General features: G+C 46.3%; 1 protein-coding gene across 1 annotated transcript; it reads left to right on the top strand.

Annotated features, from left to right (window-relative positions):
- The first annotated feature begins 14,204 nt into the window (after nucleotides 1-14,204).
- ADRB2 (adrenoceptor beta 2) lies at nucleotides 14,205-71,701 on the top strand. The gene is made up of 2 exons (XM_045026976.1): nucleotides 14,205-16,274; nucleotides 70,315-71,701. The coding sequence occupies exons 1-2, from the start codon at nucleotides 15,101-15,103 to the stop codon at nucleotides 70,347-70,349; spliced, it is 1,209 nt and encodes a 402-aa protein (XP_044882911.1). The 5' UTR covers nucleotides 14,205-15,100; the 3' UTR covers nucleotides 70,350-71,701.
- Nucleotides 71,702-72,089: the final 388 nt, after the last annotated feature.

The raw sequence follows: 72,089 nt of genomic DNA, 5'->3' as shown, positions 1-72,089 counted from the left end.
CTAGTGACTGAAGGGATCCCATAAAGACTCAGTGCAACTGCATGACTGGATCCCAGGGAAAGAGGCAGAGGACTCTGCAGAGAAATGCTGCATTTTGTGCAGGTTACCATGGAGGGATCTCACTTAGAGTTTATCTCCATTGCTGAGTTAGCCTGGGTGACTGGCACCTGGTCTGAGTGACTGGGTTAGCCTGGTCTAGGTGTGAACAGCCATAGTACAAAGTAAAAAGCCCTACTTGAGTTACTGCATCCTCACTGTGTGCATGTCCCCAGGATGTACAATACCCCATGGTTCTTTGTGCTGAAGTAAGCTGAGTTGGTGCACGATTCTTTCCCAGTGAATTGTGAGAGAACTTGTTTGTCCTTCTGTGCACATGGAGGGAATTGTGGGAAGGCATTGGAGGACTATCAATACTTGGATGATTTAGCTTGTGTCCTCACTGAAAAACGGGTAGGTTACCAGACAGATTGAGAACAGAACCAAAGTTCTGGCCTGAAACTCCAACCAGGCCAGCCAGCCTGTGTTGAAAGCACCCCCAAACTCAGGTTAGAGGGCATGTGTACAGGAGGTCATTTGGGTCTACATCTGAGTAAGAGCCCAGGTTTCTCTGCAGTGAAGATACACACCTTTACATTAGTTCCCTTCCCTGAGGAACAGCAGCTATAAAACCATTAGTTAGGGAGAAAAATCAGTCCATTACCACACAATAGGATATAAAAACCCCAGCCAGAGATTTAATTGCATGGGCTATTAATGTACAATAACAATGCAAAACACCACTCACTGATACCATCACACAGATGAATGCCACATACAATAGTAAATCTAAAAGCAATTACATGCATTGTTTAAGAAATTGCACACAACATTTGTTTTGACTTGACACAGGAGGCCTGGGGGGATAAGGGGATTGGGTGGTCATGGGATACGGCGCCTTTCGCTTCCAGGCGACCAGCTTGAATTTGGCTCAGGTTGTTAATAAGCAGAAAAAGTTGATAGTATTGGACAGGTGGATGGCCTGTGCAAGAGGAGTTGGGGATGGGGAGAGATCTGAGTCCTGTTCTTAGTGAACTGATACCACATCACCAAAGACACCACCACAGTTGGTTTTAACAAACGCCAGAGAAAGATCAAGAAATGAATGAGCTGTGGAGGTTCTTCTCATAGTCTCATAGACTTTAAGGTCAGAAGGGACCATTATGATCATCTAGTCTGATCTCCTGCACAACACAGGCCACAGAATCTCACCCACCCACTCCTGTAACAAACCCCTAATCTATGTCTGAGTTACTAAAGTCCTCAAATCATGGTTTAAAGACCTCAAGGTGCAAAGAATACTGAGACTATTGCCATGGTATCTACTTATCTAATGTCTTTCTCACATGTAATGGTTATCCCATATCAGAGTTGAGGCCCACTGGCCACAGATGGTGAGTAAGGAGATGTGCTGTCTCTGCCCATGTTGTACCTGTTCTAGAGACTTTAGTCTCCAGGGCTGACAATCAGACACCTTCCACCAGCCTTACATTCACTTGTAAAGACCGCCTTCCCAAAGACATAAAAAGTGCTTGTGCCTTCATGCCACAGGGATAGATGTGTTGCTAAAAAAGAAAATGCTCCATCATCCAACCAGCCTGTGAGTGTCTAACAGAACTGGCATAAACTGACCATGTGCCCCCACTTGGACTCTTACCACCTGATCCCATTTTTAACAGCAGACGTGGAACTGGAAGAGTGGCTTGTAGAACATGCTTTATGGAGTGCAACGAATATAAGCTGCATGGACAATTATCAATGAGAAGATTGCTCTTGGTTTGATTGTCATTATTATTTATATTATCATAGGGTCCAGGAGCCCCAGCCATAGACCAGGATCCCATTCTGCTAGGCTCTGTATGAGCATGGAACAGAAAGATGCTCCCTGCCCCCAAGGAGCTTACAATCTAAGTATAAAAGAAGAGACAACAGATGGATCCAAACAGACAGTCAGGGAAACCAGGACACAGCGAGACAGTGTCATAGGTTTGGCCTTAGAATACTTTATTCTTACCCTAGCCAACTCCGTCCCTTTCTGTGAAAGAACCAACCAGAAGAGCAGGCACAGACTGACAGGTAAAAGGCTGGCTCATATCCGAGACAACCAGACAGAACGATGCTGTGGATTGTACAGCAATAACTACCAGTCACTGTTTATGTAGCCCTTGCCACTTCACAAACACTAATGAATGTGTCCTCCAGACACCTCTGAGAGGTAAGGAAGTGTTATTCCCACTTTATAGAGTGGCAGCCAAGGCACTCAGAGCTCTAGAATAACATTTTCAAAAGCACCTAAGTGATTTAGGAGTTTAAATCCCACTGATCACAGCTCTTCTTTATAACTTTCAATGGGAATTAGATTTCTAGGTCACTTAGGTCACTTTTGAAAACGTTAGCCTAGGTGACTTGCTCAAAGTCATACAACGACACCAGTGGCAGAGGCAGGAACTGAACGCAGCTCTCCTGAGAGCCAATTCAGTGCTTTAACCACAAAACTATCCTTCTTCACTTTTCATCCTTTCCTTACACTTTCCTTCTTTCACACTTTGTCAGTGGCTGGACTGTGATCCCTCGTTAGGTTCTGACTGTATCAGCCAGTGAGGGGATTGGCTTCTCACTAGCTTGAGTGAAAGCAGCAAAGAATCCTGTGGCACCTTATAGACTAACAGACGTTTTGCAGCATGAGCTTTCGTGGGTGAATACCCACTTCTTCAGATGCAAGCTTGCATCTGAAGAAGTGGGTATTCACCCACGAAAGCTCATGCTGCAAAACGTCTGTTAGTCTATAAGGTGCCACAGGATTCTTTGCTGCTTCTACAGAACCAGACTAACACGGCTACCCCTCTGATAGCTTGAGTGAGAAGCTGAAAGCAGTTCTTCCCCTCCTCCACAGCTGACCTTCTTGTTCAGGAGAGAACACTTGCTGGCCCTTCCCTATGGAGAGAAACTGGAGGAAGGAGAGATGTGACAGTGTCTTTTATATCAGGAGCAGAGGGGCAATACTTCACTTCCACTTCTTCATACCCTGTTGCTTCATTACCAGATCTCCTCTTTCACCCCCATGACTCCACTCTTCTTGGCTCTATCTTGCTTCCATCAATCCTTGGAATGATCCCATAGAACTGAAAGAAAAATCTCTCTGACCAGCAGCCACACAAGCTATTTTGGGTTTGATATGCAGCAGATTTGATAAGAAAGCGCTCAGGAAAAAACGAATTTCCTCTTGGACTAAATAGAGCAGGGCACATACTGAAGCACATAGAGTTCCCTTTTCTATAATCGCATTAAGTAGCCTTTCTAAAATTAGAAACCAGGGGTGAAATCCTGGCCCCATAGAAGTCAATGACAAAACTCCTACTGACTTAAGTGGGGCCAGGATTTCACTCTCAGCCCATTGCTATCCCGTATCCGTGGTTGAAATGGAAGAAGGGTGGCTGGCCCTAAGTATTCTTTATGCTTTCCACCATGCTGCTCCTTCTTGTTGTTCAAGTCCCCACAGTTTTAGTAGCACCAATTGTCTTACATTAGAAATCTGTAAACCCTGTATGGTTTGAGTCCTGCCTAGTGATAATAATAATGATACACAGCATTTTTATTTGGCTTTTCCTCTGAGGATCTCAGAGTGGGTTACAAAGGACATTAAAGATAACTACCATTGTCTTACAGATGGGGAAACTGACGCACATGCAGGGGAAAGTGATTTGCCAACGGCCACACCAGGATTCAGTAGCAGAGTCATGAATAGAACCTAGATCTCCTGACTCCCAGCTCTAATGTTATCCATCAGACTACACAGCCCATGTCGGAGACCTAGCTTTCTTGATGCCTTGGACACCACCTCTAGAAGGGCTGGAATCAGTTGAGGTGCCCAGCTGACACTGCCTTATTTAAAAGTCTTGGGTCCTCCTGACACCGCCATATGTAGAAATCTTGGGTCAGGATGTTTTATCTGAAGGATCCTTGACTTGGGAGACCATTCCTCAAGCTGGTCCATCAGAGCCTGAATTTGAGGGCACGCTACAAAGCCCGAGATACCAACTTTTGCCTGAGCAGAATATGGGGGAGGATTACGGTTAAATTATTTGTATGCAAGTACTCTCCAAATGCAGGAACACAGGCAGTGGGCTCTTTATCAGTATTTACCATTCTCTTTATCAGAGCTGACTTTCATGTAGTAAACCTGATGTAATTACTTCCTGTGATACAAATTCATCCCTGGTGTGTAACTCCATTCACAAGCGATGATTTGGGGCCACTGAGTCTGACAGGACGGGACTTGCTCTAGACAGGAACATTACAAATAACATTATGTGTTACCAGCAACTGAAAAGCCATGGAATGACAATTAAGAAAAGATTAAGCCTTTCACCGCTGGACACCTGGGTATCTACCCTTAGCTGTGCATACATAGTCCGTGTTGATTTCAGTGGGACTCTTGTCCATATATGAGAATTTGGCTCAGAATTAGGTTACAAGTGAAAACTAGTGATAGGGCTTTCAACCCAGTCTGCAAACATCATAAAATTCCTACACTATTCACCATAAGAGTCAGTCTTTGCTCCAGAGAGGCCCAGGACAGTATGGGGTCTGCAGCTCAGGACTGAGGTGCCATCCCAGAGCTTTGGGTAGGGCAGGGAGGCGTAAGCATTAGAATAGTAGGGGATGTTTGCAGGGCAGGATCAAGGTCCATTGCCAGAGCTCTGGGGTGAAGGCACAGCCAGCATTATGCTTGGTGATAGCTCGTGCTACCTGTCACCCACTCACCAGCCCTAGTAATAATAGAAGCTTTTTCAAAAACACATTTATCTTTAGCTATTATTTTGGAGCTTGCTTTATTTCCTCTTTTGCCTTCACATTGTGTCATTTTATAACCTCTATTCACCATTGTTATTGATTTATACTGGAACAATTTAGCACTTGTTCTGAAGACTATAAATTCCCAGTATTCAGCTGTTGTATCCAATATCATATTTCATATTAAGCAGATCAAATATACTGGGGTGATTACTCATCTTGACCAGCTTCCTGTTCCCTTGGTCCTGTCTGAAAGGCAGCTCTGATTATCATAATATCCAGCACACGCCACAGAAAGAAGATCAGAGGATGTTGTTTAGCCTGCTGTAAAATAAAATACCCCTGGCGCAGTGCTCCTGCAGACCGCCCACACCAACCCCACATAGGGCCTGTTCACGTGAGGCGTTGACAGCACATTCAACGTCTGTTGACTCGGCTGGGCAGTGGAAATACTTTCCTTCTGACCTGGAAAAAAATCTCTGAAACGCATTCAGCTCTTGACTATCAAGGGCCCTAAATCCAGACCGTGCCACTGTGATGTAGAGACCTGTCCACTGGTATGAGATCCACCAGGCTGATTTCACACAGCTGGTAATTATGGAAGATTGGGGCGATTTCTTAGTCACACTGTGAACTGGTTTTGTGTTGTCTGCTTCAGTTTGGAGTGCGACCTTCTTCTGGTCTCTTTGCACCCTCGTTTGTGAATTACAACAGTGGTTTCAACCTTTTTTCATTTGCGGTCTCCTAAAAAATTTTGGATGGAGGTGGGGACCTCTTTGGAAATTCAACCTGTGGTCCATGGACCGCGACCATAGAAATCTTAAGACTGAAAACTGACTGAACAGAATTCAACTACAAACATTGTATATGCTCGGCACGGCATTTGACACAATGTGAGAAAGGGCACTAAACTGTGAGCTTCTTGGGTAACGACAACACTTCTGGGTTTTGACCTGTGGGCGGGGGTATTCATATACTTTTGATTGATCAGAAAAATGGAATGCCTTTTCTGGGATCTGAAACCTTTCGCAGACTCCTTAGACATAGTGTGCAGACCCTCAAGGGTCCGCGGACCACAGGGTGCAAACCACTGTATTAGAGCATCCATTTTGTAACGGGGACTTGACACCACAGGAGAAGACTATGTCTGAGAAGCTGTGAGAGAGCAATCAGGGGCCACCAACATTAAATGACTCTGCTGCGCTGGAACAATGGGTGTTCTACTGGTAGGGCCATTGCCTTTGCATGTCTGTCAGCACAGAAGCAGACAGGGGAGTTGGAATATGGAAGTCTCTTGGCTGAAGCACATGGGGAAATAGGAGAGACTGTCTTAGAAGAAGGGTGCTTTTCTAAGCAAGAGGTCAGAGTACCACCATAGGCAAGAACACCAGACTAAAGAGAAAGAAGGCAGGAAGCTCACCAACCCCAGGACTCCTAGGATGGGTGAGATCAGACTATGTGGTGTACATTCAGGATTTTGCTGTCTATAACTCTCTAGCGTGCTTTATTAAGAATAAAGTATCTGTGGTTAAGAAATTCCTCCGCTAAGCCTGTGTTCCCTGCTTTCCTGCCACATTGTCCCAGCAGGGCTTATCTAGGAACTACAGCTCCCACAGCCAAGTGGACTCTGGGGGAATATGTCTGTTGGCTTGAGAAGGCTGCAGCACTGGTTTCAGGGGATAAGGCAGCTGGATTCCTGGGTCCTACTGCCCAAGAAGGGTGTCACACAAAGGGTCTGTACTTGGGATTGTGCCCAAAAGACCCAAAGCTAGGAATTGTTATCAGTCACTACCCACACTGGTAGGGCTTGGAAGTATGTGGGGCCCAGGACTTGGGTCCAGGAGAGAAAACTGGGCCAGGTTGTAATAGCAACACCTTCCAATCACTACTGACCTGGATTTGGATTGGTGACTTAGAGATGAAAGAAACAGTAGCCCACAGCTAATCTGCTGAGCCATCCAGTAGCCCAACATCACTCCTTAAACAAGAGGAAGGATCATCACTGAATGAAGCAAGAAGTTTTTCTTTGTCATCTGCCATCTATGGCGTCCTTCCATTACTTACAGCTCCTGCCAGCCTGATGACTGAGCCCGGGCCGTTAGCCTAGATCTAATGTAAATGTCTTCTCCATTGTATAGGGGAGCATGTTTTCCCAGAGCTCAGAGGTGACACAGTCTCCCACTGTGGGAAAGGAAAAGAAAGGGAGTGCTTCATATTTATTCCATGATAAACCAAGCCCTCTGGCAGAAGTGTTGATAGATTCTGAAGGGAGCTCCTATCTAGTTCCTTTTTGGTTGTAGGAATGGCAGCTTCAGAATGGGGCCTCAAGACTGAGGGTATAAAAGGTGTGTGTGTCACGGGGGAGGGTCAGGACTTTCAAAGGGAAATAGAAGAAACCCTGACAGGAAAAACTCAGGTTCATGTGTCACTTCAGTGTTAATTTCCAATCAGATTAAGGCAAGCAGGCTGTGGCTCAAAACAAATATAAACATGTTCCTTCTCTAGTGATTCATGGTGCCAGGTTAATCTCAAGTCGCCCCACCTTACAATTTAAAAAGAGAAAGATGAAGAGAAATAAAGAACCACCGGGCCAGATTATTTTGTTACCACAACAATCCCCTCATAAAAGTGACATGCCTCTTGCCAGGCTCTTTTGTTTGAAGTTGGGACAAATCCCTCATCAGCTGTGAACCCTCCCATTGACGTTTCTGTTTTTTAATTCTCCACCACAGCAGTCAGACCTGCCACAGATGTTGCTGTAGGGACTGTATTCGATCTCTGCTGCTGGGCTCCAGAGCAGCAGCCACACAGCAATGGTCTGAGTGCTTTCCGGAGTGTTAGAGTCAAACTGAGGCCTGGTCTACACTAGAAAATTAGATTGGTTTCACTATGTTGATAAGAGGTGTAAAAAGTCCACACCCCCGAGCTGCATAGTTATGATGACCTAAGTCCCCGTGTAGACAGCGCTAAGTCAATGGAAGAGCTACTGCCTCGCGGATACCTACATAGATGGGAGAATCTCTTCTATCAGTTTAGGTAGTGTCTACACTGAAGTGCTGCAGCAGCGTAGCTGTACAGTGTTAAGTGTAGACAAGCCCCAGGAGAGACAAGGTGGGTGAGGTAATATCTTTTATTGGAACAACTTCTGTTGATGAGAGACACAAGCTTTCAAGCTTACACAGAACTCTTCCTCAGGTCTGAGAAATGTTCTCAGAAGCTCACAGCTAAATATAAGGTGGAACTGATTGTTTAGCATAAGTAGTTAACTCATATTTCAAGGGACCACTGAAGGTTAAGTGGCCCGTTAACACCTCTCCATATGTTGTGATAAGCATATGTAGGACCCTTGGATCTTGAAAGATGTGTGGTGTGTGTGTGTGGGGGGGGGGAGTTGATCATTGTAGCAGTGGAGATATGGCTACAAGTTTTGCATCTGTTGTTCTGGCAGGGTTTGGTGCTGCTTTGAGTTTGTGTGTCCTGGCCTGTGGGGGAGCTTGCTTGGTGAGGTTCTGGCCTTGCTTGAAGGCCAGAAGAGTGGGTTCAGAAAAGATTTATTTCAGGATGGGGTCCCCTTTGAGTATGGATTGTAACTGTTTGATGATACCCTTATAGGTTCTAATATGGGGTGGCAGGTGACAAGTAGAGGTGTAAGGTTGGAGAAGGTTTTATTTCTTTCTTGAATCAGATTCTCTCAGGGTATTCATGGAACAATCAATTACACACATACAAAATGTGAAATGACTGCCTAGGAAGGAGTACTGTGGAAAGGGATCTGGGAGCCATAGTAGATCACAAGTTAAATATGAGTCAACAGTGTAACACTGCTGCAAAACAAAAAAGATCATCCTCCTGCAATGTATTAGCAGCAGTGTTGTTAGCAAGTCACAAGAAATAATTCTTCTGCTCTACTCCTCCCTAATGTGGCATCAGCTGGAGTATTGTGTCCAGTTTTGGGCACCACATTTCAGGAAAGATGTGGACAAATTAGAAAAAGTCCAGAGGAGAGCAACAAAAATTATTAAAGGTCTAGAAACATGACCTAAGAGAAAAGATTGAAAAAATTGGATTTGTTTAGTCTGGAGAAGAGAAGAGTGAGGGGGCACATGATAACAAAATTCAAGTACATAAAAGGTTGTTACAAGGAGGGAGAAAAATTGTTCTTATTAACCTCTGAGAATAGAGCAATCTTACTTCTGCCCCTTATAGCTATGCCCAGAGCAGAGCAGAAATTCACACTAATTGTCCATCCACAACAAAGTCTGGTTTTATTCAGTGACCACAAAAACTAGAACGGGTCGATGTTATTTGAATAGTGGTATTGTGGCTTTGCAATCTTCTTTACACAGAAAGGGTTGCAGAAACACATCCCAGAGTTTGCAGCACCCATTCTGATGTGCACATGGTGTCTTGTGAATGTTTCATGATGTTACTAGAGCTCCAATTTTATAGCTTAAAGCTCCGGAGACCTCTGAAGGCTTCACTCTGATAAGATGTCAGGGGTGCAAACCTGACACCATTGAAGTCAATAGGAATTTGGCTTCACCAGAGCCAGCGTTTCACTTGGAGTATTTTCCCATACCCCTCGAACTTATGCTATAAATAGAATAGCCCTGATTCATCATTATGTCTGATTCAGAGCTGCCTGGCCTTGGTGTAAGGAGAGAGATCCTGCTCTAACTCATGCCACTGGCACTGCTGGCATAGGGGTCTTTCGACCAGCAGAGGATTGGTGAAATGGACCTCAGCTCCATCACCTGCTCAACATGTCTCCTCCTCCCCCTCACATCTAGGGAGAATTCTCTGCTGGTAATCTTTGGCTGGTATCATGGCCTTAGTGGAACAAAGAACCTGCCCCGTCACTTCTTAACAATACAGTCAACTCTTGAAAACATTGTGTTGGAGATAACAAATGAGATCTTCATTTTCAGAGCAGCAGAGCAGATTATATTAAGTTAATAAAGCTGGGCAAGGCCCAGACAAATCGGTCAATGGACCATCTTCATACAAAAACTCAATCAAATATCTGTAAAGAGACAAGTCTTGCCATTTAAATAATACTATCATATCTCATGCCCATCAGGCACAAGGCCCTGTGAACCAATAGGTGCCTGAGCCAGTGGAAATCTTCCTTTCCCAACTTCCTCACCGTACCCTGCTAGGCAGTGGTTCATGGAGTCTATAAATCAGCAAAGACTTAAAATGGGCTGAGTGGCTCTCTCCACCCAAATGATAGAGAGCTCTAGAGTTCTGAGATCGGTTGTGAGGGGAGCAAGTGAGCCAGCTGCTAGAGGTAGATAGGGGTGTGTGGGTGAGAGAGAGAGAGCGAGCGAGCAAGCAGTAAGGCCTCATGCAGCACTTTTGGACTTGCAAACAAATAATTCAGCATTTACTATCCCCCAGGTATTTTCCAGTAAATTTCCTCCTCTTTTCAAAATATGATGCTTTTTTGCAATGATGCAAACAGGCATATTCTCTCTCTCTCAGTGTGTGTGTGTGTGTGTGTGTGTGTGTGTAAAAGGAATATTTAGGGATATGGTGATTGTATGCATTGCAGGTTAGAAATAAATGTCATGAGATTGTCATATGCTTTTTGAACGCTTGGAGCAGATGTTTAAACACAATCAATAAATAATAACATACCTCACAAAGTACAGTGAAGTGAACTTCCTACTTTATTCACAAAAACATTTGTTGATCATTTTCGGATTTATTTGACCAGCTCTTAAGACAGGACAAAAAGCCAGTGGGTTTGGTGTTGTGACAAACCCAGATCCCCAAAGGTAGTTAGGTGCCTAAACTCCCAAGTGCATCCTATCTTCCCTTCCCTACTCCGCTTGCCCATTATCTCTTCTCAGATATTGCTCTCCTAATATCCCGTGTGCTCTCCTAATTATTTTCTTCAGTGTACCCACTGCAAAACGTGCACCATTAGCTTTAGGGAGGGTTGAATGCATGTGCAAAAGAGGAATGGAAAGAGCAAGCTATTAAATGGTCTCAAAGCAAGTGGGACTGCATTAAACAATTACAGACTAGATTTTCAGCTGGCATCAATTGGTGTAACTCAATTTAAGTCAATGAGCTATGCTGATTTACACCTGTTGGGGATCTGGCCCTATAATTATGGATAGAGATGTATTTAGAGTATAATCCCATTTACCCAATCTCTGGTTAACTGAAATTCCTGTTTTAACATTCAGCATGCTTTGCTTATTTAAACCCTATTCTTTCCAAAGGCCTTGGATATTTCCAGTGGAAACAGGTGGTGTATAGACCATCCATTTTATTTTTTAAATGCTGTTCATTTTAGTAATGTTAAAAATCCTGTGTGCGGGGGTGGCTTTTAACTACAAAATGTTGGGGTAGGGTCAGAAAATATTAGCAGTACTGTGGCTGATACTTAAGAAAAATGTCTGCAACACCTAGCAAAAACCTCACAGCTTGTTTCTAGCATCTCACTAGCCCTTCTTTTATAAAACTGCAAAACTTTTAAACTTCCTATGTACAATGTAGCGCTCTGTCAATAGCAGCTCTGGGCTGAAAAAATACATCCTCTAAGAGCAGCATTTGCATGACATGGAACATCTAGTGGCTTTGAAGCAGTAGGTTTTGAGAAGTTTGCTCATACCACAAGGCCTGAGAAGCGATGGGTACAATGAGAGAAGCAGAGCAACTGTAGGCAGGTTTACTCAGCAGAACTTAACATCTAGGGTTTTATTACTTTTACATTGAATTAGAAAATTAGCAATAGAAAAATGAGGCAGAATCCTGAAACCCTATGAATGTTTAATGTCTTAATAACTTTAAAGTGTGATTCAACATTACTCCTCCAGAAATCTAAAGAAGATTAATCATCAGCCCTCTACTTCAAACCATTTAATTAAGAATATTTGCTTTTGTATAGCACCTTTCATCCCAAAGAGCTTTGCAAACTGTGGGCCCCATTCTCCAACCGCTTGCATATATAAGCAGTCCCTATGAGGTAGCTCTGCTGAAATCAGTGGGATTACTCTTGTGAGTAAGGCCTGCTTTTGTGAATAAGAGTGTGTGTATATATACATATATGTAGCATCACTGGAATGCAGTTATCTCTTGTGTGGAGGGCAGCAGTTACCAGGTGCACAGCACACTGCACAACTATGGATGGAAGTGTATTTTTAGCCAAAGACACTACTGCAATCCTTAATCTTAAATGCCAGGAGATCTTTAAGTCCATGCAAATCACAGCCCACAGGACCCAGGTTTTAAAGTCATGTCCAAAAGACTTCACACACTGCATGGAATGCAATTTATCTCAGAAACAAGAAGGGCTGAGTCAATATGGTTTCATTATAAACAAACAAGCAGATATTAAACATAAAAGGCAAAATTATCTCCATTTAGATGAAAAGGAGCTTGTGGTAGTCTTTATTCCCTAACACAGCAAACTGCTTTGGGGGAAAATGCTTTTACACTCAGACCACCAGGTTAACCATATCTGGCTTCAGCATCACCAAGCGGAATGCACTGAAGTTATATGGTCAGCTCAGGCATATTTCTAACAGTATTTCTCAAGTGTTCGGGAATCACTGAATAAATTTGTTCAGTACCATGGTTTTACTGGAGATGGGTCACAGCTGTGACTGATTACAAGCAGATGTGCATTAAGGAGAAACCTTTTGAGCTGTTGAGAGAAAAGGCACTCACTCACTCCATGCGTGTGCCACAAATCATGTAAATTAGACGTTATTAACCTTTAATTTGAAAAGATTATCTTTTGAGTGTACAGCCAGCTAAAATAGGTACAATCTGTAATAACAATTCCAATGTAAGGTAGAGGGGGGAAAAAACTAAGAAACAAAGCTATGGTGTAAGAAAAGCACATAAAAAATTCCTTCCTCTTCTTGTATATTGCTTTTCTCCAGTCAAAAACTTTAAATTGCAGCCCAATCCAAGGCAGAATAAGGTCTTTCTATTAGTGTTAAGGGTCAGTATGAGCTAAACTGACTATAAAAAAAGACTATATTGGTCTTTAATTGTATATGGCCTCTGAGAGCACAGATGTAGCTCAAACAATGTGTCTGAGATTGGGGCCTCCTCTCTTCCAGATTTCTTGAACTCTGCTTCCCCTGCCATCGTCCAACTCACTCCAAGACACATGGTCTCCCTCTAGACTCTTTTTTTCTCTTGGATTTATCCAACTGATAGCTCCCCGGCAGACAGACAGTATCTGGATGGAAACTAACAATGAGAAATCTATACTGTTGTATCCTCTCCGGATCAGACCTGGGGAAGCTTCCCTCCGTTCCAGTTTTGCCCTGTCAGTTGAATCCATGAGTTTACATGACTTCCCCTGGCAATAGCATACTGTGCCTGCTTTTCAAACAAACATTGAAAAATATGAAAGGGCCCGATCCTGCCACCCTTACTCCCGTTGAGCCCTATTTTGCTGTGGAAGCATCCCGCTGAATGGGCCTCGCTCTCGCAGGAATAATTGGAGGGGGAGGCAGATTCGGGTCCTGTCTCAAAGTGACGGTGCCTAGTCAATATAACTCTGTTCTTTCAGCTTCTAACTCTTTGCTTTCTCCAGACTAAATGATGCGTTGTATTTTCTTCTACCCCTCCATAATCAGGAAGGAAGTTTTCCTTACACAGGTTAAATGACCTGGTTCCAGAGATCATGTGCTAAGTTTAGACATGCATTTAAAGAGAGGGTGTTGCAAGATAAATACTGTAATTAGAGAAACTAAGTCTATTTCGAAGCCTAATTTAGCAAACAAAGCAGTTGCACCTATTGCTCAAAAACTTTAATGTCGATCATAGCTGCACATACCGATCTATATCCGATGTAACTTTGCTAAACGTTTAAAGTAGCTAGAGAGATGGGTAGCCGTCTCAGTGATTAGAACTACCTGCATTTCAGGGTACTGGCGGATTGGCTGGGAGACTGTAGAAATGTCCCATTCCCAGCCCTACGAGATTATTTTAATTAAAGCTGAAGAACAACTTCAGTTAACAGGCTGTTGGCAAACTGCCTCTGCGAGCGATGCAGCAGTAGGTCCCCAGGGGATTAGGTGGTAAAGTGTGCAGGGAAAGTATTCCTCTTCCTCTCTTTTACATTGAGCAGCTATCACTTTTCACTGGACGGTTCCACAGGTGGTTTCTAGGCTAATCCACTTCCACAGGACCCTGCTGCAGCCGCTGTGTGTCGGAAAACACCCAAAGATCTAGCATGCACGGAAATTACCTTGCTCGCGAAGCGGTAATGTTCGCTGGTAACTGAGCGTGGCGCACGCAAAACAACCTCACTGTCAATGCACAAGAGAGGGTGGGTGAATGCAGAGACTTGTGCAACCCCCACCCCCCTCCTTGGTCGCAGCAGAATCGAAACCGTCGCTGCAAAAGGGCTGAAGTGTCAACAGCGAAACCAAAGCGCCAGGGAAGGCGCGTCTGTCTCTGTCAGCAAGAGCGCCCGGAGCCAGGGATCAACCTGCGGGCTGTGTTCCCAGGGAGCGCCCTGCTTTGAGAGGCAGATGCGACCGGGGCAAGCAGCGATCCGGGCTGACTGCGAGCTCTGCCAAGAGCTGGGGCGTGAGGAGAGGGGGACGCTTGCAGGCTGCAGCGGATCAAAGTGGAGGCTCCCGGGTCAACCAGGGGAGAGACCGGGACTGGGGCTGCGAGAACCACTCTAGGGGGCAGACCAGCAGGAGCACCGGCAACACTCTCAGCCGTGTGTGTGTGTGTGCGTGTGTGTGTGCGCTGCTAGCAGCCCATTGGCTGGGGGCTGCCTGATGTCACGGCTGGGTGTTCCTATAAGCTCCCCAACACATAACGGGCTCAGGACACTTGTAGACAGGACTCCTGGCAGGGCAGGAGCTGCCCGGGCTGCAGCAGGGGAGGGAGGCGGCTAAGAAGGGAACAAACAAATGCAAATTCCTGCCCCCCAAACAGTCTGTCAACAAGTCTAACTGCAAGAGGCCCCCCAGGCCGGCCAAGCCACCGCCGGCATTTCTCGGGGGGGGCTGCCAAGCTTGGATCTCCTACAGCGGCGCGTGTGCCTGCTCCCGGGCCCTCGCCAGGCGCCGCGGGTACCGAGCGCGGGTGACAGCTGGCGTGGAAAGCGCGCGAGCGGAGCGCCGGCGCTGCGCAGCGGGCACCGGACTTCGGAGCGTCCCAGGCTTGCCTGCGAAGAGCCCCCGCGCTGTGCGGCCGGGGATCGGACGCGGGGCTGCCCGGGGCTTGCATGTCAACAGGGAGCAGAGCGCAGAACGTGCGCTGCTGCGGGTAGGAAGCCATGGGATCGGTGACTCCCACCAGCCAGGTCAATGTGAGCAGCAGCAAGGACCCGGACAGTTCCAGCCTGTCGCAAGACGTCTGGATGGTGGGCATGGGCATCCTGATGTCCGTGATCGTGCTGGTCATCGTCTTTGGCAACGTCCTGGTGATCACCGCCATCGCCAAGTTCCAGCGGCTGCAGACCGTCACCAACTACTTCATCACCTCCCTGGCGTGCGCCGACCTGGTGATGGGGCTGGCCGTGGTCCCCTTCGGGGCCAGCCACATCATGCTGAAGCAGTGGAAGTTTGGGAACTTTTGGTGCGAGTTCTGGACCTCCCTAGACGTGCTGTGCGTCACGGCCAGCATCGAGACCCTCTGCGTCATTGCCGTGGACAGGTATTTCGCCATCACCTCCCCCTTCAAGTATCAGAGCCTGCTGACCAAAAGCAAAGCCAGGATTGTCATCCTCGTGGTCTGGGTGGTGTCGGTTTTGACCTCCTTCTTGCCTATCCAGATGCACTGGTACAGAGCAGCGCGCCCGGAAGCCGAAAGCTGTTACCAGAACGACACTTGCTGTGACTTCTTCACTAACCAGGCCTATGCCATCACTTCTTCCATCATCTCCTTCTACTTGCCTTTGGTGGTCATGGTCTTCGTCTATGCCAGGGTCTTCCAGGTAGCTAAGCAGCAGCTGAAGAAGATAGACAAATGTGAAAGGAGGTTTCATAACCCGAACAACAACCAGCAGGAGCAGAACGGGAGAGCAAGTCACAGGAGAGCCTCCAAATTTTGCTTGAAGGAGCACAAAGCCCTGAAGACCTTGGGGATCATCATGGGCACTTTCACTTTGTGCTGGCTGCCCTTCTTCATAGTCAACATCGTGCACGTGATACAGGACAACATTATCCCCTCTTACCTGTACATCCTCCTGAACTGGTTGGGATACATCAACTCCGGCTTCAACCCCCTTATTTACTGCAGAAGCCCGGACTTCAGGTATGCTTTCCAGGAGCTCCTGTGCCTCCGGCGATCTGCCCTGAAGATGCACGCCAATGGATATTCCAACAGCAACGGGAAAAGCGACTTCAACGAGGAGGACGATGGATATCAGTTGGGACAAGACAAAACGTGTGAATTGCTGTGTGAAGGAGCGGGCCCACCTGCCAGTGAGGACTTAGTGCACTGTAAAGGTACTGTGCTGAACGGTTGCATTGAGTCCCAGAGCATCAATCATAGCACACACGATACCATATTGTAGAGAGAGGAGCCTTTACCAAAAAAAAAAAAAGTCCTATGAAAAAGGCACCTATAATGTAGTAGCTGCAAGAGAACTAGCAACCTTCATACAAATATGTGGGAGTGCCCCCCTCGGGGAGGGAGCAGGTTGTTTATTTGCAGGATGTACAAAATCCTCTGGCAAGTGAGGGTTATTTTAAGACCGTGGATGAGGTTCATCCCGTGAAGACTTGATGACTATTGTGGTGTTCTTGTTACTGTGTTTATCTACCTCATAGATCTAGTAATAATAAGCACGTAACTGCTGCCCTCAAGCCTAGCTGGACTCCTGTCTCTTTGGTGACTGGGCTGTCTCCCATCAGAGGGGAAGGTGATAGGCCTGTCTCTGGAGCCTTTCCTTCAGGGACCAGTCAGGGTTCGATTTCCCGAATCAAGGCTGAAGTTTACTTCTTTGTGCAGTGACTATTGGTGTAAGGGTGACCTCACTGCACCTGTTTGTCCAAAGTCCTGTCCACTGTATAAAAGTGTGGTGACAACTTCGAATGGCTTCAGACTCAGTTCTGCTAGGAATGGCTCGTCTCCCCCGCACCAAATCCCCATTAATCCCAGTTCAGCTGGTCAGGCTTCATGTTAGTACAGTAAACATACCTTTCTACGGCCTCTGCTTCCTTTCCACCCACACCAATATGATGGTCACATTTTCATTACTGCGTATTATTGAAATCCCCAAACCTTGGCTGTGAAAGGAATGGGCAATGTCCGCTTATGCTAAAGAAACCAGCCCCTTTCCCCATTATTAGACACTTCCTGCCCTCACAGTGTCCTTCACTTGGGATCTTTGTTCCCTCTTGGCATCAGGAGAGGTCTGAGCCTAAATGCCAGAGGGATGCATGAGGATTAAGCCCACAATTATAAAATGGTCAGCCCTAGGTTTCTGCAGTTGACATCCTCCAGAAGCAGGGGGCTGGGAAGCGCAGCGGGGGCTGGAACACGAGAACGAGCACTTCCCTTCTGGTCACTCTGAGCCTGATTCTCCGGCCACCCGCCGTGGCTGAGCTCGCTGCCCCGGAGGAGAGCGAGCGTTGCTAGGAAAGGTGGACAGGTCGGTCAGAGCAGCGCTCTGCCGGTTCCAACAGGTTTCAGCTCAGCGAGTAGCCCGTGGCAGCTCGCTCCGTTTACAGGGGGACTCTAAAGCCATTTCAGCGCCACTCCAGTGGCAATCTTCGCAGTAGAGATGCTTTCCCCTGGTCTCAGAGGGCCGAGTGTGGAGCAGGCTAGGACACGCAGTGGGGGCTCGTAGGCAATGAACTGCTGAATAAAGGGTGGTTTGATCCGGGTCATTATATTCTGTGTTATTTATTAAGCACTCCGTTTGCTCGGAGCTGTGCCCCTCCGGTCGGAGCGAGCTTAGGCTCAGAATGGTGGGTTCTGGGGGTCACTGAGCGAATTGCTCTGGGCAGTATTTTCCCTCTCCTGAAATGTCCCCTTTTACTCTTCCCATTTTTCAACGGTGGTTACACGCCGGCACTAGTCCCAGCGCTAGTGGGGTCCTGGGGCCGGCCGTCTGCCCTTTATAGTAAAGCACTTTAGTGTCATCGCTGAATCAGTGTCCCCCAGCTCATGAGGGCCAGGAACACCGAAGCATGACCCAGGCCACCCCAGGCTGTTGTACAGCGAAATCCCCCCTCCACATCCGGTAAACCGTCTCTTGAACATGAATTCTCTTGTTGCACAAAACAAAACAAATGAAACACGCGGTCAAAACACGACTCAGTTTTAGCCTCAGATGGAGGGGACGGGGCAAATCCCTGCTTATGGAAAAGTCCTCTGGAATTGTACAGGGGTGACGCCAGCAAAGTTCTGTAGGGTGCTTTTAAAATTACCGTAAAACCTTTAGATTTTTAAAGGAAATGAGAATTTCTGGCGGGATTTAGAATCGCTCTGTAGAACTCTATACAAGAGAGATTAAATTTGGTAGGATGATTTAAAGAAACTAAAGAATGGTCTCTATTAAATTCTATAGGACTTTTTCATTAAAAAAGAAACAAGCTGGGGGAATTTGGGAGAATGTAGAAGACTATGATTGTAAATTTCACTGAGAAGGTAGCTGGAAAGTTGTCCTGTGTGCTGCTAAAAATCACCGAAAATGCCTCTAGCTAAAGGGTTTCCCGATCTTTGAATTTTATTTAACTCAGAGAGCGTCTGGTCTCAGGAGACGGTGGATATGGAAGGTTAGGTCAGTCCTTGTTTTTGTGGCTCCGCTTTATTTGTTTATTAGCTTTCCCTCTTGGCAGGTTTTACATTTTGTTCCTGGCTTGCAAAACTTGCTTCACGCTGGCTGCAAGCTCCGCGGGGCTGTCAGCTGGGAAGCTAATACTCAGACACAAGTGGACAGGTGCGGGCGGGGAGGAGTACAGAGACGGCGGGGGGGGGGGGGGGAAGCGAGCGGGGACTGTTACTCTGCAGCAGAGCAGCGGCTCTGCCATTGCCTCTCGAGGCAGGAAGCAGTGATCAGAAAACGGGACTCTTCCTTTAGGCGTAGGTAGACATTTTTTAAAGGGTGCGGCACGACTGCAAAGAGGATGTGAAAGAGAAGGGTCCTTTCAAAACACGTGGAAAAGAGTGAGGTGAGGGAAGGTCCCGCACTGGGTCCCTTACAAGGCAGTGACACGTTTTACATTCCAATCTGTTCTATGTATTTATACACCAGATCCCTCAACACAGTATCTGAGTGCTTAATATCTTGGTATGTTTCTGTTCTGCTGCTTTGTTATTGCATTCTGTTAATACAGGCGAGCTGTCTTCGGGAACTGCTTTGAGCTTTGACTAATTTGCTTGAAATAGCTTTTGGTCAATCTTGGAGTCATGCATGGGTTAGGCAACGAAGAACGTTTTGACCTGTGGCCTAGAATTCCAACAAGGAGTTTCCTGGAATAGTATCTTAGTGGGAAGAAATATCAGCGAAAACAAAACAAAAAAACAAATGCAAAGATTTGTGGGGTTCAGTGGTGAGCTGCTCCCAAACTCAGCATTTATTCCACCACACACCCACGCCTTTGCTGTGAAAAAACTCTTCACCAAGAATATTGTCACTGTAATTGGTAAAAAGAAGGAGGAGTCCTTGTGGCACCTTAGAGACTAACAAATGTATTTGAGCATAAACTTTCGTGGGCTAAAACCCACTTCATCAGATGCATGCAGTGGAAAATACAGTAGGAAGAGATACCGGTATATAAACAGAAGACATGAAAAAGTGGGTGTTGCCATACTAACTATGGTGAGAGCAATCAGTTAAGATGGGCTATTACCAGCAGGAGAAAAAAAACTTTTGTAGTGATCAGGATGGCCCATTTCCAGCAGTTGACAAGAAGGTGTGAGTAACAGTAGGGGGGAAATTAGCACGGGGAAATAGGTTTTACTTTGTGTAATGACCCATCCACTCCCAGTCTTTATTCAAGCCTAATTTAATGGTGTGCAGTTTGCAAATTAATTCCAATTCTGCAGTTTCTCGTTGGAGTCTGGTTTTGAAGTTTTTTTGTTGGAGTATTGTGACTTTGTTACTCACACCTTCTTGTCAATTGTTGGAAATGGACCATCCTGATTATCCCTACAAAAGTTTTTTTTCTCCTGCTGATAATAGCCCACCTTAACTGATTGCTTTCGTTATAGTTAGTATGGCAACACCCACTTTTTCATATCCTCTGTGTATATATATATATATATCTTCCTACTGTATTTTCCACTGCATGCATCCAGTGAAGTGGGTTTTAGCCCACAAAAGCTTATGCTCAAATACATTTGTTGGTCTCTAAGGTGCCACAAGTACTCCCCGTTCTTTTTGCTGATACAGACTAACACGGCAACCACTCTGAAAACGGTAATTGGTGTTTCCAATGAATTTCTGAGTGAGTCTTTGCAAATCATTTGTGATCACTCCTGAAAGCTGTCCATGTGAAGCATAGATTGTCTTTGCTTTTATTTTCTTTCTTATTGAAAATACTTTTTGCACATGGTTGGGGAAGTTTTTTGTGGTTCCTGGGAGCTGCTGAGCAGTCAGGAAGCTTGATCTCCTAAGCATTGTCCTGTCAAGGGAGGCCTGCTGCAGAGATTGTCAAGTGAGTGGTGAGGATTTGCCTGCTGATTTTTTACAGGCTAAAGTCTCTGCATCTTGATCAGAAATCTGTAGTTTGCTCTCTTTCAGGTTAGATTTTTGTTGCATCTGTCAACTGCAGATGCCAGAGGGATGTAATTAATTAGTGGAGCCCCCCCTCTGGTGCACACAAGAACGTCTCCCCTGGCCAAACGGTATGCTGAGTTTTCCCATGTGGAAGTTGTTCTTTGCAGAATCTAACTCACTCACCTACCCTCAACACAGAGAAAGCACTTTGTTTAGCAGCTAGTAAGCATATGTAGCTCGAACACCTTCATAAACCTTTCCGTTTGTGCACAGTCATGCTTGGGATTAGTGTTTACACCAAGCAAGGTGGTTATTAAGGCAGTAAAAAACCTGCAGTCGGGTTCAAGAGAGGTGACCGGGAGGGACATGCTGCAGCAGAGTTTGGAGCAAAGTGCATGGGGCGGGGGTGTCTTTCTGACAGCCCTTCCTGCAGGTTGGGGCCAGCTGTGAAGTGTGATTAAGGGAGAGACTCACTGCATCTGTGAAATTAGAAGAATGCTAAGGCAAATCTCCACAAAAACAATGCCGCGTTATCTTCTGCACCTTTAACAGTTGTCCTTAAAGGAGAAGGCCAAATTAAAAGACAAAAAGCCAGATACCATGCAACACAATGAAGTGGGACTATTTATAGCTGAGACTTTGCAGTCACAGTACACGCACTTGTACTGTTGTGCTACTTTGCAAAGGAGTATCTGCAAGTTAACGTGGGCCCACTGTGTCATAGTTTTTCCGCCAAGGTGATGCGAGCTCAGAGACTACAAAAGTGTGTGTGCAGGAAAAACTAAGGAATTCTGGGTGTGTATGATTCAAATCACCTCTAAAAATGTGGAATGTGAAATAAAAAATAATGGCAACAAAATTGAAAAGAAAAATACCAGGCGTTCTTTAAACTTGCGGAGCATTCAACCCTGCGGAAGTCTGTGGAAGGATTGTAGAGATAACTGTGTATTGTCCACATTCCCTTTAGGGTCCAATTCAGCATTGACCTGCACCTTGTGCAGTCATTTACCCCCTTGTGAAGTAAGTTCAAAGCAGGTGTAAAGGCTGCCATTTTGCACTGGTATAAATGGTGATACAAGGTTCTGCAGTGAATTCAGCTCTGAAACATTTTGAACCACGTACACACAACACACATAGATGTGAAGTCTTGTCTCAACTATTGGCTTTTATGGGGAAGAGGAGTTGAAATTGCTGCTCCTTCCTCTCCCCAGCAAGGTGGGCCTAGTCCTCGGGGAAGAGTGACTAAAAGAGCCTGATCCTTGAATCCTCCTTCAAAGGATGGCAGGTGTGGTTGCCATTACAAAAGAGAGTTTTGCCTGGGTCAGGACTGCAGGGCTGAGCCCAAAGTATATACAGAGAAAGAGAATGTGGCCTGAGAAAGCTTCTTCCTCTTTCATTAGCTGTCTACCTCCTATGGGAGATGAGTTCCAGGATGTCCCTGCTTGTCTACCATTGACTGCTCCCTAGCACCAAGCAGAGAACAGGGTTTGCTTTAAGGAGGTTGCCTGGTGCATCTCTCCCTGCTGTTGATGTCAGGCTGTAAGCAGATCCTGTGCACAGTTCAATTCCCATATTAAGCCTTTAAAATATAGCCAGTCCCACTGAAGCAAACACATAGTGATGACGTTACAGGGTACATGCAATTGCTGTTAGGGGAAGTCACCGGGTCTACAAAAACAATCTCTTTCCAGATAAACATTAACAGGGTGTCCTAGCAGAGTGAAACCTGACACAGTGCAAGATTTAAGAACTCAGAAAATCAGGTGCCATTTGTTAATGAAGCTTGTTCTGTACAGTACAAGGATTTAGATACAGAATGCTGTTGTACAGTACAGTAGGTGCATGTAAACACACATTCATTATCTACAGGTTGCATATGCTGCATCAGTGTGTGTATATTAATTATTATTATTTAGCAATACAGAGGAAGTAAAAAAATAGTTACAAGTTGTGGTTCTCAATTTCCTCTCCTGTGTTTTTTAGTCTGAACAACCAGCAACCGACAATCGCTTGCAGTGTTTGTAATATGACTATACCCTCATGAATGGAATCACATGCACAGGTGACATGGAGGATACACACCAGGACAGGGTAGCTTATAAGATTGATTGGGCCAAGTACGGGTGGAAACCGGTATCCCCTCACAAGTGGCAGGGTGACATTCTCTTTAGCAAGGGCCCAGTTCTGCTGTCACTGACATTACTGCCAAACTTCCGTTGACTTCAGTGGGAATGGGAGCCAGCCCTGAGTGCAAACAAATACCGTGTCCTCATTGCAAGTGCTGTGCATATTTTGTCAATGACCACATTTGTTTGGCTACTTGGTATTAAAACTTCAAATGCTGTTGCTGTGTGTATCTGAAGAAGAGGAGCAAATGGGGACATGGCTTATCTCAGAACCACAGTGCTGCTCCGAGCACTGGAAGGTGGAAGGGTCAGGAAGCAATAGACTATTCATTGTGAGACAAGGCTGGGAAGATGACCTGGATATGGTGACTCTGATCAACACAGACAGGATGGGTAAAGGAGGCATCATTAGTCCTGAGATTTGCATGTAGATCACCTGACAATTGCTGCCGATTTTACTTTTCTCTCTGAAGTCAACACAGGTGGGGTGTGAGCTGTGGAGGTCTCAAGCCACCTGAAGTTGAAGGAAAGGATCAGCAACTTCTTTGGAAAGCCACCAAACAATAGGTCAAATTCTCAGGGGCTTAGTCACGTGTTACTCAGTCTTACTCAGCCAAAACTCTCATTGGACTTGGCTCAGTGAAAACTGTTGACTTTCCATAGAAACGTGACAGTTCAGAGAATGAAACTGTCATGGAACCAACCAGTTACAATATAACACAGACAATAAATGGGCCCCTAGAAAAACTGCCATGTGGTGATTAAAAAACGCAGCAAGGAAAACCTCGTGTCTGATCATTTATTTTGTAATGAAGAAAATATCCTAGAAAACAGCAGAAATAGGTATATATAGATCAAGTATCTGGGCCAGATCCCCAGCTGGTGTAAAGTGACTTCGGTGCAGCTATGTCTGTTTATACTAGCTGAGGATCTGGCTCAGAGCGTATAATACACATAGTGCTGCTTTCACTTGTGGAAAATAAAATCCTAGAGAATTCCGCTGTCACTGGAATGAAATACCGTGTTCAGACCTAAAACAATGCGCTCCACTGAAAGCACACAGGCCTACATTCTGTGCTGCTGGTTTGTACCTCTCACAAACCCTGTGTCACGGAGATTGCACTGGAGGCAAGTGGAATATTTGGTACCCTTTGTGTATGTATGTATACAGTTCTTGTGAATATATGTTATTGTGGGGGATAAGTGCCCTCCCCATCTATTGCCTATTGCACATTGGATGAATAGAGTTTGGCATTACCTCATGCTCAGTTGTGTAATTCTTTGAATTCTTGTAAGTCTTGGTGCTGTAATTGCTGCTTTTGCATTGTTGCAAAATAGTGGTGTAGCTGCAGATCCGAGAGTCATTTTTTACTCTGGTCGCTGCATTTTCCACTTCAGGAGCTGGCTTCGCTCCATTCTCCACAGCAGACATAGTATGTAGAGTCCCGTCACTGTGTCAGTCTTTTGCCTCATTGGAGACATTCCCAGAGAGCTTTTGCTTTGTGGGAAGCCTAGGCCTCAGAAGATGAATTGTCAATATCAGAGAATTATTGATGTGTATACTATTAACCTATGAGAAGTATGCTGATCCAGACCCCCAGTTATGGGGAATTCTTGCAGCTCAACCCTCTTTCTGTAATGGGCCAATTCCAAACACCCCAAGCTCTGGAGAAGTCCAGGTTGACACCTACATTTCACACCTGCAAGTTCAGGACCCTGTGCTTTGATTCTGCCTATGGTGAATTTTGGAAGCAGGGTTTTGCTCGGTGCCCATCTCTAGTTAGTATAGAACCTCTCTCTCTCTCTCTCAGCTGTGCTTTCCTTAGTCCAGACATATGGCATATGCTGTAGAACCTAGCTAATTCATATCCCCAAAGTCAGAAAATAGCTGATTGCTATAGGAAGTTGGTGATGAAAGGCACTGCAGGTCAATGCATATTATACTGTAGTGTGATATCAAAAGGGCATGTATGGATGGATGTATATAGAGGAGCAAAGATTGTGGGATCTGAAGGATCAAGTGCAAACAATTGAGGTTCCACTGATTGTACATGTAAATCTACCCCGCATTCTGTCCCATGCATTCTGGGCCAGGTGTTTAGCTCCTAAATGGCTGAAGTTTAAGGTGCTGGGCACATTAAAGGTGAGAGCGAGAGCTGTGTTGAGACAGTGAGCGGAGGCAGGGAAAGGGATGAGGAGAGCTAGTTACTAAATATCCAGAAATATTAGCAGCCTGAAATTTTAAAAAGTTAAGAAACAAGAAAGAGCCCCTGCCTCTCTGGAGAAGTAATGAAAGGGTGAGCAAGCACAAACCATGCTCTCCAGCTTGGCCAGGGGTGGCCAACCTGAGCCTGAGAAGGAGCCAGAATTGACCAGTGTACATTGTCAAAGAGCCACAGTAATACGTCAGCAGCCCCCCATCAGCTCCCCGAGCCTCCCACCCACTGGCAGCTCTGCCAGTCAGCGCCTCTCCCTCCCTCTCCGCACCTCCTGATCAGCTGTTTCATGGCGTGCAGGAGGCTCTGGGGGCGAGGGGAGAGGAGCAAGGGCACGGCAGGCACAGGGGAGCACCCCCTGGCACATTGGAAAGTCGGCACCTGTAGCTCCAGCCCCGGAGTCGGTGCCTATACAAGGAGCCGCATATTAACTTCTGAAGAGCCGCATGTGGCTCCGGAGCCACAGGTTGGCCACCCCTGAGCTTGACCCTGTGACAAGACTCTACTTTCTCGGTGCGCGAGGCCTCCAATTTTGACAATGCTGGGCAAGAGCTAACAGAATGCCGAGATCCTCCTCCTGAATCTCCCTGCTGCCTTGTGTTACAACAGCCCTGTCTCCAGGAGCCAGAAACACTGAGGCTGGCAAACAGGAGAGATTTGCTTTCTCTCGCCTTTCTCTTCCACTTGTTCCGCTTGCTTCTTTTCACCAGCCCAGTAAATCCATTTCCCAGTGAGATCAGCTTATGGAATGGCTCATTTCCTCAGGCTGCAGGCTCACTCTGTTGTTTACTCTCCTTTTGCTAGGTTCACTTTCTGCTGTCTGGGATCTCTGATCCCCACCCATGTAATGGAAACTGCCCTCCCCTATAAAGTAGGATGGAACAAGGTTCCTGCACGACCTTGTTATCAGTAACTGACACATACTGGGAAAAATGTCCCATGTCCCAGCCCATCTCCCTTGCTAAAATTAATAAGTGAGGTTTCAATGCACAGACTTGGGCCAGATTTTTAAGAGTACTCAGTATCTAGGTGCCTAAATGGGAGGAGTTGGGTGCTGAGCACTTTTGAAAATCTAGCCCTTGGAACACGATCCTGCTAAGAGCAAATTTAAGTTACTCTGCGTCCATTTAAGAATTGCTTGGAACTTAGGATTTTACAAGGCTTGTTTTACATTTCTAGTTGATTTCTCTGCTTGCCATGCAGGACCCCAAGCACCATTTAGGATCTGTGTAGCAAAGGCTCTTTCTATGTGAAGATCTTTGCAATTCATGACACTGCACCCACCGGCACTGGTATTTCATTTGTTATTGTTTTTATTAGTGGTGGTCTGAAAATGGATATTAGCCCTAATCTTCTTCCCCACCTCAGCCAGAACATCTCGCAGCAGGTGCATCACAAGTGCTGCAAAACACAGTCATGTTTCAAAGGGGTTTGCTAGACCCTATTCTCACCACATCTATCTCTCAGGAGTAAGGAGACTGCTCATAATGGGTATGTCTACATTGCAATTAAAAACCTGCGGCTGGCCCATGCCAGCTGACTTGGGCTAAGGGGCTGTTTAATTGTGTTTGACATTCAGACTTGGGTTGGAGCCCAGGCTCTAGGACCCTGCAAGGGGAGAGGTTCCCAGAGCTCCAGCTCCGAACGTCTACACCACAATTAAACAGCCCCGTAGCCCAAGTTCTGTGAGCCCAAATCAGCTGGGACGGGCCAGCTGCAGGTTTTTAATTGCAGTGTAGACATACCCAATGGGTACTGAAGGGAGTGCACAGGACCAGCCACTTCTTGTGATACTACAAAGCGGGGAACTCAACCTTTGCCCAACACTACAGCTTGCCAGGAGCCCTAGGACTGCACTTTAAGGCCCTGATGCTGCAGCTGACAGCACAGGGCAGACTGTTTCACCCACAGGGTGCCGCATTGACGCTACAGCAGGCTCTGCGTGGGCGCAGCAGTCCACATATGTATCAGCTGTAGGATGAGGGCCCATGTTTGCATAATATGGAGCAGACTATAAACTAACCTAATCTTTAATGTAGAAGTACCCCAGCAGGTCTCTGTAATGCAGCCTGGATCAAGACAGAGCATGGTGGGAGCTGTAGTTTCTATTAGCCACATATCTGTATTAAAGATGAAGGCTGCACTGTATAATTCCTTGGGCCATCTTGCCTATAAAGTGCTACCAGGGGATACTCATAAGATCATGCCATAGTAACCACGATGCACCACTCTGACTCCAGTTTTACACGGGAATCTCAGTGTAATGGAGTGAAGAATCGGGCCCAATATTTTGCAAGGTGTCAGACCTTGAAAAAATATTGTTGAATCACAAAAATGGTCTTGCAGATCCTCCCATTAACATAATGACAGCTTTCCTCCCATCTTCTCACCTTCCCAATGGCAAGAAAGGATCTCTGAATTCCTGTGCAGTATTGCTGGTGCCAGTGAGAGGGCATGGGGAAATAGTTTTTTGTTTACTGTCCTTGATAAGGTCATTTTTGCACAATTGTTTATATAAAAATATGCAGTAAAGAAATGAAAACATATTTTTGTTCTTATAGCTCTCTCTCTCTCTCTCTATATATATATATATTTGAAAATATGTATGTACAAAGTTTGAGTATTTATTACAGGCCCTCCTGTTTGACATGTGTGTAAATAAAGAGTATTTATGGTACTGCTTGTGCCCTTGTTTTGCTGTCATTTTGGCTGGCTGAATGTCTCACACAATTCCCCTAATCCTCCAAGATTTGGAAACAAAACAAAGCCACCAGCCGTGCATTAGCAGGAAGGATGCAAAACCTTCTTGAGTCTGCATAAGGTTTTCCTCTCTTGGGGCCTGATCCTATGAGGAACTGAGCACCCTCATCTCCTGAATCCAGCAGGAACAGAGAGTGTTTAGCACTTCCCAGGATAGGCCCTCCCTCTGGTTTATCTCACCATCCAGGGCTATATTCTAATGGTTTTCAAACAATCCGTCTGCTCTTCTGTCTGATCACATTGCAAACAACATATCACTGTCTTGAATGACTACTGTGGACAGCATCGTTGTAGCCATGTTGGTCTCAGAATATTAGAGCGAGAAAGTGGGTGAGGTACTATCTTTTATTGGACCAACTCAGAGCTTAAATTCTCATAGATTATTTCCCAGAATAAAACTGACATGTTGGGCCCCCTCTCCCCGCACTGCAACATGCTATAAAAACTCCAGGGCTGAGCAGGGGGGAGGGGAAGCAGGCGGCCTCAGGGCTTCAGCCTCTGGGCCCGGGGGGAGTGGAGCTCAGGGCTTCTGCCCTGCAGGCTGGCGAGGCTAGGGGCTTCTGCCCTGTGGGGTGTGGGGCTAGGGGCTTCAGCCCCCTGCGGGGAGGGTGCGCTGGGGTTTCAGCTCCATGGGAGGCACACTGCAGCTCAAAACTATTTACCAGAGCTCTGCTCCGGCCAGCTCCGGCTGAATTTCTGCTCTGGCCCAACTTCTATTGGTGAAAGAGGCAAGTTTTCATGCTACACAGAGCCCAGACCTGAAGAATAGCTCTGTTTAGCTTGAAAGCTTCTCTCCTTCACCAACAAAAGTTGGGCCAGTAAAAGATGTTACCTCACCCCCACTGTATCCTGAATGAATAATGTACCTTTGCCACAGAACATGCCTGCTTAGGAGGTGCTCACATGCACTTATTTACAGCTTCGTTAAGCCATTTTGTTGCTGGTCCCCAGTGCCAGTTTTCCAGTGGGACTTCAGAGAAACAGAGGTAAAATACTGAGAACATTCCCCTGCTACATTAGATCATTTAAAAGGAGACAGGACCGAGCATTAGAAAATGTATCCTGGAGACCAATCCTATATTGGCAGGGAATGGCAATCAGGGGCGGCTCCAGGTCCCAGCACACCAAGCACATGCTTGGGGCGGCATGCCGCAGGGGGCGCTCTGCCAGTCGCTGGGAGGGCGGCAGGCGGTTCCGGTGGACCCACCAAAGCCGCGGGACCTGTGGACCGCGGGACCAGCGGACCCTCTGCAGGCCCGCCTGTGGGAGGTCCACCAGAGCCGCCTGCCGCCCTCCCGGCGACCGGCAGAGCGCCCCCCGCGGCATGCCGCCGTTCTTGGGGCGGCAAAATGTCTAGAGCCGCCCCGATGGCAATAGCATACCTTAATATGTTTTTCCATTTGTACCTTCTATAACTCCTTGAAGGTAGACCCAGATCAGGGCTGGAGCAACTAGGTGGGGTGTTTGAAAAGTATAATAGTTTTATGGGCTCGTTTCACCATGCAGATAAAGATTTCTGGTTAAGAACATAAGAACACTGGACTACAACAGATATCCTGGGTCATCCAGTCCCTGGCTATCACAGGCAACCCCACATTAATACATTTATCAAGCGCCATCCTAAAAGCGGTTAGGTTTCTTGCCCCCACTACTCCTAGTGGAAAGCTGATCCAGAACCTCATTCCTCTGGTTGCTCCAAGGGACCCGATCACTGCAGGTGTCCGAGATGAAACACAGCCAGAAACACAGCCCAGAGTGTTGCAGTGAAAAGTATTTTGCATTCTTCATGCTACTTAGGGGCATGATAAGGGCTTCTGCAGTGAAAGGCCTGTGTATGCCCTGCGTAGTTTAGCATTTCCCCTTCCCAAAAAATAATAGCAGGGCTTTGCAGAGGTATGGCACAGCTTGGGCAGGGAAGTGGTTAAATCCAGTTATTGCCAGAGCCACCACAACTATCCAGAATCTAATCATTTTCTTCATTAGTAAGTATTAGTTTTAAAAAGGACTGAGAACACTAGAGAGAGCCCAGCCTTTCCTGACAGGGTGGGCCCTGAGTTGGTGCCAGACCTTCAATGGGCTTTGAGGGCACTCAGTACCACACAGGATCAGCCCTACGCTTTCAAGTGGGACCTCATCTTGGAGTAAATTTCCAGCCACATCATACTGCATAGAAAGGCATTTTACCCTTGGAGGCCATGACCACCAATTCCCAGGTGTTTGAACCAGGACTTCCCTCCTTCCCCAACCTGCCTTCTCCTCAGGTGCGATCCGGCAGTGATGTCACTGTGGTGAGGACAATGTGACATCACAGTGGTTACTATGAAAATTACCTGCAGTCTCACAAACACCTGACTTAGGATGACCAGATGTCCCGATTTTTTAGGGACAGTCCTGATTTTTGGGTCTTTTTCTTACATAGGCTCCTATTGCCCCCCCACCCCCTTTCCGATTTTTCACATTTGCTGTCTGGTCACCCTAACCTGACTTCATGGCAGGCTCAAGCAGCCGGGAAACCTGGTCTGGAAGGCAGGGATCCTTACTATAGACAGTCCCAACCCCCAGTTCCAAACACCCCTTCCTGGGCTCCAGGTGTTCAAATTCCAGAGCTGAATTCTGCAGCTTCAACCCAGTCCTGTGAAATGTAGACAGCAAAAGGAGCCTCAGGGAAAGCCCTTCCAAGTCCTTTCTCCTTAGGTAAATATTTCCTTCTCTCAAGTGCATGCTAGTGCAAGAGTCTCCTTGATCTTTTAGGTCCACAAAGAGGAGGAAACCCTTCAAGCAACCTTGGGCATGGAGGGAAGGGCTCTCTCACCCTGAGGCTTCAGTCCTTACTTCCCTCAGACGCACCCAGCTGAGAGCATTACTCACCCTTTCTGAATCTCACCACAGCGGAGCCACTGCAACCTGAACACTTGCTTCTCAAACCCCTGGGTGTAAATGTGCTCATAATGTTACATACGCAGGACCAAATCCTGAAGGTATTTACTCAGCCTTTACTCATTGATTTTACTAGCGGTTTCGCCTGAGTAAGCTCTGAATAAAACCTGAGTAAATTGCATCCGGATTGTGAGCTGAGGCAGATGGCTTGATGAGAAAAGTCTTCTAGGTCACATGTTTTTAAAAGGAGATATTGCTTTGTGGGACATAGCTCCCAGAGAGTTACAGTGCCTGCAGAGGTGGGGGAAGGAGGGAGAAAAGGAACTACTTTAATTATTTGTTAATTCATTTATCAATATATTAATATTGGACCCCAGTTCTGCACCATTCACTATCCAAGTGTTTTCTCATTCTTGGCTCAGGAAGCCCCACCCCTTTTTGGTCCCACCTGATTTATTTGTTCTGAGAATAGATGGCAGGTATCCGTGTATGTTAAATATAGGTTGTCATTCCATATCCAATAAGCTCCTGCTTGAAATGAGGCCCCATGAGCCAAGTCTCTGTTACACTAGTGTAAATGAACCTGGCATCCCTTGCTTTCAATCAGCCAGGGAAGGGAAGGGAGACTCTCTCCCACCGTGTGTTTGTACTGTGCTTAGCCCAATGGAGCCTTGATCCTGATTGAAGTCCCTGCATACTACTGTAATATGAATCAATAATCATAATATTGAAGATTTACACTAGTGCAGCTGAATTCAAAACCTGGCCCTTTTTCTTTCCATGCACGTTCTAGGTTTAAAATATCCCTTTTGTTCTAGGTGCAGAAGTCTCCTGTGTATAAGGTTTGTGTGATCTGCCTAGCAACCAAACTAATCGAAAGAAAAAGAAATCCCAATAATTAGAGGGAGAAACATCAGAGTGACCCCGGCCTGGTCTGGGGTTGCTAAATGAATGCTGAATCTCAGAGGCTAGGTTTTAGGTTGTGCTCACTGGAAGATTTAAAACTCCCCACCACACCTTGTTATGTGCAGGTCTCCATTTTCCCATTCCCATCCCTCCCTGATTGATCCCACCCTCTGTACATGTGCTGTCAATTGGTCAGGACTCTGAAGCAAAGGGCCTGTGTGACTCATCCTAATTAAACCCAAATATCTTCAGCTCTTGTAACTCCCCAGGAGGCGTGTCCATGTTGTGACCTGCGGGGGCACCGATTTTAAGAGTGTTGCCTATTATTCAGCCTATTTGTCCTTTCACAGTCAGATTCTGCTCTCCGCCACACTGGTGAAAATCTGCAGTTCACAACACCGACATCAAATTCAACAACTGATACTAAACTCTGAAAAAGCATAACCTGCGACGCACAGCTGCTAGCCTGGTTGTGAAACGACTGTGGAGAGGGCGACTTTCACAACTGTGCCGGTGGAACAAATGTTACTCAATGTGGCAAATTTCCCTAGTGTAGACAAGGTGTCAGTGTCTTCAGTTTGTATTTGGCTCAGGGCTTGATTGTGAGACTTTAGTCAACGGCCCTGAACTAGGAGGTGCCATACAAAATGCACTGCACCAGGCACAGCCTGAGGGGGCACTGTGCCTCAGAGATATCCCTTGGAGGTAGTTCCTTCCCTGCTTCCCTCCTGCTCTAGGGGAGCAGTAATTTGCTGTTCTATACTAGCACCGAGTTATGACACCTACTGCACTGGCGTGGGTTGGGGCACAGTGCGAAGGCTTCCTGCCTGCTTTGGCCAGTGCCGGGGGAAGAAAGAGGCATGCAGTGCCCATTCACATCTTTGTGTTCCAGGTGGCCTGTGCAGGAGTGTAAGACGGGGGCTTACTCCTCCCAGTGCCAGATATGCCAAACCTGCGGAAAAAAACACAGAAATTGGGCTAGTTTTTAGCTTGCAGCTTGTTGCTTGTTTGGCTTGTTGCTTCTTTTTTTGATCGGCTCCCGGCAAGCAGGGGCAAGGTGGGGGAGAGAGTCAGGGGTGCACAGCGGGCCCACCACAGTCCCAGACTGCACGCCGGGGGCGATCTAGTCACATAGAGTGTTGGGGTTCTTAGGGATTGGCTTTGTTTCTTGATTTTTGGCTTATTGTGAAAGTCGGGGTGCTTATTTACCGCGTGAAAGTTGGCAACTGTGCCCATGTACAAGCCTGTAGTGCAAGTCAGAATCGAATTGGTAGTTTCCTCTCTCCTGGGAGTGTAAATCAGGAGTACCTCCATTAACGTCAATAGCTACAGCAGTGCAAAACCAGGGTGAGATCAGAACCAGCCCTCCATAGCCTCTCCCGCTCTGACACTCACCGACACCTTTCCCTCCCCTGTCACTCTTCACCTAAAACATTATCTCCACTCGAAGGCAACAGCCAGTTTAAAAAAGAAAATGGGCAGCAGTCTGTAACTGGGGTAATTATAGCAGCCTGCTTCTTGAGGGAGCAAACCTGACATATAATCGTCCCCACGGAGCCAGCGCAGTTCCTTGCTCAGGAGGCTGAGAACCAAATACACCCGGCCATACCAGGCTGAGCCTCCTTCCCAAGTTCTGCTCCTACCCCAGCTGGCTGGGGACACTGTGTTTTTGTGAGGGCTGTCAGCTTAGCTGCCATAGTAGCAGGGATTGAACCAGAGACAAACATGTGAGCTTCACTGCTCTATAGCAGAGTCAGATCTTCTGTGGCCTGGCACAGAGGGGCTCTTGTAGCACACACTCGCCACGGGGTAACATTTTCAAATGGCAAAGAAGATCTGGGAAGATCATGGTGTCTCAGGCAACTGCAGAGTGGGGATCCTGGTGGCTGTAAGACAATGAGAGCCCCCACCCCACGTACAGGGGAATGGAAGGGACTCAGCAGCTGGCAGGATCAGAGACCATTTGAACTAATTAATATGTGTTCAGTACAATTAGCGAATGAGAGAGGGAGATGGGAGAGAGGGGACCTGGGGGAAGGGCTGGGAGAGGTAAAGGGGTGTGTGGGTGTGAGTGTGTGTGTGAGAGTGTGTGTGAGAGAGAGAGCACAAAGTCATGGCAAAGGCATTGTATGACTTAAAAAAGGACAGCACCCACTAAAATGTGCTATTCGGCTTATTCAGATCACTGTGAAAAACTGGCAGGATGTCCAAGCCCCTGCATGGAGATCAGCAGGGGAGATAATTCCCTCTCCAAGGGGTTCCTGGAAATGTATATTTCCAGTCTGGAACCCTGCAAAGAGGTATCACTGAACTCTCCATTCCTGAATGAACATCTTTCAGTCTCCCGCAAGAAGAGTAATACAGCCCACCCCAGTCCCTAATGCAGCGTGTGAGCTGACATTTGCTAGCAGACTGTAAGTGACAGTTGCGGTCAGTTCTCACTAGCAATAAAAGGTGATGACATACTGTATGTCGCCAGCAGTGGGCGGGGATGGGGGAGGATGGGGGTGTGTGTGTGACTTATCCAGCTGCACTGTACCTAACAGAATGAGGAGCACAAGAGTCAAGTGATCCGTGGCAAAGGGCCCAGGCCATTCCAAGTAAGGAAAGGTCAGGAGCACAGCAGGCAAATGAAGTGTCACCAGCCTCAGAACCAAAGGCAGTGACGGCAGCAGGCCGGACATGGCAGACAAGGCCGTTGTTTTTAGGTGTGACTCGTTTACTTTGGCCTGTGGAGATAAAAACAAATTATGGGGAAGAAAAAAATCAAACCACAAAGCCTCAGCTTCTTTGGCTTTTGTAGCTGCCAGCTGGCGAAACATTCTGCTCTGCTGATCTCGATCACATACGCACGTTTGGATGTTCCTCCAGCTCCAGGCTTAGGGACGTCCAGAGACGTGGCATCATCTTCATATCTCTCCTCTGGACGCAGGCATTTATCAGGCTCATTCTGCCCTCTGACCCGGGGCAAACATCACAACATGTCTCTCCCTGTAGGACAATACTACAGTGTTCTGTGGGAATGGACCAAAACACTAACGCTTGTGCTACAGTGATACTGCAAAGCTTTGGGGGGCTTTTCCATAAACTGGAGTATTTTTCTTATAGCATGTTATCCTCTATGCCAGAGGTGAACATCAAACCCCATGTGCTTTAATGAATATCTTTCTGCTGCATAAGAGTTTCCTCTAAAGCTGAAAATGTTGGAAGAACAACAATAGCACTAAACTCTTTGAGGCAGGGGCATCATTTTGTTATGTACAGTGCTAGCATAATAGGGACCTGGGCTTATAGCTGGGCCTGTTAGGAAATACAAATAATTAACAACAATAATAAATAATAGCAGTATTGCCGACCCCAAGGGTTCAAAATCCACGAGCTAGGCCTCCCCAAATGATGAGATTAACATAACAATCCTGAGGGGTTTTTTTAAGAATACATTGTGGATTCTGTTTATTTTCCTTTTGGGTTTGAGCATTTAGGGTTCACCTTTTCAAGCGTTTATTTCCAGCCAGGAAGGTTAGAAACTTAAAAAGAAAAAAAGCTGTAATGTTTACATAATAATAAAAACACCCAAACCCACAAGACTCCTGTTAAAAATTACAAGAGTTGGCCACAATGTATGTGCCAAATTCATCCCCGGAGCAGGCAAAAGGGGGCTGTGGCATTGGCCAGCATTTAGTCCTAGAAGAAAATTCCCACTCTTTGTGTTCACTGGTGACCCTGAGGCAGGATTTGAACTCACATCTCCAGAGCTGAAAAGCAAGGGCACTAATCTGCTGTGTCACTTATGCCCCCTCATTGTTTCTTTGGGGTGTGTCTACACTGCAATTAAAAATCTGTAGTTGGCTTGAGCCAGCTGAGCTCAAGCTAAGGAACTATGTAGATGTCTGGGCTTGGACTGGAGTCCGGGAGGGTCCAAGCCCAAATATCTACCTTGCAATGAAACAGTCCCTTAGACCAGGCTCTGCGAGCCTGAGTCAGTTGGCACAGGCCAGCCACAGGTGTCTAATTGTAGTGTAGACAGACCCTTAGTTTCCTAGGTCATAAACTGCAGGATTCATCAATGTAAAAAGAATACATGAGAGCCAAGATTCAAACACATCTTTACTTTTAAGACTTTCCATTGCAATTTAACATCATGGGTGAAATTCAGCCCTTGTATATCCCCAGTAGAGTAAATGGAGTTAAAATAGGGATGAAAATGGCCACGTCTCTCCAGTTACACAGCTGTCCACCATGGAATTCCACAGGTTTCCAGTGGAGGTCTTGAATGAAGCCATGAAAATGGAAAAGCTCCTGGCTCCAGTGGGCTATGAGTGTTCTGAACAAACCCCAGATGCTGTGCAGTCAGTAGGGGCACATCTACACAGTAGCTGGGAGGTGTGATTCCAGCTCAGGTGGATGTATACATGTTAACTGTGCTCAAGCTAGCACCTAAAAATGGCAGTGAGGCTGCGGTGGCACGGGTGGTGTTTTGGGCTAGTCACCCAAGTACCATCCTGCCTGACCCCTGGGTACATACTCTGGCAGCTAGGTTGACAGTCAGGTTTGACTTAGTGTAGTGTTAGGGATGATCATGATCCCATGTCTGAAGGGACTCCGAACTGAAAGCAGAACCTAAACAATGTGATGGAAACATTTGGTGAATCTGGTCCACATGCAGCATCTTCATGCAGGATCCTGCACTTTCCAGGCCTATCCGCGAAGTATTAAAAATAGCAGAAAGAGGTCCACCTTGGAGCTAACTTGGTACCATTCACCCACTGGTGATGAGGAAGTGTCTGACTTCCGGGTCACAGCTAGAGTTTCTTGCGGGAATCAACTCAGACACACCTGTGCTCTGTGTTTTTTGTTACCTTTGTATACAGTTTAGGGCCTTTATTTGGAAAATGTTCTTCAGGAGGAACATGTGTAGGCAGGCTGGGTCCTGGGGCTTTCCAACTCTTTAAACGGGTGTTTGTTTCAAGAGTGAATTAAGTGGCAGGCTGGGGAACTCCATTTAGACTGAGTTGCCACCCCTTCCCGCCTGTCCAAGTAACGATTCCATGGCAACCATTGGCACAGGGTATCTTAGAGCTAGGCTGGTATTGCCTTCCCCCCTCCTGAGCATTAGAGACAAGTGCTGCTCTAGTGAGGATACGAGTAGAGAGGAGCCAGCCGGAGACTCCAGCTGGAAGGAGCAGAAGCAGCCAAAGAAGGGACTGCTGCACTTGCGAGAAGGAGGTAAAATGGGGCCCAGTTGGGGCCACCCCTCTCCCCAGCACCCTAATATGTGCAGGGAGCCTCCCCCTCACCTTTGGGCTCCTAGGATGCAGGTAGTTCCCCCTCTTATGTGACCTTGGGGGAAAACTGCAGAGAGGATCCAACCAGAGACTGCAGCCGGCTGAAACAGAAGCAGCCCAAGGAGGAACATCTAAACATTCAGAGAACTTCCTACAGCTTTGACTGGACTTTCTCTGTCCTGCACTGACTGGCTGTTTACTCCAACCCTCTCCTTCCCTCGGCCCCTCCTTCACTGTCTCTTCCCCTCAGCTTCACTCTACACTAGCTGCTTTTTATCCTCATCTTCCTGTTCCCCTGAATGAGCTCCACACTACAGGAAAACTCCCACTGGCATACGCGTGAGGTCACACCATGTGGCAAGAGTGCTGGAGCACTGTTCTGGCCTGTGCATTTAGCTGATGCCCTCCTTACTAAATGCCCCTTTCCCCTCCCTTTTGGAACGAACACAATGTTTGTTGCCATCACATTGCTCGCTCTGCTTGTGTGTTCTATCCCTTCCCCCACCCTGCATCTGTCTTGACTACTTAGACTGTAAATTCTTCAGGACAGGGGCCATCTACGACTGTTTGCACAGTGCCTAGCACAATGGAGCTCCATTCTTGGTGGGTCCTTAAGCTCTACTCTAATAATTAATAGTAATAAAATGCATGGCTGCTATTGGGAACCAAAGCACTTTGTAATGTTAGGTTCAACCAGTGGGATTTCAAGAGATTTAAAGAAAGAAAGAAAGAAAGAAAAGCATTCTGCCATCCCCGTATTAGGCAAAATAGTCATGCAGACATGAGCCATGTGCCTAGGACTTCAATATACCTGTGTGTCAATATACCTGTGATGAAGATAATGCAGAGCACCAGTGAGAGTGTGTCATTGCAATTTTTAAATCTCTCCAAACCCTGTGGCTCAGCCTTGGTAAATTGATGTGAAATTTACTAGCCCAGTCATAAAAAATCTACTTTCCTGCCCTTTGCACTAATGCTAATGACAGTGGCAATGGAAAAAATGAATGACATTTTACTTGCCCATCAAAAGGCATTACTGGCGCCAGAGTGAGTAGAGTTTGTAAGGCTGCTTAGCTAATTCATGATGGTTGTGCCTGAGGACCATGTATGGACAGCCCATCACCTGCTCTCATAGCAGCTTGACTTGCGCCCTTTTTTGAACCCTGCCTGCCCCCTCCAGCATTCTTTGCACCTGGCCCCACAGCTGCATCCTGCATGACCACCTCTCCCCTGTTCTCTCACCTATACCTGCCCCATCATCTGTTGTACAGGGAAGAATGGACTTCCAACCTGTAGCAGGCTAGAGTCATCTTTCCCCTTCCCTCCCCCCATCCCTTAGTCTCAGCTGCCAGCACCACCGAAACCATTTCAGAACATTCCTTCCTTCCACTAGGCGGCTGTGACACGCCTGGTTGATATGGTAATCCTGCGAGAGCTGCCACTAGCTGGGAGCATTGTCAAACAGGGCCTTCCCTTGGTTTGGTTCTGAGAATGTCGATGAACAGCAGCCTTGTTCAGCATTGACTCTCTTCCAGCCTGAGCTCCCTGTGGCATTTCCACATGAGCCCCAAGCCTCATTTCACTCTCGCTCTGCTGTGATAAACACTGAAGTTTGCATTTTGTCAAAGGTTTTTACTGGAAGTCGGGAGCCAACAGTCCAGCAGCTGTTGGTCCAAACAGTGACCTCATAGAGAAATCTTGGCAAAAGGTGCCTTGTTTTCCAACGGGCTGCATACATGGCCCCTATGTGACTGACGTACACCTACATATTAGCTCTTCTGCATAACCCAGCGTGACCTGAGCACGCTCACTCAGCCAAGGCTGAGATTACAGAGCAAGGGTCCTCACAGCACTACTAGTCAAGGGCATTCATTCAATCCTTCTCGGAGACCTGCAAACCTCACTGAAGAGGTTTCCTCCGGCAAGAGCCCTCCTGTGGTCTATGTAGCATTTCTCAAATGCAGCCACCAGGGGCTTTTCTTGCAACCACAACCTTCTGGGCAGGGCCGGCTCTATTGTTTTTGCCGCCCCAAGCAGCGCGCCGAATTGCCGCCGCGGACGGCAGGGGCAGTCCATGTGCCGTTAGGGCAGCATGCGTGTTTCCGCCCCGGTGGCAATTCGGTGGCAGCTTCTGTCTTCAGCTGGAAGACAGAAGCTGCTGAATTGCCGCCGCGGGCAGCTGAACATAGAAGCTGCCGCCGAATTGCCGTTGCCGTAGAAATGCGCGTTCCGCCCTAAGGGCGCACAAACTGCCCCCGCCGTCCACGGCAGCAATTCGGCGCGCTGCTTGGGGCGGCAAAAACACACAGACTGCTGCCCCTTGCAGACTGCCGCCCCAAGCACCTGCTTGGAATGCTGGTGCCTGGAGCTGGCCCTGCTTCTGGGCTTGTGACATGGAGGGGGGGCAAAGTAGTGCCCCCTCCCCCTCCCTGTTGCTCCTGGATGCACGGCCTTGGTGTTAGTTGCTGAGGCCACCAGCAGGGGTTGGGCCCTGCCCCCCTCTGGAGACACCTGGGGCACAATGCAGGAGGAGCAGGCAACTGGTGAGTTCCCCACTTTCCCAGGGGTGGTGGGGCTCAGCCTTTGATCCCACAGGACCCCAGAATAGAACTGATTTCCTGGCTCACATAAGGTGCCTTCCCACATGCCTTTGAAACAATGGGCGGTGCTGCAGTGTAGGACTGAGAGGCATTATCAGCAGTGACTGGATGTCAGGTGACTGGGGTAGCAGCGGGTGCTGCATGTCAGGCTTGAGACATCCTGGCAGAGCCTTGCAGGAGGTTGGCGGGACAGCATGGCAGCGTTGCCATCTCTCACGTGTTTTTTGCGAACTTCATAGTATGTCATGTCTCAGCTCCTGGCGTCATGTGACTACAACAGAATCTCAGCCTTCATTTAAAAAATGTAAGTTACTTGCCCATGTGGTTGCAGAGAAATGCTAGAAAACATGACCCCTAAAGGCTAAAAATCCAGAAGGCAAATAAAAATAAACCTACTTTTAATATTTTTTTAAAGACAGGACAGAAAACAATGGGCTTAATCCGCAGCAAGGAAGATTTAGGTTAGATATTAGAAAAAACATTCTCACTATAAGGATAGGTAAGCACTGGAATAGACTTTCAAGGGAGGTTGTGAAATCTCCATTGTTTGGAGGTTTTTAGAAAAAAATTAGACAAACATCTGTCAGGGATGATCTAGGTTTACATGGTCCTGCCTCAATGCAGGAGGCTGGAGTAGATGACCTCTTGAGGTCCCTCCCGGCCCTATATTTTTATGATTCTATGATTTTTTGGTGGGGCGGAACTGACTCCTGATTTTTGGAGCTTGGGGCTGGCAGTATCAGCGCAGTGATTGTCTCTTCTATGGCTGGCATGAACCAAAGTTTCACTAAGAAAAGGTCTCTCCCACTAGAAGTTCCCCCTCCTCATCTCGTGCCCTGTCTTTGGATGAAAGGGGGCCAGCAGGCCAGCTCAGTCTGGTGGGGACAGGCTGCTGATCTTTGCCAGGAACTTGCATGGGGATCTTATCACATCTTCCTCTCCCTTCTTTTTTCTTCCTCCCTTTTCTAGAGTTGCTCAAACTCACACCAGGTATTTTTTTTAACATAGCCTCTTCCTTTCCCTCCTGCTGGAGACTATAAAGCCAGGCTGTGTGTCTGGAAGAATGTCTTCAACAAGCCCTGGCACAGAGACCAGGCTATCTGTGGCAATACAGTTCTTTCATTGTTTCCCTTACCAAGCTTTGCCTGATTGTTGGGAGTTTTGTTTTTTGATGTGTCCCTTTAAGATTAATAGCAAGCCAGCTTTCTGCTCTAATTACCTGAGGCCCATTATTACAATGGGTGTGGAGCAGGTGTGTGGCTGTCATTCTGAGATGGGGCAGTCATTATCCCTTTTCAGTGAATTCATCCGACAGGTACAGAGATAAATCTGCATGGTCTTTTCTCTCTCCCCTGTAACTCCCTCCCTGGTACTGGGCTGGCTTTTAAGCATGGCCACCTTTTGAAAGCCAGTGAATGTGTGAATAATGTGGCATTTTCCCTGCAGCAATCAAAGTTGTTTACCTCTCTCCATAGAAAGAAGCATAGAAAGTGTGGAAAGAAAGGAGTTCAAATACAGGCTTTTCACTGACTGGGACTCTGCTTTGTGTTCAGGATTCTTCTACCCTACTGTCGGTCTCTTCTTGCTCCCTCATCTTAGTTAATTTTTAATTCATATTAGTCAGTTTGCAGTGGTTTGCAATGGTCCCTTTCTGGGTCTCGGCCCCATTGTACTAGGTGCAGTATGAACATACGGGAAGAGCCGGTCACTGCCCTGAAGAGTTTACAGTCAAAGGCCTCAATCCTGCTAGCACTTAAACACATGCTTCACTTTAAGCATATGTAACTATTGACTGCCCTAGGGTCAAACTCAACCAGCCAGAGAGGGGTAGAAGGTGTGTCTACACTAGAGAAAAAGTTATGGTTAGTAAGTGATTAGCTAAGATGTTAGCTAACCTCTTGGCTACGTCTACACTATGAGTTAGGGGTGTGATTCCCAGTTCACTTACACTTACTCGCTCTCGCTCTCATAACTAAACCATGCCAAGTATTAACCCACCTGAAACTGGTGGGTATATATGCAGCACGGCTCAGCCATGCCACCACTGCCACTGCTACTGCAGCTATGTGACTACTCACACTGGCATGAACTCGGTGGGACCTAGCATGAGTATGGCAGGTTGGAATCATACCCCTAGCTCACAGTGTAGACATGGCCTTTGACTAATGTAGACATACTCCTAGTCTCACATATGCAATCTCCACTGACGAGCCGTCACAATTGTCAGGGTTAGTGGGTGGCGATTGCGTCTTCACTGGTACTAAAACGTGTGTGAATTTGTGGTGTGTGTCTCTGCAACCTTAATTGTTCAGGCTCTGCACAAAGGCTTCTCAATACCTGGGGCTCATTTGAGGACTGACTCCATTCTCAGAAAGAATGAGGGATTTGTGAGTGGCAGGCATGAGAAGCAGGATCTGCTGGGGCGGGAAAAAAAATCACCCCCATGCTATGGAAATAGTCGTCTATGGTTAAGGCACAGAACTGGGAGTCAGGAAATCTGTGTTCTGTTCCCAGCTGTGGTCAAGTCATTTCACTTCCCCATGCCTCAGTTCTCTCATCAGTAAGATGGAGCTAGAATCATAGAACTGTAGGGCTGGAGGGGATCTCGGTGGGTCATCGAGTCCAGTCCCCTGTGCAGAGGCAGGACTAAGTATTTTCATCTAGACCATCCCTAACAGGTGTTTGTCTAACCTATTCTTAAAAACCTCCAATGACGGAGATTCCACAACCTTCCAGACAATTTATTCCAGTGTTTAACCACTCTGACAGCTAGGAAGTTTTTCCTAATGTCCAATCTAAACCACCGTTGGTGCAATTTTAGTTCATCACTTCTTGTACCTGTCCTCAGTGGGTAATGAGAACAATTGATCACCCCCCTCTTTATAACAACCTTGCATATACTTGAAGACTCTTATGTCCCTCTCAGTCTTCTCTTCTCCAGACTAAACAAACCCCACTTTTTCAATCTTCCCTCATAGGTCATGTTTTCTAGACCTTTAATCATTTTTGTTGCTTTTCTCTGGACTTTCTCCAATGTGTCCACATCTTTCCTGATGTATGGTGCCGAGAAGTGGACACAATACTCCAGCTGAGGTCTTATCTGTGCTGAGTGGAAGAATTATGTCTCATGTCTTGCTTACAACACTCCTGCTAATACATCCCAGAATGATGTTCACCTAATATCATTCACCTACCTCACATACTGGCTGAGAGAGTAAATTCATTCATCTTTGCAAAGGGGTTGAGAACCTTTATAAGTGCCAGAAATTGTCATTACTTGGCATCCTCAAAGGAAGCTGAACCTCAGCCTGATCCAGTTACCAATAGAGATTCAGCAAGACTTTGCTAGCTGTTAATCAACACATTTTGTTATTTTGCCAGCTCTTACCTAGAGTGTTGTGAGATTGTCTGTAAAATAGCCAGTGAGAAAACCCAGGGCTTTTATTTTTAAAGCACAGGACACAATTACTTGAGCTAGCAGAGTAACTCTTAGCTAGTAGCTGTAGAAGGTCCTGACCCTCTATGTGTTATAGTTGTCAGCTAGTTCTGTATAATCCTGCCTAATTTAAAACCAACTGTCCCCTGAACAAAAACCTATCTTGCCTTCCACACTAAGAGCTTATTAACTTTTCCTGTATTTCCTTCCCTGCAAAATTTTGAGCATAAAGAGGTTTGACTTTATGTGAAATGTTACAATCTTGCAAATATCTCGCCTTTCTTCAATTGTTCGTTATGTTCAAAGTGGCATTTCATGCTCTTTGGCCATGTCACCAGCATGGACAAAACCATCCCAGAACACTGTGCTATCAAAAGTTTCCATCAACGTGCAAAGGGCTGCATGCCCTGATGCTAGGGTGACCAGACGTCCCGATTTTATAGGGACAGTCCCGATTTTGGGATCTTTTTCTTATGTAGGCTCTTATTATCCTCCACCCCCGTCCTGATTTTTCACAATTGCTGTCTGGTCACTCTACCTGGTGCCACCCACGGGGTCATCCCAGAGAACTGGGGATTTGCAGGATTGAGCTTGATCTGGGAACTTCACTACACGATGTCTGGTGTGACACCATCAACCGTGGTCACTCTGACTGGCGTGACAGTCCTTAGTAGACCATGCATGTTTGATAGTGATTGCCAAGAGGGTTTTGGTTTACACAAGACTTTCTTCTTTATACCCACCCTATGGTGTGATTCATTCAGGGATGCTACATTCTGCTGTTTGTGATACAATTGCTTCCTTAATGCTGGGTTGTTATATCACAAACACCAGAGCAAAATCACAAAGTGAATCAGGCCAGAGGAACAGGAGGGTTCTACTGGGTAAGTTTCTGTACACACTCTAATTATAGAATCATAGGGCTAGATCCTATCTTGGCTTTTTCTGAGGAAGTCCCTAGGGATTTCAGCCAGGATTTCCACATGCTGGTTGTTACAAACAGATGACAAATAGAATTAGACCTATTAGGTCATCTTATCCCTTGCCCATACCCAGTGCCGGATTGTTCCTGCACTACAGGGTACGAAGTTACACCTGCGTTGTGCCTACACGTCACTGGGTAAATAATTGCAAGGTTATTAAAATAAATATTGTTGAGTGCTTTACCCAGTTCAAATGATGGGGCTTCCCCCACTTCCCTTGGGAGATCCTTCCAATATACCTCAATGCCTTGTATTTTCTGTTATCCTCCCTACATTTGATGTTTGCTCAATTTCATCCCATTGCTACTAGTTATTTCCCCGTGAACCATGATTAACAATGATTATAAGAATGTGTTTGTTTGGTACTGACAGTGTGAGACGTGCTATACAAGACATAAAGGAAATCTTGGTCCTTGCTACCATGAATTTGTGATCTTCATAATTATTTTCCTTCCTTGGTATCTACGTGCTTCAAATACTTATGGGTTGTGGTGTTGTTATAGCTGGGTTGGTTCCAAGAAATGAGACAGACAAGGTGGGTGAGGTAATATCTTTTGTTGGATCAACTTTTGATGGTGGAGGAGACAAACTCTTCCAGACATGCAGAAGAGTTCTGTGAAGCTCAGAAGCTTGTCCCATCCACTCTCAGAAGTTGGTCCCATAAAATATATTATCTTACCCACCTTGTCTCTCTCAAATATTTATAATCAGTTATGTTCCACCAGTCCTTTTATGTTGTCATTTGGCCAAGTTATGCATGTTCTATGCTTTTAAATATCTCCTCATGATCTCAGTATTTCCTTTCATATTCTTTCATCTGCTGGATTTACCAAGATATATGCGTTCAGCACAGAGTCTTAGATGATAAAGCCAGAGGAAACCACTGTGATCATCTAGTCTGACCTCCTGTATACCAAGGCCATAGTACTTCCCTGAATTCTTTCATGTCTGAACTTGTGCAGATCTTTTAGAAAAACCTCCAATCTTGATTTAAAAATTGCCAGTGATGGTGAATCCACTGCAACCCTTGTTAAATTACTCTGTTCAAAATTTTTTGGCTACTTTTCTTAGTTCTGAGCACTTCAGTACATGAAAGATACCAACAAAATGCAATCTACTGAGCTTATAAACTCTTTGACACTTTTATTCTGTGTTTGTACAGTGCCTAGTGTAACCCACACACTGCCTGCGTGTGGTGTTCTGTCCCCTCTAGTGGCACCAAGACCATGTAGAGAGAGAGTTAAATGAGTCTGCTAACAGCCAGCTGGCTTTTAGCTCATGCGGTAGAGGCTCATGCACTAAGCTCCAGAGATCCCAGGTTCGATCTTGCCTGACAACGACCAGGGTCTTTCGGTGTTACACCTAGCACATTGGGGTCCTGGTTCATGACCGGGACTCATCAGCTACTCATTGTATAGCTCATTGTATAGCTACTGCAATGCAAATAATAAATAAATTCTTCTTATTAATAACATATAATAGAGAACAGGAGTACTTGTGGCACCTTAGAGACTAACAAATTTATTAGAGCATAAGCTTTTTTTGGCTACACTCCACTTCATCGGATGCATGTAGTAGAAAATACAGTAGGAAGATATATATACACAGAGAACGTGAAACAATGGGTGTTACCATACACACTGTAAAGAGAGTGATCAGTTAAGGTGAGCTATTATCAGCAGGAGAGAACAAGAACTGTTTGTAGTGGTAATGAAAATGGCCCATTTCCAGCAATTGACAAGGAGATGTAAGGAACTCTGTGTGTGTGTGTGTGGGGGGGGGGAAGATAAGCATGGGGAAATAGTTTTACTTTGTGTAATGGCCCATCCACTCCCAGTCTTTATTCAAGCCTAGTTTGATGGTGTCCAATTTGCAAATTAATTCCGATTCAGCAGTCTCTCGTTGGAGTCTGTTTTTGAAGTTTTTTTGTTGTAATATTGTGACTTTTAGGTCTGTAATCGAGTGACCAGGGAGATTGAAGTGTTCTCCAACTGGTTTTTGAATGTTATAATTCTTGATGTCTGATTGGTGTCCATTTATTCTTTTATGTAGAGACTGTCCGGTTTGGCCAATGTACATGGCAGAGGGGCATTGCTGGCACATGATGGCATATATCACATTGGTAGATGTGCAGGTGAACGAGCCCCTGATGGCGTGGCTGATGTGATTAGGTCCTATGATGGTATCCCCTGAATAGATATGTGGAAAGAGTTGGCAATGGGCTTTGTTGCAAGGATAGGTTCCTGGGTTAGTGTTTTTGTTGTGTGGTACGTGGTTGCTGGTGAGTATTTGCTTCAGGTTTGGGGGTTGTCTGTAAGCAAGGACTGGCCTGTCTCCCAAGATCTGTGAGAGTGATGGATCGTCCTTCAGGATAGATTGTAGATCCTTGATGATGCGCTGGAGAGGTTTTAGTTGGGGGCTGAAGGTGATGGCTTCGCTCTCCTTATAGTGTGTATGGTAACACCCATTGTTCCATGTTCGCTGTGTATATATATTTATCTTCCTACTGTATTTTCCACTACATGCATCCAATGAAGTGGGCTGTAGCCCACAAAAGCTTATGCTCAAATAAATTTGTTAGTCTCTAAGGTGCCACAAGTACTCCTGTTCTTTTTGCTGATACAGACTAACATGGCTGCTACTCTGAAACATATAATAGAAAATTCAGAGACGAGCAACCAAACTAACTGAAGGGTTGGAAGGATTGGTTTATGAGGAGAGATTAATAGAATTAAGTATATATTGTGATGGAGCAAGGCCGGATGGCTACAGGAAAGTACTGAAGAACAGGTATGTTAGCCCCAGGCTAAGCAAATCCCTAGTACCATGGGAACCAAAATGGCAGTTGTTCCAGGGTAATCAAGGCACCTGGGGCCAATTAAGAACTTTCTAGAAGGCACCGGAGAGAGCTACATTAATTGGAGCACCTGCAGCCAATCAGGGCAGGTTAATCAAGGCACCTGGGACCAATTAAGAACTTTCTAGAAGGCACCGGAGAGAGCTACATTGATTGGAGCACCTGCAGCCAATCAGGGCAGGCTAATCAGGGCACCTGGTATAAAAAGGGGAGCTCACTCCAGTCAAGGGAGGAGGAGCCAGAGGAAGGAAGTGCGTATGAGGAGCTGGGAGCCAGAGACACAAGGAACTAAGAACTGAAAGGGTGTACTACTGGAGGATTGAGGAAACACCATACAATCAAGCAGTATCAGACACCAGGAGGATCCTATGGTGAGGATATAGAAGGTGTTTGAAGGAGGCTATGGGGAAGTAGCCCAGGGAGCTGTAGCGGTCAAGCAGCGGTTACAAGTAGCACTATAGAGACTGCTGCAATTCACAGGGCCCTGGGCTGGAACCTGGAGTAGAGGGCGGGCCCGGGTTCCCCCCAAGCCTCGCTACTCCTAATCAGACATAGGAGGAGTTGATCCAGACTGTGGGTTTCATCCAAGGGGAAGACCACTGAGGGGAGGAAATCCGCCAATAAGCGCAGGACCTACTAGAGGAGAGGAGGAACTTTGCCACAATATATAAATATCTTGAAATGAGGCTGCTCAGGTGGATGTTGGGTAAGATGAGAACTGATAGGCTACACAGTAAAATGGTATGAGCCATGATGCGGGTAGACACCATCACAGAAAAGCCAAGGCAGTATCAGTTGAGATGGCTGGGTCATGTGAGATGATGAAGCACAGAATATGTTGGCCGGAGAATACACGTAATCATAGTCACAGAACAAAGGCCATAAGGAAGACCCAGGAAATGGTGGTTCAAGATGCTGAAGAAAGACATGAAGAACATTGCTGTCATCTTGGAAGACACACAACACTGGAACTGTTGAAGATGAAGAATTAGAGCCACTGACCCTGACTGGACAAGGTGATGGCGAAGAAGAATAAATGTAGCTTGCTAGCACCTTCTTTTACAAGGATTGTTTTGGAAGATGTTAGCATGTGATGGCTGTTCAGTAGCTTATGTGAAATAAATTCTGATGCCCTCATTCTAAGTCTCAGTGGATGGATTTCTATGTCACTGAAACCAACACCACAAATGATAATAATCTGTACCTTTATTGGCAATCTCAACAAAGAGGCCAATGGTCATGAGGACTGATCTCTCCTGGGTTCCCTCTGGGTCAGGGTTAAGATATGTTGGAGGCCAGTGATAGAGAAACTTCTGCTATCACTGCCTGTGCTGTACCTCTCTTTTGGGTAAATCGAGGACTTCAGTCTCTAGGTCTGTCAGCGGCATATCTTTTGTCACTATGAAATTTACCTTTTAAAAAAAAAAAGGGAATCCAGAGGACTTTCCCCAGGAGATCTCCACAGCAGTGATGAAGGTCCAGTTAGGCCTATGGTACAAAACTGTCACTGCCAAATATCATGGGACCATCCACATTTTAAATCTGGTACCATGTTATATTTTGCCTTCACAATATGAGGTGAAGTTGTGCTGCAGAGTCATGATGTTGTAATGTAAGGATTTGATGTTCGTTGGGCCGCAGTGTCCCTTTAAAATCCTGCAACAGCTGTTTCCAAATCTTGATGGCGACGTTTAGATTTTATTTTCCTATCTTGGAACTTTTCTAAGCCTTGTCTGATCTCTACCATCCCTTTTGGGGATAGAGAGGAAGTGTCCTTACGTCGAGCTGTACATCAGGATGAGATTTGAGCTGGAGATCGGCAGGTTAGGAGCGCCTGGGTTTCCTGGCTGAAAGCATAGCCAAAAAAAAAAAATTGCTAACAAAGCAGGGAACAAGCAGGATGTTGGAGTGGGTGTTCCAACCAAGCATGGAAGATCACCACGACTGAAACCATGATATCATCAGCAAGCAGAGCTCTGCCTCACATGGAAATCTTTTTATATCCCTGTGGCAGATGCCAATCTCTTGCTCATTTAAGATGGTGATTGCCAGAGATCTCTGCAGAAAAGCCCTCAAGGGGCTGACGTGGTGCAATCACCACCCAAAGCCAGGGCCTGGAAAAACAGGCCCCATTGCTGGGATATTATTTATCTGGGTGTTACATGTGCTCCACCCATGAATTCCAGGTCATTACTTTTATTTTGTTTGTATTTCAGAACTAGGTCACTCATCTCCTGTAGGGTTACATTGTGTCATGTTACATTTTGTCTGCTAGATCATCAGTGGCCCAGCATTTCAGAGTTGCACCAGTTGCTCAGCTGGCTGTAATGTTGGTTTGATAGATGAGGCCAAACAGACAGTACTATAATTTGGTCACCTTTGGCCTTGACATCGTTTTCACAGGCTCTCTGCTCACCAGTGTACTTGTGCAAAACTCAGGAACATTTATCCACTCAGGCACAAAATCTACTTGCTCCACCCTTCACGGTGCTGATTAGGGTAAAATCAATTTTGTTCCACTTATTGTCAAATAAAAATTACTCACCCTTGATGAGTGAACTATTGCCCAATTTTGAAAATGGAATTTAGACTCCTAAGACACTTGGGTGCATTTGAAACTTTTATCCTACATTTATCTTGCAACAGAGAATTAAAAAAACTGGTGTTTTTTTTCATCCCGATCCCATCCATTCATCCAGCTACATAATTTTAGTATGACCATCACGGAAGTAACAAGGCAGTAGGTCCATGGATTTCCCATAAAGGATAACATCTCAGAACGCCAAATGGCACAGCCCAGGCTAGAAAAAGTGCCACTCTGCCTGTTTTTAGCCAAGTTACCTGGGTGTAAATCAGCATAACTGGCTTGAAGTGAATGGATTTACTTTCATTTACTTCAGTGTAACTGAGATGAGAATCTGGCCTGTTGAGTTTTTTCTATTCAGGTTACCTATCACTGAAAAAAGCAAGGAGCGAGGAGAACAGTCAGGTGCCATACATTCCGGCAGGGAGACTCTACTGATGTATTGTGCAAGGAGACAATCAGGGTAGGCTTTCCACTGGAGGAGCATCCAACAGGCATAAAGGGTGAAAGTAAGAAGTGCTACTCGCCAAGCAGTGCTCGGTCTCAAATCAGGAAAAGAATCCAGACTAAGACCTTCCATTTCTACTTCCCTGGGAGCTTGCAACAGTGAGGGAACCCACCAGCCTATGATTTTTTATAGCTAGAGCACAATGATTTGCCAACTACCCTGCAGGTTTTGGATCTGTGCTCTGCATTTCCATACGAGAGCTCCACTTTCAGTTTCCATTCCTGGTCTCTCATTCGCCCTGGGCTAGCAGGCAAAGCCAGGGCTGTCTGCAACTGCCATGCAGGAGACTCCATTTGATTCCCATCCCCTGTTTCTCTGTGACAGGACGGCATCCTGCTCCTGCTTTCTGCTCCATCTACACAGACTCAGAAGCCATTAAACATCCAGTGCAGTTTATTTACATTGGCTCTTCCCAGCATGTTACTGACCCCTACACTATAATTATTTGCCGTTTCCATTTCTCCTCAGTTCTCTGCCGGGAAGAGATCTTTCTACCCAGAAATTCTTCCTGGTTCTAGTTCTGCTACACTGCCTCTCTCTCCACTTCAAATCCTTCCTGTGCCTTCTTATATTTCCTGTGTTAATGGGTCAATTTGTTCATTAGCCCTCCCCCAGCCCATTCTAGCCCACTAATTAGGCCCATCATGTCCACCCTGAGGAGAATTAATTGCAGTTTAACTGTCCAAAGTACAGGTTTAGCTGTTGGTTCCTAGCACTCTCCGTCATGCTTTCATTTGCCCTGGACAACCCAGACAAAAAAATACCACTGCCAAGGAAACATACCGACCACCCCAGTAAGGCAATGAGATGTCTTGTGCTGCTGCATAGTATCCTCCATTAAGGACCAATGCCGATCAGCCCTGAAGGGAACCCTGCCCAGTTCTCATTGCCCTGATAGATGAAGACTGCCTAGTGAGACCCCCTGGGTGAAAGTGACAGTGTGAACAGGAGTCAAAATGAGAGGGATCCTTTGGTTTCTGGCAGAGGACTCTCTTCCCCACAACCGCCCCCAGCAAAGTATGTGGGGGAAGGGGAAAGATTTGCAATCCCAGGAAGAGGCTATTCTGGAGTGAAGTGGCATTTCGTTCTGCTCTCTTCTTTGGTTTGTTGGTGGCAATTAGTTTTTGGTCAGGGGAGTAGGACACACAAGATCAATGAGCAGGGTCAGAGGGTAGTCACTGCCTGCAGGATGCTGGTCCTTGTTTGCTGGTTGGCGCCTGATAAGGAGACATACTTAGAAGCCTGGTGTCAGAGGCCAGGGAGCTCTGTGTGGTTTCAGTTGCTGCGGCTGCTGCTAGAGCTTTTCTGTGGGGTGGAGGAGCTAGACGCAGACTCAAGAGAGTGTTAATATTAAGAGAGTTTGGGACGCCTCTGCAACCATTGCAGCACCCATCACTTTCACACAGATGCAGGGTCCTGACGCAGGGCATCCAAAAGTAACTGGAGCACACTTACATTCGAAACTACCAAACTCAGTCGTAGGTCCCTGAGGCTCTTTTCCCACAACTCAGCCCAGAACAGGAGTATTCATTAATACACGGGCATTGCTGCGTTAGGGTGAGGAGCACGTTATGGGCTTGGTCCTGCTGAAATGATTGGGAGCTTTGCCACGGATTTCCAAAGGAGCAGGATTGGGTCCTTAGTGTAGGTCAGCCTATAGCCCAGGGATGGGCAAACTATGGCCCGCGGGCCGGATCCGGCCCTTCAGGGCTTTGGATCCGGCCCACGGGATTACCCCTGGTGGTGCTGCGGGCCCGGCGCTGCTCTCAGAAGCAGCCACCGGGCCGGGAGGCAAAGGGATCCATGTGCGCACGCAGAGCCCTCTGCCCCCCCCCAGGGGCCGCAGCACTTCCTGGAGTGGCGTGGGGACAGGGCAGGCATGCAGGGAGCCTGCCCTGGCCCTGGTGTGCGCCACTGCCACCCCGGAGCCACTTTAGGTAAGCGGCACCAGGCTGGAGCTCAAACCCCTCCTGCCCCCCGCCCCCCAACTTCCTGCCCTAAGCCCTCTGCCTGTACCTCGCACCCCTCCTGCACCCAACTCCCTGCCCTGAGCCCCTTTCTGCACTCCTGTGCATTCCAACCACCTGCCCTGAGCTCCCTGCTGCACCCTGCACCCCGTGCACCCCAACTCCCTGCCCTGAGCCCCATCCTGCACTCCGCACCCCTCCTGTACCCCAAACCCCTTCCCTGAGCCCCCTCTTACACTCTGCACCCCTTCTCTGCCCCAATCCCTTGTCCTGAGCCACTTCCTCCACATCCCGCACTCCACCCCCCCTGTCCCGGCCCTGCATACAATTTCCTCACCCAGATTTGGCCCTCGCCCCAAAAAGTTTGCCCACCCCTGGCCTATAGCTAGTGGGAAGATGGTTACTTGGGTCAAATTGTCTGTAAGGGAAAAAATAAAATGGTTTAAAAAGCAGCCGGCGTTAGCAGCCACCCAGGCGTCGTTGCAGGGAGATGAATCTTCATTATCAACAGACACTTGTACCCCACCCTGCAGCATCCAGGTTGAACTGAAGTTTTTTCCGCTACAGCAGAGACCCCATGACCTAATAAGGATTGGTGCCATTGCTACCTGCCTTCAGATGAAAAGGGCAGGATGGCAACTCCCTTTTGAGATCACCAGCATTATACTCAGATTGGCTCCGTTTCCTTTCTCTTGCTCCCTAAATTAGCAAGGGCGGCCAACAAGGTGTCTTGCTCAGCAGTGATTCTTCTGGCCAGAGTCTCCCGCCTGCTACACAGAGTGCTAAGCACAGATCCTGTGTGGGCTGGCTGCAGTTCTTTGTGGTATTTATAAAGCCGGCTGGCATGGTTTTATTAAAACAAATGTTCTTATCTGAGTCACTAACATGTTCGTTGCAGCTGACAGAACTATAAAGGATCCAATGCACGTGCAATTACATTTACACACTGCTGGTTTCATTTGCACACTCCTCTCAGGAGGAGAGAGCAGAGGAAGGTTAGTCAGTGTCACTGCTGGTTCTAGTCCGTCTCAGTCGGGGTGCTCCTAGGCCAGGGATCGGCCACCTTTGGCCCACGGCCTGCCAAAGGTGGCCGATCCTGTCCTAGGCTAACACAAGGCTCTGTGTTTCTTTCAGATTCCATCATTAGAGGGGAAGTGAAGTTTCAAATAAAAAATAAACAGAGACAAAAAAGCTATCCCCTGCACACTTGTTTCTACAGAAATTACACACCCATGTACTACGAACTGTTCAGGTTAGGGTTTAATGTCAGGGGCAGGGAAACTATCTGGATCCTGGCAAACAAAGGGTTAACTTCAGCCCAGCTTTCTGCCTTACCATGCACCAGTGTCAGAGAAGGGCTAGAAGAGTGGCTACTGGGAGTGAGGTGTATCTTGGGGAAATAATGCTGTACACCCAAGGTATTCAGATTGGAACGATGCCCAACCTGTCTACATTCTGATGCTTATGTTACTTTCTCATTGTAGACACTAATTCTTGAGGAAGAGGTTTTGCTGATTGTGGCTGGTTTCTGCCTGCTGAATCATTCCACCAGCTGTAATGTAACCTCTTCCCCAACAGTGCCCACCCCAAGCATGCAAAAATCATGTGTTTGGGTATTTTTAGAAAAGAACGTCTGGGTCCTTTTTCTCTGTCTTCTGCTTAATGAGCTGTTAGTGTGAATATGTGTCAAGTTTTTAAGCTTTCCTCTGGAAATTCGAGGGCTAGGAACTCTTTTATTTTTTACTTTATAATGAAAGCTGAGATCCTCACCTAATCACTTGCCTCCAGGCACGGACTTGAAAAAAACCACCAAATATCACAAGTTTCATGTTAAAATCATGAGAGCTGACAACACTGCCTGCCCCTGTTGGAGCTAAAATTCATTGACAGTTCTCCTTTAGCTTTAGCTCTCCACCAAAGCTCTAACAAAAGGGATTGTAAGTCCTTGACCAGACACACACATTGTGCCCTGAACGCCCACAAAAATCCTGAAGGATCCCTCTGAAACAAGATTAACTAATACATATCCCTTTGCACCCCGAAACTATACATTGATACAGAGTCATCAGATACTACAGGGATGGACCCAGTATAAGAAACTGAACAGAATAGAATGTGAAGTCTTCCTGGTACAACTCTAAAAAACAGTGCTTAAGGAATAAATCATCAAACCCATCTTCAGAACTCACTGCTTTGGGGCTGTGCCTTACATCATTGGACTGACCCGTGGCCCAGAGTTCTTTCTGGAGCGGACACTGGTCTCAAATATCTATATGCAAATATAATTAATTAATATTTTTAAAGCCTGGGAAGTAACAAGATGTGTATTGTACAATAAAGAACATCTCAGGACTTTCCTTTGTTCTCTTGTACATCAACTGTAGCTCTGTCAGATCCAGTTTATAAGTCAAAAGAAATTAACTAAATAAGAAATAAGTGTAGATCATAAACTCCTAAAGGAGAGATCTAGTTGTGTATTTGTTGGTGAAGTGCCATGCACACCTGTGTTATTGTATACATTATTATGAATAATTCATTGTATGAGACAGCATGACAGTCCAGAGCAGTGACACTCAGAACTCAGTGGTTCAGCAGCCAAATTAGCGATCAACATTACCCAAAACAGCCACAGTGGTGTGAATTCATTGTTTCATTTACTATAAGACTGTATATTAATATGTAAACAGTATGACGGGAAATAGTTTTCATAGATAGATTTTATTCTCACAGCAAAATGATTGATCAAGTATTATTATTTTATTAACTTAGGTTAATAACATAGGAAAAGCATTCTGACTGGTTAATAACTTAGATTAGTTAATAATAAAATCACACAGTGTTTGAATATCATGTGCTGCAAAGACCCACAGGAGACACATTAAAGAGCCACTTGGCCACTGGTCCAGAAGACAGGGCACTGGACTGGAACTCAGGAGACAAGGGTTTTATTATTGACTGCTAGTGGCTTGCTGTGTAACCTTGGGCAAGTCACTTCACCTCTTTTTGCCTCAGTTTCACCCTATGGGAATGATGACACTTATATCCTTTGTAAAATGCTTGGAGAGCAACAGATGAAAGGTACTATATGAGAGCGAGGTATTATTATATTAATAACTATGGATGGGATCCTGCCTTGCTTGTACACCCAAAACACCAGAGGTTTGGCTGGAATAAAGTGTCTAGGAACATACTTGGACTTAATGCATTATCTGTACCTTAGCCCACCATGAATTTCATGCAGCAGCACTACTTTCCCTCTTCAGCAGGGTTAAAGGAGCCATCTCCTTTGTGCAGCCACATTCAGCTCTTAACAGTTCCTACTCTCATGCAGAGTGACCGGCTTTGGGGAACTGGGAAGGTTTTGCATCTCACCCCACAACCATTTGTGTGTCATCAAAGGAGAAAAGTGACACAGAGAAGACTGAGGCCATGTCTACACTACGAACACTACAGCAGCATCACTACAGTGCCGGAGCCATGTCTGCATCACTCTGTAGTGCAGACACAGGTGACAGCGGTGGAAGGGTTTCTCTAACTCCGTCTCCCTGAGTGATGGCAGCTAGGTTGATGGAAGCATTCTTCCATCAACATCGCTGCGCCTTTAGTGGGGGTTAGGTCAGCATAGCTAACAACACTCAGAGGGCGGATTCTTTCTCAAGCATTAGCTGTGTCAATCTAAGTTTTAAGTGTAGACTAGGCCTGGGGGGAGGTGGGAAGAAGATGTGGGGGAGGAGCAGAGTGCATTCGAAGTCGGGGAGAGAGCAAAGGAGCAAAAGGGAAGCAGTCTCTGTCACAGCAGCACGCACGCCCAGCTCAGCTCGATTTAGCTTAATTGTCCCAGTTCACCTGCAGAAAAGAAACGTGTACCAGTAATGAATTCCTGCAGTATAAAGCTGTGGTGCAGCAGGGGGCACCACGATTTGAAAGAGAAGGGTAAAAGTGTTTGACTCCAACCTCCTCACACTGCATCTATTCCCCCACGCACACGCTGGGTTAATAGGCTGCCTGGGGTTTAGGGACTTGGCTCTAAGGTTGCAAATCATTTCCCACATTCAGCTCTGGTCCACTTTGGGTTACTGACCCTCCGCATGGTGGGCTCACGTGGGAACAATTTACGCCAGGGACGCAGCCACAGAGCAGGAAATGCACATGACAGAGGGATGGAGAATTTCCTCCTCATCGGGTCTGGTACGGGGTATTTCTATTCAAGAAGTAATCTCAGTGGGATCGCTGCAGGATCAGAGGCTTTTGCAAAAATGCCTCTAACATACAGAGAGCAGGTTAAAACAGGGATGCTGTTGGAATTTTCTTATATATATACATGCATTGATATTCAAACCCTGCAACCATTGCAGTAATAAGACATATCAATTACTGGGATTGAAAAAATGAAAACAAGAGAGGCTGGGAAGTAAGGTACCAACTATTCAAAGTGATTCTTCTGGCAAGTAAACTCGTTCAGGTGGAGTTCACGGGGAGGACCATAATGGAGCCTTTGCAGTGTCTTTGGATTGGACAGTCAGTGCAGGGCCAATCTCGTGTTTACTTTGTGACATTTCCTGCTGTCCCCACAAAGGGATTGTACTGTTGCCTCACTCCTAAGTGCGAGTGTGGGGCTTAGAATGGCAATGTATTTCCTTAGCAATTTTGTAGCCTCCATCATATATAAGCAGAAAATGCATTATTGTAAGGTTGCTCATAACCACTTGGCTGCACATGGTAGAGTGTAAATGTAGGGTTACTTGTGGGTTTGGGGCTGGTTACATGAGCTATATGTGAACCACTGACTGGTTTTTATAGGGTTGCTGCCGTCGATGCTGTGTTTTTACTGTGGTGTTTTTTGTTGGATTCTTGTAGGTTTCTAGGCCCTGCCATTTCACAAGAAGGAAGCAGGAAGGGAGACTGCAGTGACTGTGGTCTCACAATAAAATAAAGCTGACAGGTCTCATGTTAAATCTATTAACCTTGATACTCAGTTTAACTTTGAATTTCCCAGCCTTCGTCATTTCAAGTCAGACCCTCACCAGAGTTTCGGCATAGGGAGGATGGGGTTTTTCTGGCATTTAAACGGGAGCTGTCAACTCGACTAATCCCTCAACAGATCTGAGAAGGAATTTTCTTTTGTAGTTGTCACCCTCCAGGTCGTCTTGCCATAACTGCATAGCCCAACAAGAAATTGTTGATGGTAACAACTAAAGCTTCCCTTCGTGTGCTCCGAAAACAACCAGTGGACTCCACTTGTGTGCACAGCTTTATCCATAGATTGGATGGTCATGAAGTTGGGACTTTTTAAAGTGAGAATTATTATTGGTTTCCCCCCCATTATTTTGGATAGTACAGTCGTAACGATGGACCACAATCAAAAAAGCCACCAAAAATACACTCATGAAGTTTCCCAGGAATTGTTGTAACAGCTCAGCAGTCAGGGGGGAATTGAAGTTCATACTCAAGTTTCACAAACGATTGTCTTACAGCTGGGGAAGTATTTCCATCACTTGAAGCCAAGTGTCCACAAAGGTTTCCTCCTTCAGACTCAGGACCAATTTTAATGTGGTATATTTGAAAGTAATGTTTGTTTGGATCCTCAAAATGTGCCCATGCCAGTACTGAGTAATTCTACCACCCTGTGACTGTAGACCTGTCCTTCCTCAGCCCATGGCCCTTTTCTTCCTTACTCTCACTCACTGGGTTGCAGCTAAAATTAGACGGCGCATGGACCTTGGCTTAAACTGTCCGAAGTGACTTGGGAATTTGGTTGTCTCCATTTTGGGCCACCCAGCTCGAGACACCATAAAAGGAGCCTTCTCCTCAGAAGGTGCTGAGCACCTGCCCTCTGGGCACTCCGAAACTGAGACACTGTCGTCACTAGTCAGGGTTGAAAATCTTGGCCAGGCTTATCTTTGTTACTGGCTTGGTAGCACATCTAGCAATAACAAGAATAGGCAGCTCCGAGGCGTGCATTTCCATTGGAAGCCATTTCCAGCTGACGGCTTTGGGGAGGCTGATGCGTCTCTGTCCCTTTCCGAGTGAGCAGGTGGCCACCTCACTAAAAACACCACCAGAACTGGCACTAAGGACCCCTATTGATGGCAGGCCTAGCAGAACGGCAAAGGACTGAATGAACCATGGAGACTGAATTCCTATCCCCAGTGGGAATCTTACCCCATCCAGACTGAGGCACATAGGCCTGGGGAGACAACAAGATTTGCACTGGTGCTGTGCCTCTTCAGTGCATGCAGGGCTTCAGATTCTCGGGGTGTCGGGTTTGGTAGCTTTTGTCAAGGCTAGATACAGTTTTTTAAAATAACCCAAACTATATTATATTAATTATATCATTAATTAAAACATCAATTGTTGGAAAAGGATTCAAAGGTTCAGAATCAAAGGAGCAACATTTAAAGAGGTCAGGTTTAGAGCTTAATCAAGTTGACAGGACCCCTCTGATTTCACATATATTATTCCTCTCCACTCAGAGACCAGAGCAACACTTCAGTTAAGGGCTCTTGCTGGTGGAATTTACTAATCGCAAAAATCGCCAAGGAACCCTTGACTGAGATTGCAGCCGGGACGCCTCTCCTTGTTCTAGTGCAGCAGTGATTACTCCCAACCCGTCTCAAGAGCACTGCCATCTAGTAGTGCACGGAGCCTGCCACACAGAGTTTAACTTCTGACTGAGGAAGAGATAGAGTGAGGGCATCTTGTGTGACCCAAGAGTAGGCAGTTTGCAGGAAAATTAAATGTAGCAATTGACACATGATGGCTGCATGGGTAAGCCTGGTAGGAAGGAAGGGGTGCTGTTATCCCCATGTATAGGAGCCACAACTATGTTGTGCAACCTTCTGAGACATGCAGACATCTGTGATCCCAACAGCTGTGTTTAATCCCTTCTATCATTATTGATTCCGTCACTTACCACTCCTCTGAACCTTATTTCTGTTGTCAGTAGAGGAGTGTCTGGATCCACATTTTTAGAGAGAGCAACTGGAATCTGCAGTCATTAAATACTGTAAAAGGAAGCTTTCTCAGTCTCCATTTCCGCTTTGATTTGGGTGGATGGGAGTTAGAAGCCCTATGAACTGTACCTGCAGATAGTGGCGAGGAGGAATTGGCGGGTGGGGGCCATTCTGTGTGAGCATGTTCAGTACAAGCCAAGCAGTGTGTGTGGGGGGGGCAGTCTGTGTGAGCATGCTCAGTACAAGCCAAGCAGTGTGTGTGGGGGGGGGCAGTCTGTGTGAGCATGCTCAGTACAAGACAAGCAGCAAAAGCAGCAAATCGGGGGAGGGACACATGACCCTGCATGCCCCTGCCCCGGATTCATGCCCTGACATTTCTCCAGCACTCAGATACTACAGTGATAGATGGAGGAGCGGGGATGCATTTGGAATGCTCCATTATCCCCACAGGAAAAGTGAGATTTTCTAGTCAGTGTAACATTGCTGTTTATTTTTTCCAGGTATAGCAGTTGAACGTGTTGTATTGATAATAGTATTTAAACCCAAGCCAGGGTCCTGTCCATACTACGCTAGAACCATATCAGCAACAAGAAAGAATGTGCACTGGATTCCAAAGTCCAGCCTACAGTATAACTACAGTGTCAGGGGACCTAGTTACAAACTCTTGTCTCTGTCATAGTTAAAACCTGGGCTTTGGTCTTGCCGGGCAGACAAGATTGAAGCATGTTTTAAGCATTCGCAAACTCTGCTGCAGCTCCCCAAAGGTCAAGTCCGTAGTAGGCTTAAAAGCCGGGTGTGGCTTCATCTACACTGCAAGAGCAAATTGGGATTGGGCATCTGCTCATCTGTAACCAGGCGCCCCGTCATCGCAATGTAGCTGTTACAAAGCTGTCAGGGCCTTGAATATAAGGAATGTGTACGCTAAGGCTGTGGTTTCTTTATCTTTGTTGTATGTTCCCTCGTGAATCCCACATAGGGCAGTAACCCAACAGTCTGGTTTCTGTAAAATCTCACCTCCTTTCCCCTTCTCTTTGACAATAACCAAACGTTTCCTGGGTGGAAATGAAACTGCTGCCAATATTTTGGGGTGAGCCAGTTTGTTAGTTTCCCTTCTGATCCGGGGGCAAAGGAGAGGGGGAGGACTGGTTTCCATCTTCATAGGCCTTCCTCTCTCACCCTTTTCCCCTGGTAGTTCACATCACAGTAGCTCTGTTGGGTGGATGAAACCAGCCTCACAGATTTGAATGCACAAAAGCAACACATGAAAATATTTTCGCATGCATGCACTAACACACGTAGCCTTTCGGTCACGGAAATACAAGAGAGGAAAAAAATTATTGCTGGCAAAAACACCCCAAGCCCTCCTGACTCTCATATAACCAAAAACTCCTGCCAGAGTGAAGATTTTATAGACTGATTTCAAGGGACTTACAGCACTTCTGGGACCAAGGTCCAAATTGTTGAGGCACTTAAAAACAAAATCAGAAAAGCCGGGCCAGGCAAACAAGAGGGAGAAATAGGATAACACTGGCTTTCAGTTCCTGCTGCCTTGCAGCTCTTTCACATTCTGACTAAACTCCAGAGTGACTCAAATTATCCACTGCCAGGAAGAGAAAATGTCCCTAAAATCTAGTATTCGGACGTTATTTCTCACTGAAGTAAATGAGAACCCACTTTGGAACTAAGCAGCTGGACTGTCATGTATACCACTTTACGAGCCAATGATTTTCACTGGTATCCTGGTGATACCTAGAGGTGGCATTCTGATGTGAAATCTGTGATGTCAAATTAGTGATAAATGAAAGAGGGAACTTAAGTCTTCACACATGCAGGATAATGTTGCCACCATATGGGGGGTGTTGTACAGTTAAGTCAGGGAACAGGTAATAAGTGGTAGATTAGCAGAGAGGAAGGATGTGGTCAGGGCACTAGCCTGTAACTCAGAAGCCCTGGATTCAATTCCTGTTCTGCCGCAGACTGTGTGATCTTAGGCGAGTCACTTGGTCTCTCTCTGCCTCAGTTCCCAAACTGTACAATAGGGGATAGTAGCACTGTCTTACCTCACCTGAGTGTTATGAGGATAAATACATTGATGACTGTGAGAGGCTCAGATGCTATGGTCATGGGAGCCATATAAATAGCTACATGAGAGTGCTTAGGCCTTCGTGTATCCACTTACTGAAGCTTGGGTTAGAAAGTTTGGCTCAAACTCAATCATTATCAGATCCACTCAGGAGAGGCTGGTACAAAGGAAAATTGGGTAAAAATTGGAGCAGACAGGAATAAAAACCAATCGGAAAACTTTCAAAAGTTTTTGCAAAAGCAGATGTGTGTCAAAACATCTGTTTGCAGATTGAAACCTTGCTTTGCATTTTGGAAAGAGGTAGGTATGTGCGAGTGGTGAGGATACTGATCGGGGATGTAGGAAACCTAGTTACAAGCCACTGCTTTTCAGAGCAGAGCTTTTCATCTTGGATCACTCTGAATCAGGCAGAGCAGGGACTTGAAGCTGTGTCTCCTCCACCGGCCTACTGACTATTCTGGTGTAGAACTTGGTCTCTCGTGTGTGTCTTTTCAGGAAACATCTCTTTTCTGTTCCTCATTGGAACAAAAATGTATTTCAAAACCAACATTTTTCACAAAAAGGAATTGCTGTTTTCCGGCCAACCCTGATATCTTTCCTGCAGCTTCTGCCTAGCTCGCGTTTGACCAACTGGTCTGATGCTCAACCTTTCCTTTTCCTAAATAAATCTGGTCACAGAACACCACAGCTCCCAGGCGCTTATCATTATACAGCAGCCAGGCAGAGCTGACACACTAGAGGGGTCCTGCAGCCATTCTGTGCAAATACAACTCATCCTCTGGTTTTGCATTGGGAATCAGGTTCCTTTGTACTTTAGTCTGAGATGAAGAAGTAACTGATAGATTATTTTATAGTCAGTTACCCTAGAGCCATTTTGTATTCTGCTTTGTGGGATGGAGTGGTAGCTGTTTAGCATGCACTTTTTGAACCATGTGGCCAGATGTATATTACAGGTGACAGGTGGCTGGGGCATGAGATATAACAATACGAGTTCCTGATGAGTTCTCTTTTCATACGTGAGCAATTCAGGTGAGGCAGAAAGGGCAGTGAGGTGAAGATGTGGGAATCAGTGACTATAAGAAACACAAAAAGAGACATCTCTTGTTAGCACAGAGCCACTGCAATGCTTAGCTAATGGACTTTTCTGATTTACTGAGTGTGCTGGAGGGATTTAGGGTAAATCCTAACTCCAGTTTTGCCCCAGCCACCACTTAACCCCAAATCTAGTGGACACCAAGCATCCAGGACATAGTGTGGTCTACTGTGCGGGGACAGCAGGATTTGGAGATTGCCTACAGGGTGGCCATCCCTCCCTGCTACGCTGTGCTTCTCGGCTCCTCGACATAGGGTGGGGAGTTGGGGATGAGCTGGATGAGGGGTGGGGCTGGTGATCCATGACTGTGCTGATCCACCAAGCCCTCTCAGAGGGTGTGCATGTTACAAAGGCTCCTACAGGGACACAGTAGAGGCCACTGAAGCATTCTGCTGTCAATCCATAGCCTGGAGATGATTTCTTCCTCTCTAGCCCCCATTGAACCCCTCACCACAAATCCCCATTACTCAGAATGGCCTTTGGCATCGAGTTAGAAATATGGATGGCTTGTGTGTGCAAGTGTCATTTTCATTTTCCTCAGAAACAAATGAGTGCCCCTACAAAATGGCTGCCCTGACGCTTGTACTGTACCTATCCCAGTGGAATAGAAGCATTCCCCACACTAGTTTTTCACCTCTTTCATGGGCGTGTGACGTTTCACTCCATATTCTTTATGAAAATATGCTTATGATATGAATATGACATAACTGAGATATAATTTATGCAGGATGGGTCTTGTAAGGTATCATTGGAAAGGTTATGATTTACTGAAGAGATTATCCAATTTGTATGCATGTATCAAATACAACTGGGTATGTATTGCCCCTCTTGCCCCCGCCCCCCCCGGGCGGCCCTGGTCTGAAAAGGAATATAGCTGGAATTCTGAACCACAGAATCTTTGCAACCTGCCTAAAATAACATTTAGGGTGAGAATTTACATTTTGTAACCTGTCTCTTAAGTATGTGGAGCTTAACTTGCGTATTTTGCTTTACTAGGACAGCAATCTACTTTGTTCTGTTTGTTATCTCTTATAGTCACTTAAAATTCACCTTTTGTAGTTCATAAACTTATTTCTTGTTTATAATATAACTCAGTTTATGTAATTTCTAACTGGGGGCAGGGGCAAGAAGTTGTGCATATCTCCCTCCACATTGAGGGAGGGGGCGAATTTCATAAAACCTTTGGGTTTGTCCCCCTTAAATGGCATGGGCACCAGGGTGTTGGGGCGAGCCCCAAAGGCGGATCTCTGTCTCTCTGTGCAGCTGGGTGTGGCCCTGCCTGTGTGCTTGGCTGGAAGAGGTTTGTGAGCCTAGCCCAGCAAGGCCAGGTAAAGGGGACCCAGGCTGGCAGAATAGGCTGACTCAGTAGCACCCCAGCACATCAGGTGACACCCCAAAGGTTCCAAACCCATCACAGGGCTTGTTGATACAAAGACAGGCAATATGGTTAATGAGTTCCGACTGGCCTAGTAGTTAGCAACATAATAAGATACACGCATATGTAGGCCATAACATTCCTCCATCTGGCACACAGCCCAGTCTCCTGGTCATGTCCATTGCACACTGGTCTGCAGGTGGTTCATCATACCATTATGTCTGTTCCTTTATGAAGTCTGGGCTTCTCATAGGCAAGCAGAGATTGGGAGTCATGAAGAGGGATTGGGAGATTTCTTCAGCTGGCTTCTGTTTTGAAACCCATGTTTTAGTTTGGGAACTAAGTTCCTGAGAGTTCACAGATCAGAAGCGAGACCATGAGAGGTCAGGCAAACTGCAGCTCCCGCTGGGTTATGCAGCGTGGCAGATAGCTCGCATTCCAGAACAACATCTGGATTTTTGCGTTTATATGACAGATGTTTTGGAAAAACGACCTGAAGTTTATTTTAATTGTCATCTTCCTAGCCTCCTTCCTACGTGCGCACACACATTCAGGGACCATAAATAAGAATTCTTTAGGCGATGCAGTTCTTAGGACAGCTAGCCCTGTCTTCCATCACTGCCTCTATGTACTGTATGCTGCTGAACTGATATTCCTCTCACACCAATTTTACAGCAGTGTAAATATGCTGGATCTGAGTCTCCGCTCATTGTCGCCAGTGTATGAGGAGTTTTTCCACTGACGTCAAGAGAGTTACAACGGTTTTGCACTGGTGTAAATGAGAGGAAAACCAGCACAATTGACTCTGATGGTGTTACTCCTGACTTACCCCAGTGCCAGTGAGAGGAGAATTGGGCCCAAAATGTTCAGAAATAAGAAACTGGATGACCACTGGACATTCCCAACCAGGATAATATAAAATCAGGCCAGATTCTGATCTCAGTGACACTAATATAAATCTAGTGTAACACCATTAGAGTTACTCCTGATTTACACTGGTCTGTCATCATCCCAGTGTGAGGTCTTGAGAAATGGGGGCAAATATGTAGATTATTTTTTTCTTCAGCAAAGCACTAACCTATGCTCTACATAAAGCTTGTCGGGCTAGGTTGATCCGTGGGGTAATCGACCATCTTCAGTGGAGTTACACCAGGAATGAATCTGGCCATCTAGTTTACTTCACCAGCCATATTATGATAGCAGTGAGACTCTGTAGGGAGGGTGCTACCTTCCAATATCACTACCACACCCGGCGCCTTTGCAAACACGCATGCCTCATGCCTCTCAGGTTATACTCCCTAGGCAGCAGCAGCAGCCTCTCCCTGTTGTCCCTTATTACTTACCGTCTTGAAACAGTAATTAATTAATTGTGGAATGGCACCTACTGGCCCCAAATGTAGATGTCCCACAGTGTCTGCAGGTGCACCTGAAACGGCCTCTGGAGCGAAATGCAGTGGGATGCTTGCTTTGCGGTTCTGCTTGCAGGAAGCCTGGGACCCCGGTCTAGATATTCTGCACTGGCCTCTACTTCATTACTGGGTGTCAATCAGGGCATTGACTTTGACCTCTACATTTCTGTGGGCCAGATTTCCTCCCACCCCTTACTCCCAATGGGGACTGTTCGAAGACTAAGGAAGTGAAAGTGGGAAAATCTGACCCTGTACCATTTGGTCCTGGCTACCTCAGGGCTGCCTCTCTCCTTATGTTACAGCACAGCAGCTCAAGCTGTCATCAGCCCCTAGCTGTAAACAGAAGGGGAAGGTGGAAACGGATTTTTCAGGAAAGGGCCCTTGGCTCAGGAACTCAGTTTCCTAGAGGGTTCATGGGAGCCTGAGCTTGTCGACCTTCAGGGATTTAAAGAGGCTTTTGCTTGAGGAAGTACTGGCAAGCGTCTGGGGTTCTTATGGCTCTAATGGCGGGAGAAGGGGAGGGCCAGACCTGCAGTAGGTATAAATCACGTGGCTCCATTAAAGTCAGTGGTGGAGCTATGCCTATTTACCCCCACTGGCCTGGCGTCCTTTACTGGCTTCTGGCCAGCTTGTTAATTGTTTTTAAATGACTGTGGGTTTTTTTAATAGTGCGTGTGTGCTAAGAGAGTAGTGTCATCAGCAGAGTTTATACAGTGAAGTGATTCCACACCTGGTACCACTCCTAAGAAGTCACAGAGTATGAGGCACCAAAGGGGAGGAATCTCCCCAGGAAAGAAAAAAAAAAAGGTTTCCTGGCAAGCTCTGTTGTGAGGATATTCTAGAAGCGACAAATCCCATCACAGAACAGCAGTGGCCAGTGTCCCAGACAGAGGGAACATGACAAACTCAAGCAGAAATGCAGTCGTCCCTTTAAGTTCTTATGAGATACATGTGGCTCGAGGGGATTGGACAGGATGGATGTGTACGGTGGTGTGAGAATGAGACGTCGCTCTTCATTTCACACTTATTGTCCCATCAAAGTAAAAAAAAAAAACTCCCCAGAGGCAGAGCTCCTGGATCTAAGCATGAATGGAAGATGAAAATCACTGCTTAGTGTTACTGAGATGGGAACGATTAGAGATGGGAAAATGCGGCACAACTTTTCCTGCCTCTTTTGTTTGCTGTCTGTGACTATGCTAGGAGAGGAATTCACTAGCAGGAATCAGCACGCTTTAAGACACTGTTGAAAAACAGTCACAAAAAGTGAATGAAATGGTAATTTTTCACTGGAAATTTAAGTCTAAATGTTCAGCTTGTCCAATCAGGAAGCAGAAATATGGAACGTAATTGATTTGTCCAATCAAAACTAACCAACACAGTTTGAATTTAGAATACCAAATAATCACAATAAATTCCTCATAAACTACCTACAGACAGAGAATGACTTCTATGGGAGTTTGTCTGAGTCAGAACTATGTAAGGACCTCAGGACTAGACCTCAGAGTTGTGGGCAGTCAATACCTACAAGACTGAGTGTGTAGCAGAGCCAAAACATGGCTCTTCCAAAGTTAAAGAAGTGGGTAGTTATGTTGCCATTGCTATGTCCTATCAAACCCAGTCGTGATCTGCTTTGCAGACTTCCTATTTCAGATTTCAAGCATATTATTTGCCCAGCATATTCTTTCCCTTATTTTAAAGTGAATCCCTTGAAAAACCTCTCAGAGGTTGCAGTGTGGCACTTCTGCAAACCCCAGGTTTTAAGGTTTCAGAGTAGCAGCCATGTTAGTCTGTATCAGCAAAAAGAACAGGAATACCTGTGGCACCTTAGAGACTAACACATTTATTTGGGCGTAAGCTTTTGTGGGCTAAAACCCACTTCATCGGATACATGCAGTGGAAAATATAGTAGGAAGATATATATACACAGAGAACGTAAAACAATGGGTGTTACCATATACACTCTAACAAGACTAATCAATTAAGGTGGGCCTGTTTAGTCTCGTTAGAGCTGGTATGGCAATACCCATTTTTTCATGTTCTACTTCCTACTGTTTTTCATATATCTCTTCCTACTGTATTTTCCACTGCATGCATCCGATGAAGTGGGTTTTAGCCCACAAAAGCTTATGCCCAAATAAATGTGTTAGTCTCTAAGGTGTCACAAGTACTCCTCGTTCTTTTTCCCAGGTTTTAAGTTAGTTTCCTTGTCAATGTCAGCTCAAAAGCTCCACCTGTAGCGGAACTGAAAAAGATCCCTTCTGGTTTCAACTTGGTAAGATAGGAGGAGAATCTTCACTCACTGATTCTAGTTTTCCTGTCTGTCACTCAAGGGTGGTTTTCATGTTTCATTGCTGAGACTGATTTGTTTCACCTTTGCAACGGTACTTCAGACTTTACGATATTCTTATTTTTTGCTGCTAAACCTTTAGCTCCAGACCCTTCACTGCACCTAATGTGGTGCCGTTGTGCATTGAAACCAATGGAATCTTGATATCTACCACATTCCACCTGGGAAGCCTTAAGGAATTTCAAGTTTAGTGAGCTGCTAGATTGCAAGATTTTTGGAGCAGGGATCATGATTTCTTATATGTTTCAGTAGTTTATGATACACTGTGGACAATGAGAGAAACAAACTAAATAAAATAATGATTATTAATAATAGAATCCAAGATTATTTACTGAATTGTTTTCCCCCTAGTTTAGTGTTAAGTGTATATCAGACCAAACCCTTGGTGTATTTTAATAGCTGTGACAACAGAAATACTGTCAGTAGACCTTTTTGGAGGGGCAAATATTAAGGGCCATGTTCTCTTCCTTTTTCTTTGTGTGACTAATAAAAGCCTTCATAGTAATTAGAGTGTTTTTAAATGTTCTATTTTTGTCTTTGAAGTTTAGTTTTAAGTTTCCTTTAATTAGTATTTGTAACTACTATTGTTATTGAATAGCCCCCCCCCCCAACACGGCTGAAGTCACTGCTGAGTTTGGAGATCTTTATCTGATCCACACAAAACCACTGCACAATAGATCAGAGTCTCTTTTTATGAGAGGAGCTGGCATAGAAGAAGCTGCTACATGTCATAAGAACGGCCACACTGGGTCAGACTAAAGGTCCATCTAGCCCAGTATCCTGTCTTCCGACAGTGGCCAGTGCCAGGTGCCCCAGAAGGAATGAACAGAACAGGTCATCATCAAGTGATCCATCTCCTCTCGCCCGTTCCCAGCTTCTGGCAAACAGAGGCTAGGGACACTATCCCTGCCCATCCTGGCTAATAGCCATTGATGGACCTATCTTCCATGAACTTATTTAGTTCTTTTTTAATAGAAGTCTGCAAAGCAGATCACGACTGGGTGCCTTGGCAGAGCTGAGTGAGAGAAACTTGCACTGCTTCTTCCCATGCTATCCTGGATCTAGTCAGCACTATCCACCCCCCTCACTTTCATGGGCAATAAAATTAAAATTTAATCCTATTTACATTGCCTCTCTCTTCCCCCCAAATGTTGCCAGCCATGACCCAATGCTGCCAAAACAACACCATTGGACTGCTACATGAAGCATGCATGGAAATGATTCTTTGGATAATTCTGAACCCTGGATACTAGGAGTCCTAATCACAATAAAAGAAAGAAGAGTACTCACTGGCTTATTCATTCAGACCAGAACCCTTGATAGCCTTTCCCCCAGCTGAGGACTCAATCTCTGTGTGAAAGTCACAGCAGAAAGTTTAAGCCAATTCTTCTACTGTATTACTCACATCAGGGCCTAATCTAAACACCGCTGAAGTCTATGGGAGACTTTTCATTGCCGTGGGTAGTCTTTGGATCAGGCCCATAGTGAGTGTCTGGGAACACTTTATTGCAAAGTTTTTCTCCAGCTGTTGGGTTGATTCCATGTCTCAGTAGTGGAACGCTAACGCCGCTATGGTTTCCCAGGGAAGCCCCATTTCTCTGTATCCATGCTGTGCAATGCTCTCCAAAAAGCCTCAAGAAAAATGTGCCGCTCATCTCAGTGAGTTCAGCGCCCATCCTCCCTCTGCTGATTTCAATGTACAAAATAATCTTCAAGCCCTGCAGAAACTATCACCACAAGAGCCAGAAATCCTGTAAGTTAGAAGGAAGGAAGGGTGGGGAGGGGGTCTGTATTTTACAGAACAGAGACAGCACTGGTGGCTTTGAAACCAAACAGAACTGGCAGCCAACGCTATTGTAAATCATCTGTCTCATTATGGAAGTTTGACTTCCAATCACACCAGAAATTTAGCTTTATTTCAGTCTTGGTTGTGTTTTCATAGAACTGAAAGGTCCTTCCCCTACCCCTCCAAGATCCATAAAACCATGTCTTTGTGCCAAAATCATCAAGTCATTCATTAAAATAGCATTTAAAAATAAAAACAAAATCAGACCCAGGCTATTCTCTCTCTTTCTCTCTGACACCCGTTCATTTTCAGGAAGTTGAGAGCTCTTCTTTTCTTCTGTCATTATGGTCACTGGGGTATATGAGCACAAACGAAACCTTTAGTGGCCTGTGATGTGCAGGAGGTCAGGCTAGATGGTCCCTTCTGGCCTTAAGCTCCGTGATCATCTGTAATACCCTAAGAGTGCATAGGAGGCATTCGTAGTTTATTTCTGTTATTTGCTCTCTGCAGGGAAGTGATACTGAACCATTTTGGGGGTGGGGGGAGGGAAGGGGTCGCTGTTTGGGGGGAAAGTATTGTTTAGCAATTAAAATGGCCAGAATTGTGTGTGCTCTCTGCTGAGCAGCTGGTGAGATTGTTCTGAGTACCTGAACCGAGATCACAGGACTGTTGTGGAAATGTCTCTAGGGACAGTGACAGCAGAGCCCCACCTACCTGCAGAAGGAGAAGCATCAGCGGCACTCTGAGGTGTGCAAAGAGCATTCTCCAGATAAAGGGAGCATAGCACAGCTACCAGCAGCAGAGGAGCACAATGAGGGGTACAGCTTCTGTGGTGCCCCATAGCCAGTGGTGTCCCAAGGGGGTGTCTAAAGGTGGTGGGCGAGGGTCTTATAGAGGTTCATGTCCCAAGAATGGTTCTTCACCAGTTTTGCTATCTGGGAGGCTCCCTGAGTTAGAGCTAGGCCTGCTGCTTGCAGCTGAGGTAATTAGCTGTGGATGAGCCTAGTTAGGCTCAGAGACTTGAAAGAAGGTGAGGGGCATTGATGGAAAGTCAGAAACTAGCTTCTCTCCCTGAAGGACACAAGCAGCTCCTGCTGAGTTTGTATCCTGCTTGTACAGTGAGCAGCTCTGGGGAGTGCTGTCCTCTGTCTACTGTTTGTTATGGAGTTTAAAGCTGCATGAAGGGAATGCAGCCAGATGTTTTATTTGCTTATGCTGCGGGTGCGGAGAGGAGACAGACCCTGGAAATACACTGGTAATGCCAGCGAGGGCTTCCCCTGGGATATGGTGCCTGGTGAGCTTCCATCTAAATTCACGAATGCCAGGCTTTGCTCACTGAGACTCCCAGGTCGAGTCTTGGCGATGGGAATGTGTGCCTTGCATGCTTAGTGTGTAGAGCTGCCGGGCGAGGTCTCCATTAGCTGGTTAAATACACGTATAGGCCACGTGGAGCCAAGGAGACTTTTCTTGCTGACACTAACAGGAGCAGGATTGGGTGCTTAAGGGACTGGGCTGTAGTTGCTGGATACAGCCCACACCACTAGCAGATAAATTGCAGTGGGGGAGGTGTAATCCCTTTCCCAGGACTCAGTATTGAGTCTTCATTTTTTCGAGGCCTGTAAAGCTGTAATGCACAAAGCTGATCATTTTTCTCTCTGCTCCACAGAGATCCCTGGGTGTCCTGGAATGGTTGAAAGTTGAATGGGCTGAAGTGTGTTCCTCACCACGCTGAGCTCACAAGGGCTCTGGAGAGAGAATGCAGGAGCACGGCCATGCTTCTCTGAGACTGGTGAAACCGTGGGAAACTACTGCTTTGGCAACTGCCTTCATCTCAGCCCATCATCCATAGCAAGTCACCCGAAGGAGAAGCTGATGAAGGAGTGGCAGCGAACCAGGCAAGGATCCATCAGCGCATCAAGCATCTGGGGGGAATATAAGAGCAGGATCTGCCCTGAGAGAGCCACATCCCAGGAACCAGCCATGTGAAATCGGATCCACTCTGGGAAGGTGACAGCATGGCCCAACAGCACAGCACGGAATGAGCTGAGTTTCCACGCAGGAGGAAAAAGACATCCAGGGGTTTCCCTGTCACATCAACTTCGGAAAGCATCGTTTCAAAAGGCAAGAAAGCCCTAGGGCTGCCCTGTCCTCTCCATTGGCCAATTCATGGAAAAGAAGCCAAGCTCACTGCCTCCTGGCCTGGCCAAAGGATTGCTAGGAACATGGCCATGGGTTTCTTGTCCACATGCTGGCAGTGGGGTTCAGATGAAACAGGAACCTTTTAAAGACTAGAAAGACAAGGAATACTGAAGTTTGCTTTTATTTACTCTGTGTTAGCTTCTACCCATGGCATCTTCTCTGTCTTTTCCTCTGTATAGACAAATAAATACTCAATACACCACTCAGTCCTACTCAGGTAGAAGAGGAACATTAACATGGGCCAAATCTGAGGTCCTTACTCAGACAACACTCCCACAGACCCCCAAGGCGCTGCCTTCAATGACTATAAGGCGCTAGGGTTGACCCCATGTTTTTGCACTGAGCAGGTGTTGGAAAAGGTCTGCTTCACCTTTCGCTTTTCAGCCCTGATGGTCAAACAGCACCAGCCACACCCCTGGAGCCCAGTTTTCAGCCCTGAGCCCCAAATGCCATTAAAGGCTCAAATCCCTCATTCGGGTATTGAAATCAGTGCACAGGCAAGTCAATCCTTGTTGAAAACTGAGCTCCCTGGGTTATTAAATATACAAAAGGATTCAAAATGAAAAGCCCTAGTTTGGTTATTAAGGGCTTGATCCAGTGAGGTTCAGAGGCTGTCTAGCACTGTCCACGGGACGCTCAATCCCCAGGCACCCAGGGGAGTTTGGTGACCAGCACCTCCCAGGAGCTCAGCATCTCAAAAGATCAGGAGGCCCTTCATCTCTTTACCCATGTTGCAAAGAAAGAGGCAGAGAGCTAGAGGTCCATGCAGCGAACCACTGGAAAGACAAATTCAAACAGTAGGAAAGCTGTGATGTTCTTGCAATTTCTGATGGCAGAAGAATAGTCTTGTATGCCAAGCAAGTGCAGGATTCTGCTTATCAGCTCTCTGAGTTCTAAGCACCAGCAGCGGTAATGGAAATTCTGAGCTTTACACGCAGCCCTGTTTTGACATGAACTGGGCAGACAGGCCGGGCTTCCACCTGGAAAACCTGTAACACAAAAACGAGACTGTGGAGTGTTGCAGAGCAGCTTCCTAACTTGTGTCTGCAAGTGGGAACCACTGACAACTCTTGTAATGCCGTAAGCAGGCCTTTAGCTCTAGCAAAATAAAAGCAAGCCATTTCACTGGGGTTGCCTGACGTTTAGAAAAAAAGAGGCTGCAGTCTGACCTTCTTTATCTGTTGTGCAGGATGTGAAGAGTACAGAATGTGTGTGAGTGTGTGTGTGTGTGCGCACGAGAGA

Source organism: Mauremys mutica, chromosome 8 (assembly GCF_020497125.1).
Source record: "Mauremys mutica isolate MM-2020 ecotype Southern chromosome 8, ASM2049712v1, whole genome shotgun sequence".
NCBI classification, from domain to species: domain Eukaryota; kingdom Metazoa; phylum Chordata; order Testudines; family Geoemydidae; genus Mauremys; species Mauremys mutica.
This window is presented reverse-complemented; position numbering and strand designations above follow the sequence as displayed.

What these genes read in the sequence shown, in the direction of transcription:
- ADRB2 (XM_045026976.1), top strand. Translation starts at nt 15,101, where the DNA reads ATGGGATCGGTGACTCCCACCAGCCAGGTCAATGTGAGCAGCAGCAAG. An exon ending in GGACTTAGTGCACTGTAAAG is followed by an intron (nt 16,275 to 70,314) that starts GTACTGTGCTGA and finishes TCTGCTCCACAG; the next exon opens with AGATCCCTGGGTGTCCTGGA.